Below are 54,455 nucleotides of genomic sequence, written 5' to 3'. Positions count from 1 at the left end.
TTTTCCAGGGGCCATAGAGATACCATGGAGGTAGTGCGTTTGCCTTGCATGCATGTAGGACGGTGGTTCGAATCCCGGCATCCCATATGGTCCCCCGAGCCTGCCAGCAGCGATTTCTGAGCGTAGAGCCAGGAGGAAGCCCTAAGTGCTGCCGGGTGTGACCCCAAAACAAAACAAAAAACCCCAAAAGCCCTGATTTCCCACCAGTGAGTTCTGGAGGGGCTTGCAGGCCCCGAAAATAATCATACGTCAGACTAGAAAAGCTGGTCTTTTGTCTGACAGACTGCCCATTAATTCAAGCACTTAAAGGGGGGTTGGTATGTCGGGGTCCGGGGTGGGGATGGGGTGGGGAGGAATAGTGTGAATCTGCAAAGAGCAAAACTTTCTCCAGGGTCCCGCCTGGAGAGACTTAAGTTTGCTTTGAGGGGCTTGACCCCCAAAGGCCCCACGACAGTGTCCAAAGATGGAGTCACCCCGAAAAGAAAGGCGGACGCCAGCCACCACCCCCCTCCAACAACACCCCAGCTGCCCCTGCTTGCCCCAGACATGCTGGCAGGAGAACGGGCACCCTCACTGGGAGACGCCGGCGCCAGGCTCAACTAACCCGCGGGCACGTGATGGCATCCCTAGACGCCAGCGACACAAAAGACACTTCACCCGGGGCCCCGAACCCACGAAATCAAAGGCCCGAGGGCTCCGAGAGAGGCCCCCACGCGGAGCCCGAGGCTTCTCGGGTTTCCAGGCCTTTGTCCTGAGGCTGTGGGAGCCTCTGTGTGCCCGGTGCCACCTCCACTACCCTCAGATGAAAGACAGCATCTCCTCCCACTGTCTGACCCAGACTGGCTGCTCAGGGCACACCAGGTACTTGTCAAGCTGCCTTCAGCATCCAAGGACTAAGTAATTAATATATCAGGTCCCCTATCCAGTTGAAAACTACCCCCCAACCCAGCGCAGGCAGAAAGTAGATGGTTATTCCATATATGCCTAGGCTTGCTTCTTTTTAAAATAGATTCCAGGCCAGAAAGATAGTACAGCAAGTGCAGGGGTCCTCAAACTTTTTAAACGGGGCCAGTTCACTGTCCTTCAGACTGTTGGAGAGCCAGATTATAGTAAAAACAAAAATTATGAACAAATTTCTATGCACACTGCATATATCTTATTTAGAAGTGAAGAAACAAAATGGGGATAAATACAGTATGTGGCCCGTGGGCGGTAGTTTTAAGACCCCTGATTAAGGGCTCTTACCTTACACACATACAATCTAGGTTGGATTTCGGGCACCAAAGGAATGAAGCTTGAGCACAGCTAGGAATAAGCCCAGAGCACCTCCAAATATGGCCCCCAGACCAAAAATTAAATAGGGGGCTAGATAGTACAACAGATAGGGCACTTGGCTTGCACACACGGCTGACCCAGGTTCTATCCCATTACTTCAGATGGTCTCTTGAGCCTGCCAGGAATGATCCCTTGAGCATAGAGCCAGAAGAAAGCTCTGAGCACAGGTAGTGTGGTTAAATAAAATAGAAGCAAAATAACCTAATCATGTTGCTTAAATATAATTTAAAAAAAATCTAAATAAATAAATGAAGATTCCATCTACTTATAACTGCAATTGTATGTGGGATTCTGTGGAATGTTGTTTCTTTTATTTGAGGGACAGAAAGAGTTTACTGGGGTTAAAGCACTTACGTGCTTTTAGGCTGACTTCAATTTGGTCCCTGGCACCACCTTGAGCTAGTGAGGAGTGAACCCTGAGTGAATGAGGTACAACCCACAGAATGGCCAGGAGTGGCCCCTGAACACAGCCAGGTGTAACCTCTGAGTACCACAAGGTGTGGCCAAGAAACAAGAACAACACAATTTTTTTAATTTTAACATGGTTTCATATTAAGAAAAATGCAGGGGCTGGAACTATCGCACAACCCAGGATGAACCCTGTTCAATTCCCAGCATCCCATATGGTTCCCCAAGTCTGCCAGGAGCGATTTTCTGAGTGCAGAGCCAGGAGTAACCCTTCTGCACCACCGAGTGTGACCTCCCCCCCCCCCAAAGAAAGACATAAATCCAGGTTCCCAGGATTAATGAATCAGACTTTATCTAATAAATCAGACTCACTAGGGGCAGATCTTCCTGCCTTTTTGTTGTTGTTGTTTTTGGGTCACACCCAAAAACACTCATACTCCTGGCTCTGTGCTCAGAAATCACTCCTGGCAGGCATGGGACTATATGGGATGCCAGGACTTGAACTACCGTCCACTCTGGATCGGCTACTTGCAAGGCAAATGCCTTATGCTATCTTTCCGACCCTCTTCCTGTCTTTTAAAGAATTCGTGGTGGCCCAAACAAACAAACAAAAAAAAAATTCCCAGCAGGAGCCGGAGAGATAGCACAGCGGTAAGGCATTTGTCTAGCTGCTAGCACAAGGCCAACCTGGGATGGCACCGGGTTCGATTCCTAGCATTCTGAGTGCAGAGCTTGGAGTAACCTCTCAGCACCACCAGGTGTGGTCCAAAAATAAAAACAAACAAAAGAATTCTCAGCAACAACAAAAAATATACAGGAAATTCTTGTTTTGTTTTCTTGTTACAAGGGCCACTCCCAGAAGTGCTGAGTGTCACCAGAGCATGTGTGGAGAGCGGTGTCATACTATGTCAGAGTTATACTATGCCACACTTGAACCTTATATATGGTTCAAGGGGCCACTTGAACCATAGCCCCCAACCCTTTCTAGGAGATTTTAATTAAGCTCCAGAACACCTGAACTAGATACTCGATAATGAAGCACTGAGAGGGTCAAAGTGTCTGTCAAAGTAATCCCCTTAGCTACATATTTTGTGAACCCACCCAATCCAGGATGCACAGGCAGTTAAACCACTGGTTTACTAAAGATGACCTCATTCCCACATTTTCCATGAGAGAGAGAGCAAAGAGGTGGGGAGGAGGGGGAGAGAATGTGTGTAAAAAAAATGATTTCAGTGTTACATAACCATTATATCTCTGCCAACAAAATCCTGGGTACTTTTGCTTGTTTTGCAGTTTTGTTTTGGTTTGGTTTGGTTTCGGAGAATGGACACACCCAAAGAGTGCTCAGGGGATAACTCCCAACTCTGTGTTCAGTACTCTTGATAGTATTCTGGGGACACTGTAAAATACAGGGGTTGTAAAATCCTGGTTGGATTCATGCAAAGCAAGTGCCTTAACCCCTGTACTATCTATCCTGCTTAAGTGTAGGTATTTTAACCTCATCTCTCAATAGAAAACATTTTATGGGCCCGGAGAGATAGCACAGTGGCATTTGCCTTGCAAGCAGCCGATCCAAGACCAAAGGTGGTTGGTTCGAATCCCGGTGTCCCATATGGTCCCCCGTGCCTGCCAGGAGCTAAGCTATTTCTGAGCAGACAGCCAGGAGTAACCCCTGAGCACCGCTGGGTGTGGCCCAAAAACAAACAAACAAACAAATAAACAAAAAAAAGAAAACATTTTATGATTTACAATTGTTTCTATCCTATACCTCTTAGGAAATTAAAGGCTCAGATTCAAGTCATCTGTGTGGAAAAAGCTAGTCTTTAAGGTGAAATTTAGTCTCAAAGATGATCTGCCTTTATAGAGTTTCAATGCAGTAAAAGGTCACATTCCTTTGAGGATAGGTCTTCTAGGGCACCTAAAATGGAACTTAAGGGGGAGCCTCGCTGCTTTGGCATCCAGTGGTGTCAGTATAATGAAACTCCTGAAATTCCACTGTGAGAGATTGGCTTCAGGGCCTTATACCCTTTGATCACTGATAGGAATAATATCTGAAGAAACTTGAGCTTTCATTTGGAACATTTTCCTGTGAGTTTGGTTGATGAGGAATTTTAGAACATTGACCTAAGGTACTTCAGCCAAGAATGTAGTCAAATAGACACATTCACCCGCCCCTCCCCACACACAATGAACTTTCATTTCAGATCAGTTTCCATTCTGTGACAATTATAATAGTTGCTTGAAGACAGCTGAAGTTGGATTCTCTGGGCACTTTCTTCCCCTGCCTGATTTCCTTGCTCAGTCTACTCACAAATCCATTCTCTGGTCAGATCTAGACATCTACTAAAAGTTATCTTCAGACTGTAAAGTTCTGTACATTGGTAGGGCATGCTTTCTATTCTTGTTCTGGAGATAACCTACGGTAATTGTATTTAATAAATATATAAAGCATGCACCAATAGATACACAAAAAAGAGATTCTTTTTGCCCCATGTGCAGGTCATTTCTTTGACCCTAAACTTCTTCTGGTAAGCCTTCTCCTTCCTTTTTTCCATACTCCAAGTATCTTACCTAAAATTAGGCTGCTTTATTATTCCGGAGGAGCAAATTCTGAATGCAAAGAAAAAGAAGCCAATAGGGACCGGAGTGATAGTAGGGTGTTTGCCTTGCATGCGAACAACTCAGGACAGACATGGGTTGGATCCGTGGCATCCCATATGGTCCCCTGAGCCTGCCAGGAGAGATTTCTGAGCACAGAGCCAGGAATAACCTGAGTGCTGCCAGGTGTGGCCCAAAAGCAAACAAACAAACAAACAAAAAAGGGAGCCAATAGACAAGCATGCAACTCAGTGGTAAAACTCATACCTTGCATATATGAGGCCCTGAGTTTGATCCCAATACTAACTAAACATAACAAAAAAAGGCCTGGAGAAGCAATGGGTTTGCAGCAAATGCCTTGCAAGCAAACAATCACAGGTTAAAACCTCCATCATTTGTGTGCTATAAGAAAAATAATAGGGGCCGGAGAGATAGCATGGAGGTAAGGAGTTTGCCTTGCATTTAGAAGGATGGTGGTTCGAGTCCCGGCATCCCATATGGTCCCCTGTGCCTGCCAGGAGCGATTTCTGAGCATAGAGCCAGGAGTAACCCCTGAGTGCTGCCGGGTGTGACCCAAAAACCAAAAAAAAAAAAAAAAAAAAAAAAAGAAGAAAAATAATAGAGGGTCCAGAATGATAGCACAGCTGGTAGAGCATTCAGTCCTTGCACGCAGCCAACCTGATTTCGATCCCAGGCATCCCTATGGTCCCGAAGCCTGCCAGGAGTGATTTCTGACTGCAGAACCAGAAGTAACCTGAGCGCTTGCCATGTGAGGAAGGGAGGGAGGGAGGGAGGGAGGGAGGGAGGAAGAAAGGGAGGGAGGGAGGGAGGGAGGGAGGAGGGAAGGGAGGGAGGAAGGAAGGAAGGGAGGAAGGAAGGAAGGGAGGAAGGAAGGAAGGAAGGAAGGAAGGAAGGAAGGAAGGAAGGAAGGAAGGAAGGAAGGGAGGAAGGGAGGGAGGGAGGAAGGGAGGGAGGAAGGAAGGGAGGGAGGGAGGGAAGAAGGGAGGGAGGGAGGGAGGAAGGAAGGGAGGGAGGGAGAGGAAGGAAGGAAGGGAGGGAGGAAGGAAGGACGGAAGGGAGGGAGGAAGGAGGGGAGGGAGGGAGGGAGGGAAGAAGGAAGGAAGGAAGGAAGGAAGGAAGGAAGGAAGGAAGGAAGGAAGGGAGGGAGGGAGGGAGGGAGGGAGGAAGGAAGGAAGGAAGGAAGGAAGGAAGGAAGGAAGGAAGGAAGGAAGGAAGGGAGGGAGGGAGGAAAAAAACTGTATTATAACAACCTTGTGGGGCCGGAGAGATAGCATGGAGGTGAGGCGTTTGCCTTACATACAGAAGGACAGCAGTTCGAATTCCAGCATCCCATATGGTCTCCCTAGCTGCTAGGAGTGATTTCTGAGCATAGAGCCAGGAAGAACCCCTGAGTGCTGCTGGGTGTGACCCAAAAACCAAAAAAAAAAAAAAAAAAAAAGAACCTTGTAACCATGGTGTTTAAATAAAAAAAAATATCAAAAAAACAAGTTAAAACACAAGTGTCCCATACGCATCAAGCATGATTCTGACAGCTCTGCTATCTATGATCCCAGTGTTGCAGGTGATTTCCAGCCACACTGCAGCCATGTGTGTGAAAGCTCCAAAAAATGTATATTGTACCAGTGATAGTACAGTAGGTTAGTTTCTTGCTTGCATCCCACTTGACCTCCCATTCAAATCTCCAGCACTACATATTGTCCCCTGAGCATCACCAAGTGATCCCTGAGTGCAGCAGAAGGAATAACTCCTGCAGAGTATAATAAGCACTGTAGAGTATAGCCCTAAAAATACCAAGGGCTGAAGAGATAGTAAAAAGATTAATGGACTTGTCTTGTCTACAGCCAACCCCACGTTGAGTCCCAGCACTGCTTGTTTCCTGAGTACCAACAGGCACTACCCTCCAAGCACATAAAACTGAGAATAGTCCCCAAGGACTAGTTTGGGCCCTAAACTTCCCCCGAATTTAAGGGATAAAAAGGGGATTGATGGGGCTGAAGAGATAGCATGGAGGTAAGGCCTTGTATGCAGAAGGTCGGTGGTCCAAATTCTGGCATCCCATATGGTCCCCTCAGCCTACCAGGAGCGATTTCTGAGTGTAGAGCCAGGAGTAAGCTGTGAGCGCTGCCAGGTGTGACCCAAAAACCAAAACCAAAAACCAAACCAAAACAAAACAAAACAAAAAAGGATGAAGCCTAAAGCGGATGATCCTTGACAGTCTAAGCCCAGGGCCTTAGCTCAGATACAGACATCTGTGGGGCACAGCAGAAAGTACTGATGACAGCTCAGCTCACAAGGGTGAGAAACCTTGCATCCCTGAGCAATAGAAGAGGAGAGATGATGATCAAGGACTAGAAAACCTCTGTTCCTTCACCCCATCTCACCCCACTCCAGGCCACAACCAAAGAAACTCTGCAGGATATACGGTACTGTGCCCCCTGGAGAGGACAGCTATAGCACTCAAGATTAATGCACCCCTGATCACTGGCTGATTACTTGACTAAGATCACTAGAAAACAGCTCATTTTTATCTGCTATATTGAAGATAGATTTTATAGAAAGTAATGGGTTACAGAGTGGGTGTGAGATTACTGGCTATACCCAATGGTGCTCATGGGTCATCCTGGCTCTGTGCTCACAGTCACTTTAAGTAGTGTTCAGGGACCGTAGATGATGCCAGGCATCAAACTGGAACTCCCTGTAAAGGCAAATGCCTTAACTCCTGTCCTATTTCTCAGATCCCTACAGAAACTAATAAAGCTATCATTTTAGCACACCCCACTTTTCCGATTTGAAATTTGTTTTGGGGCTTCACCTGGCTTCCCTCAGGGGTTACTCCTGGCTCTGCACTGAGAAATCACTCCTGGCAGGCTCAGGGGACCATACAAAATGTCGGTGATTTAACCCAGATCAGCTGTGTGCAAGGCAAACACCCTATCTGCTGTGCCCTATTTGAAATTTCTATGCAGCCCAGGTGCACAAAACCATGTATACTGGTGTCCACACTACATATTTAGTGGGTGTGTAGCTCCCCTTCTATCTCCAGCCTCCTTGTCTTTGGAACAGGGCATGGAGCAGGACAGCAGGTTATCTGTGAAACTTGTCTGAATCACCAAAACTTGCAAAAATGAAAATGCCAAGTGTTGGGGCCGGGCGGTGGCGCTGGAGGTAAGGTGCCTGCCTTACCTGCGCTAGCCTTGGACGGACCTCGGTTCGATCCCCCGGCGTCCCATATGGTCCCCCAAGCCAGGAGCAACTTCTGAGCGCATAGCCAGGAGTAACCGGGTGTGGCCCAAAAACCAAAAAAAAAAAAAAAGAAAATGCCAAGTGTTGGCAAGCAAGCAGGACAATCAAAAGTCCTACACATTACTGGCAGGAGTACAAATTGGTATGTTTCAGAAAATTGGCATTATCTACTAAACATACACCCCCATGGCTCAGCAATCCATATTTTTGAGAAATGAATACTCAACAGAAATGAGTATGTCCACCCAAAGATATATTAAGAATATTCACAGCAACTTTATTCATAAGAAAAAAATGAATGAATCTATTGACTGTAATAGGAAATAATTGTAGTACATTCATACGTTGTAATATTAAACAGCAATGAAAAAGAAACTCCATTGTGGTTAGATAACACTGTCAAGAAGTAATTAACACCAGGGATGAATCGCACAGAGATAGTATTGAGCAAACACGTGAATAGTAATTGAACAAGTCAACTAAAAGACCCAAAAAAAAGACAAAAGCAAATCCAGTTTAGAATAAAAATTACCTTTAGCTGGAAGGTAAGAAAAAAAAGTTCTGGGGGTGCGAAACATTCTCTCCCTTAATCAGGTGGTAGTTGTTTTTCGTTTCTATGCCATACCTAGTAGTGCTCAGGGGTTAGGAATTTTCCTTTTGGTGAGCTGAAGGAAGCATATGGAGTGCCAGGGATTAAACCTGGCAGAGTGCCAACAGTGCATGGATATGGAAAACTCACAATTTACATCTTATAGTCTTCACTGCATGCAAGCCTTGTTTATTGTTTTTGTTTGAGCACCTGACTCGGTGCTCATGGATCACTCCTGGTGCACTTGGGGAAACCATATGTACTGGGGATTGAATCTGGGATGGCTACATGCAAGGCAAGCACTCTTTACTTGCTGTACAATTGCTCCCACTCCAGCCTTAATGCGATTTGTAAGGGGTCAGTGTTGGGAGGGCAATGCAGTGCCTCTGCATTGAATCTGGGCTCTGCCTTAAAAGTATGCACTTCCCCTTTGAGCTATCTCCCTAGACCTATAAATCAATTTAAGATATGAAATTGTGATAATGTATGCTCTTGGATGCATAGCACAGTGCAAGAGCTTTGATCCCTGTAGATTACGGATGGCATACACTTCACAGCTAAGACTAGAGGAGTTAAGAAAGATGTTGAGGGGCCGGAGAGATAGCATGGAGATAAGGCGTTTGCCTTTCATGCAAGAGGTCATCGGTTTGAATCCCGGCGTCCCATATGCTCCCCCGTGCCTGCCAGGAGCAATTTCTGAGCCTGGAGCCAGGAATAACCCGAGCACTGCCGGGTGTGACCCAAAACACACACACACACACACACACACACACACACACACACACACACAAAGATGTTGAGGGAAGGTGAGGGATTTTTGAAGGTCCTCATGCCCAGAGAGGGCTTATTTGCTCAGCACCTAAACATTCAACCAAAACCTTGGACAAAACTGGAGTCTTGCCTTTGTTTCAAGCAGCCAATGTTGTGCTTCCCCCGGTTAGCCCTGAAAGCTACTCTGAAAGTTGTAGGCAGAACTGATATATACACCAAATGATAGGAGAGAACCTTGGATCTATAGCCTTCCTCAGCACCATTAAAGAATCAGGGGCCTTTTCTATTTTGGAGGGTCTTAGCTAAACCAATAGTGGAATTATTTATGAGCCTGAGACTACTGGGAAGGCACAGAAGTTGGAAGATGGAACTTAAACCTAGGTTCCTAGGGCTAGAAGAGGTAATAGAGAGGGGAGAGCACTTGCCTTGCAGGCAGTGGACCCAGATTTCATCCCCAGCACCCCATTTGGTTGCTTGAGCACCAATAGCAGTGGTCACTGAGCAAAGATCCTGGAGTAAACTGGAGTAATCTCTGAACATCACTGGGTGTGACCTCAAACAAACAAAATGAATAAACCTATGTCTCTGACTCATTATGTCAAGAATCCCAGAGCAGGGGTTGGAGTGATAGCACAGTGGTAGGGTGTTTGCCTTGCATGTGACAGATCCAGGACAGTCCTCGGTTCAATTCCCAAGTCCCATATGGTCCCATGAGCCAGGAGTGATTTCTCAGCGCATAGCCAGGAATAACCAAACCCCTGAGCTGTGATCACAGGGTGTGGCCAAAAAAAAAAAAAAAAAGAATCCCAGAACAAAGAGAAAAAAGGGGGAACTCATTTTGAATATGGAGGTGTGCCTGTGAATTCAGAATGGTCAAGTAGAAATTGGTACAACTTGGTAATGGAAGTGTCTGAATGGAGCAGCCTTCCATTGGCCCTGGCCAATTCTATGAACCCTCTGTATTGACTGGATCTCGCCAGCAGATGGAGCCAAAGGGCCAGAGGGCAATTTTGTGGAACTGCACTCACAACGGAAAATAAAGGTCCACTGTGGATACATACAACCAATACATTTGTGCAGACACCTACAAAAACTAATAAAGGTTTGCCCCCAGAAAAGCACGATGTCCAACCTATAAACAGGCATATGCATGCTACGTATGACTGTGAAGGCCTCCAAGCCATTCACTGTAATAAACCTCAGGGGAGTAAGGTTGGAGACTTTTCTCCCACTACAAATCTCAATTGTTTTAAGTATTATTTTTCAAAATAGAGAGTAGAAAAGATTATCTTAAAAAAGAAAAAGGGCTGGGGAGTTAACTCAAGGGTAGTAGAACACATACCTTGCAAGCCCCCAAGTTAGATCCCTGGCACATTGGTCCCTTATGACCCATCAGTGACCTGAGTACCAAATGGCTAGGTACACACTGCTGGGCAGAGCAAAGTAGATACTAGAGCTCAGAATGAAACTGAAAATAAACTTTTTTTTTTTTGTTTTTTGGGCCACACCCGGTGATGCTCAGGGGTTACTCCTGGCTGTCTGCTCAGAAATAGCTCCTGGCAGGCACGGGGGACAATATGGGACACCGGGATTCGAACCAACCACCTTAGGTCCTGGATCGGCTGCTTGCAAGGCAAACACCGCTGCGCTATCTCTCCGGGCCCCAAAATAAACGTTTTATAAAGACTGAGCACCCTTGTAGAACAGTTGGGAATTAGAGATATAGCTCAGCAGATCATTTGCCTTGCAGATATAAAACCCTAGGATTGAAACAAAAAAATCCAAACCAAAACTGAACAGATTTAACACCAAAGGCATCAGTGCCAGAGCATTTGACTGCAGCTGGGAGGTGCTTATGGGGTCAAATCTTCCCTACCAGGGAAACCTGAGAGATAGCACAGTGGTAGGGCGTTTGCCTTGCAAGCAGATGATCCAGGAGGGGCGGAAGTTTGAATCCCTGCATCCATATGGTCCCGTGCCTGTCAGGAGCTATTTCTGAGTACAGAGCCAGGAGTAACCCCTGAGCGCAGCCACCGGGTGTGGACCCCCCCCCCCAAAAAAAAAAAACCTTCCCTACCAGAATGATAGATGATTAGTTAACACTAATTTTGAATGTATCTTAATATATTTGGAGGCAACACCTGGTGATACTTGGGGCTTATACTGGTTCTGCACTTAAGGATCACTCCTGGAAGGATGTGTGGGGGGGGGTCATCTGTGATAATGGGAATCAAAACTAGGTTATTTGCGTGCAAGGTAAGTAATCTATCTGCTGTACTATCTCTGGTACTTGGTGGATGTCATCATACATGTCCAAATTCATAGAATGTCAAAGCGTTAATCCCAATTAAAAGTACTGATTGAGTGATCTTGTTATCATAGGTTCTTCCCTTTTAACAAATGTACCATGCTGGAAAACAATGTAGAAAATGGGGCAAGGCTATGGACATGTACTGTGAGCCCTAAATTTTCATTTCTTAAACAGATGTTGGAATTGCAAGAAAACCAGTAATTTCCTTAGGCGTTGGAGATGTTCAAATGCCTAGAGTACAAACTTAGGCATGCATTACCTCACAGTCCCCTAATGATTATCAAAATGACCAAATATTGTGGTGGAAGTGAGCAGTCCCTGGCCTCCTAAAACAAAAAGCAGCAAAAATAGTTGAGGATTGCATGTCCCAATATACCACTTTCTTATCTAAAATGTATATATTAATCCACATCCATTTTTGAAGTTTCTTGGTTCTCAGTTCCAATAGATAGCTAATAATGGTAATGCAGAGTTGCAAATAATATTCTTGGTAAGCCTCAAGTGCTTTACAAATTGGCTCCTATCAAATTTCTTGCGTTAGTCAAATCATTCCATGAACTCCAAGAATTTGATGATCAGAATATGACTTGGGTCAACTGGCAAGAAGTTAAGTGTAGGAGCTGGGTAAAGCTCAAACACAGTTGGCACAGGAGACCCTGAACAATTCCGGTTGTGGATGTGGCCCCTAGTAGCCAGCCCTGTAGTTGAACCTACTCAAAGTAATCCATGTAAAATGCTCATCATGTGGGAAGTGCTTAATATTAAACATCATTTAGTTATCAGCTGTTTTCTGCCTGTATTCAGTTAAATCCTTTACAGAAATGATCGTTTTAGTACTCACTCATTCTCAAATATCGAGAGCACCAAAAACTTAAGTTTAGAATTTCAGCTACTGGGTGATAGTCAGCTTAAGGGGCTTGAAAGCACCGGTTCAAAAGGTACCCCATTTGGTCCTGAGTACCATCTGGAGTGATCCTTGAACAGTCAGAAGTAATCCCTAAGCAGATTGCTCCTCCAACAGAACAATGTGCATGTATTTCAGATTTGAGAACCAATAAATGTCAATTTATAATCAGTTGTTTTCAGGTAGAGGGAGAAACACAAGGCACTTGTCTTGCATATATCAGACACCAGTCTATCCTATCCCCAGCACTGTATATGGCCCCACAAACACCACAAGTACAGTGCCAGAAGCCCTGATTCCTATTAGGCATGGCTGATGTCCCCCAACCCTCAATTCCTAACTTTGGGGCCAAGGAAATTAGCTCAAGGGCTCTACATGCATATGTACTATGTTAGATCTCTAGTACCATTGACAGTGATCCCTGTCCCCACCCCCCAACACTGAACCAGAAGTAGCCAGAGTACCACCTAGTATGACTCAAAAAAAAAAAAAAAAAAAAAAAACCAATTTTAAGTTCTAGTTTCTTCTTCTAGATCTGGATTTATTAATACAGGACTTAAGGTGTATGTATTGCATACTGCTGACCATAGTCCCACTCCCTGCACCCAGCCAAATGGACTGGGTAAGCACCACAGGGCCCTCAGAACCACATTAGAAAGGGCCATGGAATCTGCTTTTTTTTTTTTTTTTTTTTTGGTTTTTGGGCCACACCCGGTTGACGCTCAGGGGTTACTCCTGGCTATGTGCTCAGAAATCGCCCCTGGCTTGGGGGTACCATATGGGACGCCGGGGGATCGAACCGCGGTCCTTCCTTGGCTAGCGCTTGCAAGGCAGACACCTTACCTCCAGCGCCACCTACCCGGCCCGGAATCTGAGCTTTTAAGCATCCTCTTCCCTCTCCCCACAGTAACAAAGTTGAAAAATCCCCTAATTATGCAAAGACCTAAAATCTACAGGCAAGGTAAAACTATGATACAGTGATACCCAAGAGACAAAATCAAATCTCTTTTTGGGGTCTGAAGGTTTGGATCATAGCCTACTGTGCTCTGGATCGACCCAGTCAGATGTGTGCCAAGCAAGCATTATACCCCCACTGTACTATCTCTCTAGCATTTGTAACCAAGTCTTGTTACTGGCTTGGCCCTTTTTTTTTTTCTCGCTTTATTGTATTGCTACCCCAAAGACCTTCCCTCCTATATGAATATCTCCCCAAAGACCTTCCCTCCTATATGAATATCTATATCCTCCATTTTGACTACAGAATTATAAAATTATATTTGTGGTCTCCTTTTTGTTACCTAACATAGAAAGGATCAAAATGATTTGTTTACATTAAGCAAAGAGCCCCCCCCCCATATATATATCCAGGAACTGGTATGACCTAACATGTTCAATAAAGGTTGAAGGAAAAAAAACTCTTCTTGACATGGAGGTACTAGGAAACAAACCCCAATGTCAAAATGTCAATGTCAAATGAAGCTACATATACCTTGGACCTTTAGTAAGGGGCTTAGCTCACCTTGGGAAGGGCAGCTACTTACAACAGCAAGAGCATTACTTTCAGTTAATCTGGTATACATATATAACCTAACTTTATATGTGTATAAAGATACACCTTTTTGGGGGTATACCTTAAGCCCCCCCCCGGCTACAACTTTCCAGCCATTGTTTGGATTTTTTTTATTTTGTTTGCCAGTTAGCAGTGCCCAGACATATGTGGCGCTGGGCACAAAACAGATTACTTGCAAGGCACACATCCTACCTACTGTACTGCTGAATGGTGCTGTTTATTTTGTTTTGGTTCACACCTGGCTGCACTCAGGGTTACTCCTGGTTCTTTGCTCAGAAATTGCTCCTGGCAGGCACGGGGAACAAAGTGGGATGCCAGGGATCCATCCAGGTCGGCATCATGCAAGGCAAACACCCTACCACTGTGCTATCACTCTGGCCCCACTGCTGTTCTAGCTTTCTAGTCCCTTCATATATTTGAGATAGTTCCCATAGGACACTATCGTATCACTCTTGATGATACTCTGCCGTTTTTGGACCTGAAAGTTTAGTGCTTGAGCTCTGTGGTACTGAAAGTATGGGGTAGAGGTGAGGGTAAGGTCACACTGCAGTGCTTGAACACTGAACATAAGGTTTGCTCCACATATAAGGTATGCATTCTAGTCCCTCTGAGCATTGTGTATGGGGCAACTGGGGAACTTGATGGTCATACCAGACTCAGTATGTGATAAATCTTCAGTCTTTTTGAGCACTCTAACAACTTCTGATCTTGAATTTCTACCCATGGGATAAACTTGTTAATCAATGTTTGCATTAACAAAGGAGTGTTCAGCTAGAGAGATTTTACATGTTAAGGTGTTTGCCTAGCATGCAGTTGTCCCCAGGCTAATCCCCATTACAATATGTGGTCCCCTGAGCAGCACCAGGAACTCAGTATTACCCACCCAACTCATGAATTTTGGGGGGTTGGGGAGGAGAGACTTCCAAATGATGCTCAGAGTACCTAGGGGCCAATCCCAGCAGTACCAGTACCAACTAGGCCAACAGTCCAGTTTTAGGGCTCAAGAATAAGATGCTACCCAGACTGTGAGGTAAGTACCATGGTCAATCATAGTGATGGCTGGGGACCATAGGACTTCCATTATAACATAAATGATTTTTCCAGTACTATATGACTGAGACTATCTAAGGCAGGGGTCTCAAACTAAATTTACCTGGGGGCCGCAGGAGGCAGAGTCGGGGTGAGGCAGGGCCACATAAGGGATTTCGCTTACCGAATATTCACAATAAAAAATAGCATTAGTAAGAAAAAAATTGCAAAAAACCCATTAAACATTTGCATGCCCTTAACGGAACTGCTCGGGGTATCGAATATTTAATGCGATTTTTTCTTGCGATAATTGCGAATACTGCGATATTTGAAGGCCGGCCGCAGGCCACAAAATGTTGTATGGAGGGCCGCAAATGGCCTGCAGGCCGCGAGTTTAAGACCCCTGATCTAAGGAGATTCCAAGTGAGCTATTTTATTGACAGACCTGTAGGCAGAGAAAAAGAAATTACTCTAAGCTCACCTATTTATAGTAAGAATTAAAAAAAATAAAAAGGAAAAGGGAGTTCCTTTCCCTGGAATTATGAGCTATGAGAGCTATAGAGATAGTATAGCAGGTAAGATGCTTGCCTCACATGCAGGTAGGTTCAACCTTTTAGGGCCACCCCCCAAAAAAGGTAAAAACCAAAAAGCTTAAAATGGGGGCAGAAAAAGGGATCTCAGGGCCTTGTATGTATAAGACTTGTTCTCCCAGCCCTCTGGATCTATAAACATTGAAAAGTTAATGAAAAATAGTTAATGGCAAAGGAAACAGAATTAACTCAAAACTTCCAAGTCTATTATTATATGGAGTCCAATTATAGAAACGTTATTTCAGTGAAAAGCAAGAGATTACTGTTAAAAGATAGGTAAAATTATTTCACTACTGAAATAATTACACGATACTTCTTTTCTGGCCACACCAGGTGGTGCTCAGGACTTGCTTACTCTTGGCAGGGTTCAGGATATCATATGTGGTACCAGGGGTTGAACCCGGGCCAGCTATATGCAAATACCCTACCAGCTATATTCTATCTAACCCCTCACATAGTACACTTTAATGGTTTACTAAAAACCATAATCACCACAAAATCCAGTTTTCTTAACAAAGAATGGTTCTTAGTATTAGCTGTTAATTAAATTATCTAAGGAAACATATGTACCCAAGTATGGGTATTCATCCAAGTAACTTAGAAATCTGTAGACCATTAAAATCGAAAACCACCCACCCACACCCACACGCACACGCACACACACCACCCACATCCTTTTCTAATAAAGCTAAGATTTTCTTAAGTATTAACTCAATGCTTCATTTTAACTTCCATTTAAAACATAAGTAATGTGGGACAGAAGCATAGTACAGCGGGTAGGGTATGGCACTTGCTTTGTACTCAACTGAAGTGAGTTCAATCTCTGGCACCCCATTTTGTCCCTGAGTACCACCAGAAACAATTCCCGTGTGCAGAACCAGGAGTAACCCAAGAACACCACCCCACACCAAAAAAAAAAAAAACAACAAAACAAACAAAAAAATGAAACAAAAAGATCCATATACTGCAACAACAACAACAACAAAAAAAGCAAATGTGGCCTAGTAGATGTATCTGTTTGCTTATGAAAGCCAACCTAAAAAGTATTATTACCCTACCAATTCCTTTCTAGTCTTACAAGTTCCAACACACAATTTTAAATTTTGCTCTTTGGCTATACCTGGACCACTCTTAGGAGATCCAGGGGCCTATATGTTGGTGTGGATCAAACCTGGGTCAAGCACATTCAAGGCAAGCACCCTACTCATATGACAGTACTATTACTTTTGTCCTATAGCAAAATTTTTATTTTAAACTGATTCATCTTTTGTTTTGGGTGTGGCCAGTCCCCAAACAAATAAATTTGGGCTGGGGTACATACTTGGGAGCACCATGGTGCTCAGAATCACATTCAAGGCAGGCTCAGAAAACCATATAGGATGTTGGGGACCAAACCCAGGTCAGTTGTGTTCAAGACCTTACTCACTGTGCTATTGCTCTGACCTCCCAGCCCAAATTTATTTCCAGTGAAGGCATGAAATAGTACAGAGAAACGTAGGAAAAACCAAGGGTGTTTTTTGTTTTTTTTTTTTGTTTTTGCTTGTATCACCTTTACAAGCCACCAAGGACTACTGAATCATTTCTATTTCCCTTAAGTATATTATTAAAAAGAAATCCAAAAACTTCGGGCACATTCCAATTCAAGTACAGTACAAGGCAAAGAAACTTTATTACTACACTCATACAGGTAATGATTGTGTCCCAAGTTTTGTCCTCGTAGCTTCAGATGACAAAGTGCCAGTTTATATAGAACTGCTTTAAGTTGCTAATCTTATTTAAAAGAGGGTAAGAGAGTGGGGGAAAAGTCATTCAGAGCTTAGCACTGCCACTTCATTTCAAATTTGTCATTTTGAATTTGGATCAAAGCACATAACATTAAACCATAATCCAAGAGTTTTCTATTTAAGTAGTATCACTTTTTTTTTTTTTTGTGGTTTTTTTGGGTCACACCCGGCAGTGCTCAGGGGTTATTCCTGGCTCCAGGCTCAGAAATTGCTCCTGGCAGGCACGGGGGACCATATGGGACGCTGGGATTCGAACCAATGACCTCCAGCATGAAAGGCAAATGCCTTACCTCCATGCTATCTCTCCGGCCCCAGTAGTATCACTTTTAAGAGTTTAATACAGGTTAGTGCTTAAGAGGTCTCTTATCCGAACAAATTTAAATCTAAGATCACACGACATATAATGTACAAATGTGTCAAAAACTTGCCAACATCTCAATCACTTTAGAGTTTATATAAAACAACAGCAATATCATACTTATTACCAGGAACGGCACTGACTGCTAGCAGACATTCAGTTAGGCTCTATCAGAAAACATGCTGCTTTATTAAAACAAACCCCCAAAACCGTGACCCTCAAATGATATGATTTTAGAGTTAGGTCCTACTGAAATACCACACAGAATTCCTTCTCTTTCTATACAAGTTAGTAATGTCCATAAAGAATCCTGAAAAGCACACAGGGCAATATAACAAACTATATATCCTATCTAGACTGAAAATATATCCTGAAATTCATCAGAGTAATGTCAAGAAGCAACCAGAGAGATTTTGTAGTGGGCTTGATATTTATTGTTTTTTACCTGTAATTCTAAAAGTTTTAAGATTTATATCTTTATAAATTTATATATATTTATATCCTAAACAGCACCAGTCTCGCCCATTGGTACAATTGAAATTTGACTTTCTCAGTTCTTAGTTCACAAGTTTATTATGAAAAACACTGCAGTGCTCTTGTGCAGTAACATTGTCTTACAGGAGGGGGGAAGGGGGAACAGTTCTGTTCAACTCACCAGGTCCTGACAACAACAAAGAACAACATGAGGCTGAGATTTAAGAAGGGAAGTAAACCGAGTGCAGACAAATCATACAATTAAATTAAACGGTATCCCTGAAAAGAAACAAAACAATTTCGAAAACTCACAAGTAGAGGGGAGGCCTTGGTACTTATTTAAAAATGTTCATTAAGCTCCAATGATTGTTTGCTGCTATCCTTATCTACAGTCATGCTGAGTAAAGCTATAGCTAAATGGAAGTTAAATTGTATTCACGAGGTGTTAATGTTTACATCGTATTATCTGCAGTCTCTCAGAGAAAGCAAAAGTAACTACAAATAGCGCTATGCCAGAAACTGGTATCTTGACCAACAATGTCGCTTCAGCATGCAATGAACTGGTTCATTCTAAAGTGGTCACGGCTGTTGATGACAAGAGGCTTTGTATTTTTATATGGCACATCTTTTGGTCCATGTGAAAACAAGTTTTTGAATGTTAACTATTCTGACACTTTGGAGTTACTGTTGCTCTTCCCATTTCCAGTAGGTCAATATATGGTTCATGGCAATACTGTACAAGTTTAGATTTCCATTACAGGAAGTAGTCTGGGGTACGCCGAGTAACATGGGGCTCGCCTCTGCGAGGAGCTGGGTCAAACTGCAAGCTGCAAAACAAGAATTTTATTTCAAGTTATTAAGTACTTATAATCAATCAAGACCATTATTTTCAAAAATCATAGTGTTTTCTCATTCAACTTTAGCAATGTCAAAGAACCCTAAATCAAACTGGATGAAATCTTGAAGTCTCAAATCTCAGTAACTACATATGCAAGAAATAGCAACTAAATGACTCAGGCGTTAATACTTACAAAGAGTATTTTAGAGTATCATCAAGTTCCATAATTGCAGCTTGATTACCACAACGGTAACAATAGTTTGGAGCACTGAAAATCGTTACTACATTCCGGTCATGGCACCAGTTATATCCCTAGAAGAAAGGAGTTTAAGACAAAAACACAAACAAAAATCATTTTAGGGCTATAGAGATAACACAGGAGGTAAGCTAAGATGTTTGTCTTACCTATAATTCCAATCAACCAACCAACCAAACTAGGGAAATAGCTCAACTGGCGGGAATGCATGCCTTTGCAGAAAGCCTGGGTTTAATCCCAGCACCACATGGTTTCCTGGGCACAAAGCCAGGAACAGGCCCCCCAAGAACAGCCCAGGTATGGTCCTATAAATCCAAATCCCAAAAGCTTTACTCCCTATTCAATATTTACAACTGTTTGTTTATATCAAGAGATCATCTCCCTCCCCCTCAAAAGATGTTAATACTCTATTGCTGGATAATTTAGTAATTATCTACACTACTTTTAAAACACATTTATTGGGCCAGAGAGATAGCATGGAGGTAAGGCATTTGCCTTTCATGCAGAAGGACGGTGGTTCGAATCCCAGCATCCCATCTGGTCCCAAGCCTGCCAGGGGTGATTTCTGAGCATAGAGCCAGGAGTAGCCCCTGAGCACTGCTGGGTGTGACCCAAGAACCAAAAACAAACAAACAAAACAAAAAAACAAACAAACAAAAAACCCAACTTATTAAAAAAAATAAACACTTATTTAACATTCCCAAATTAAAAACCAAAACTAAACACCACAAAACCCTAGTTTATTATAAAAAAAAAAAAATCAAAAGCTTAACATCCAAAAAGCAAACTGAGGCTTATGTAGCTGGTCTTCTGAAACTCACTAATTATTCTCTTATTGCACTGATCCTAACACAATCCAGGAATGAGTTATATCTATTCCTTGTGGGGTACAACACATAACCCCCCTCAGGCATACATAGGTAAAATGGCCACTGGCCATTTGATGGATACCTCTACATTGTTCTGTCTTATTTCTTTAAAGTCTATCTCAACATGTGAGTTACATGTAAAGTACTGTTCATAAAAAGTCCCCCGATGTGGCCTTTGGGAAAATGGCAGAGGAATGACTGGCTAAAGAATAAACCCAGGGCCTTGTGTAGCAAAACACACACTCTACCATAAATGAATGCACTTCCTTTAGCAAACGCATATTTTACTGCTAGCAATCAGTTGTATTTGGGGGGGGGGGGGGGTTTACACACAACAGCACTCAGGGGTTATCCCTGGCTCTACGCTCAGAAATCGCTCCTGGCAGGCTCAGGGACCATATGGGATGGCGGGATTCGAACCACCATCCTTCTGCTTGCAAGGCAAACTCCCTACTTTCATGCTATCTCTCCGGCCCCTGTTGTATTTTTATTTAAGAATGCTATCCAGGGGCCTGAGATAGCATGAAGGGAAGTGCAGAGGAACAAACCCTGGTTAGCCACATACAAAGCAAAGGCCTATCCACTGTATTCACTTTATTATCATCTCTTCACCCCCCAACTATTCAATGTTTAAAGTTGAGCAGAAAGCCCATTTCTCTAAAGTTTCTTTAAAAAATTTTTTGTTTTATGGGCAACACCCAGCTGTACACAGGGGTTATTCCTGGGCCTATGCTCAGAAATCACTCTTGACAGGCTCGGGACCATATGGGATACCAGGGATCAAACCTGGGTCTGTCCCATGTCAGTCGCATGTAAAGCAAACACCCTACCACTGTGCTATCTCTGACCCCTTAAGTTTCTTCTATTATATCACTTATAATCCTGGAATACAAGTATTTTTCTATTATCGTCCCCATAAAAATAAATATATCAAATATGTGAACAAAATTTAAATCACAAAATGTTAGAAATCCTTGCAGCTTAACTTCCCCTTAAATCCTAAACAAAGATGAGGTTTAGCACAGTCTTTGTATATGTAAAGAACCTGCTTTATTTTCTGGTACTGTCCAATCATTAAGAATTTCTGAAAGGCTGGGGATAATATAGAGGTTAAGGTGCTTGCCTTGCACAAAACAAGTTTGGACACAGTTTGATCCCCAGCAACCCATTCAACACTATCAAAATTCCTGAGCACAGAAGCTCTGAACACTCCTGGGTGTGGCTCAAATTCCCATCCCACAAAGAATCCTGAAAACAAAAACTATGAATTTAATTCCTTTTCTTCGTGTTTTTAATTTGTTTGGTTTGTTTGTTCATTTTGAGCCACATCGTGATGCTCAGGGGTTACGCCTGGCTATATGCTCAGAAATCACTCCTGGCTTTGGGGACTTTATGGGATGAAGGGGGATTGAACCTCGGTCCGTCCTAGGCTAACGCGGGCAAGGCAGACGCCTAACCGCTTGCACCACTGCTCTGGCCCCATGAATTTAGTTCTGATTAAATTATTTTGGTTTTATTTTTTTGGAGGAAGCCCACACCTGGCGGCTCTCTGAGGTTACTTCTGGCAGGCTTGGGGGGACTGGGATGTCAGGGATTGAGCCCAGGTGGGATGTGTGCGAGTAAATCATCCCTACATACTGTGCTATCACTTTAGCCCTTTAAAAATGCTTTAATTTCAGGGTGCAGCTATTGAAAAGACTCACATAAGTATCATGAATTAGTAACTTCTCATTTCTTTTTATCATTTCCTTAAAAAGCAAATCAGAAGGTAAATCAAGAGTTGAAAGAACAGAACATACCTCCATCACCAGCTGGTGGGCTCTAGACACCAACGTGAGACCATTGGCATGATTAAACGTCTCAGAAATATCTTGCCCAAAGGTGTAGCCAGCTCCCCGGGGAGATATACCCCAACCGCCACGGTCATCTGGATCTGACCATAGCAAGTCACACATGGGACCCTAGAAAACCAAATTAAATTATAAACTGCCATTTGTAAAAATGGTTAATACATAATTTGAGTAATTTGTCAGAAGCAGCACCCTACAAGCAATACAATCAATGAATCCCAAGAGCTTCGTGCCTTAACAAGTAACCCCCAACCTAATATGCAAATGACATTATAAGTAGTACAGACTAGTAATTGGAGATGCTGAAGACAACCACTGAGGTATTAACACAATTCAATAGCTGCTGACACTTTAGCCTCAATTCTGAATGTTAGCTGTTTCTGAAGAATGGGGGATGACTATAGACTAAGATACCACATGAGGTTGTTTGAAATTAAACTGAGTTAAAATTAAATTTCTTCCCTCTCTGTAAGTTTCCTGAAGATTTTATCACCAAATAGAAGTCAATACCTCATGGGGAACTTCTTGTAGACGATCAAGTGCTCTGATGTGATCCAGTGTATCTATAGATGGTGAGAGGCCACCATGTAGACAGAAGATCTGAAAAGAGTAGTTAATAATGTTAATCTCACCTGAAACAACCCCCCACCACCACCGCAACAATGTTCAGGGTACCACATGTGATGCCGTGGACCAAAACCAGATTAGCTCTGTACAAGGCAAATGCCCTACCCACTGTTCTAACACTCCAGCCCCAGAACTTCAGATGTTCTTAAATAACTCTAGGCTCTGACCCACAACACTTGACTTCATCGATGTCTGTTTGTTCTGCTAGAACCAAATTTATCTCTAAAAGGACACTCTTCTAGCCTAAAGTACTAAATACATTTCAATCAGCTCCTCTAAGAAAATATTACTGATTTAACCCTCTTCAATGACTACTACCTTCTCATAGAAATCTCTTGTAATTCCTTTTGTGCACACCTCTAATGGGCCAATAAATAATTACGCCATATATGCTTTTTACCAGAAACACTGAGAGGATGAAAAATATGCCTTTCATCCCTGTAATTACAATATGTAGTTCAGTGTCTGATAGAAGACTCATCAATAAAGCTTCCCCCTTCCCAAATGTGCAAAAGAGTGAACTCAGGGGCTAGAAAACATGCCTTGCATTTCAAGGCTAGAGTTTGATCCACAGTACCATATGCTTCTTTGGAACACTGCCAGGTGGTCCTGGCACTGCTAGGACTGAACTCTGAACCTAGCTACTTGGCCAAGTATTACAAGGAATAGCATTGAGTCTCCTAAATATTGCTTGGGAAATACCCAATTCCCTCCACTAGTCCCCTAAACATTAAAAAGTGGATTCCTAGAAATAACTGACATTATCTTTTAAGAACTACATACCTGTCTTCTCCTCTCCCCTCTCCCCCTCCCATCTTTCCCCTCCCCTCTTCTCTTCCTCCCTCACTCTCCTAGAAAAAAAAAAGAACTACATACCTGCCCATCCACCAAGGCAGTGAGAGGAAGATAGTCAAAAAGATCTGTAAAATATTTCCAAACATTTGCATTTCCATATTTCCTTAAACATTCATCATAGAAACCATATACTTGTGTGATCTGTCTGCTCTCATGATTTCCTCGAAGAATAGTGATGCGCTCACGATAACGAACCTAGAACAATAAAATGAGCAGCAGTATGAACTCCTGACTCCTTCAATAATTAGGTAATTCTACAGGGAAAGCTTAAATTTTATTAGGAAAAAACACTCCCTAATACAAGAACTGAAACCACAAATCTACATTCATTTATCTACAATTATCTACCAACCTTATCTCAACTAAATTCAAAACTTCTGCTACCATCAACTTTATACCAGTCATAATTATTGGTTAAGATATCAAATATGGGGGCTGGGCGGTGGCGCTAGAGGTAAGGTGCCTGCCTCGCCTGCGCTAGCCTTGGATGGACCTCAGTTCGATCCCCAGGGTCCCATATGGTCCCCCAAGCCAGGAGTGACTTCTGAGCACATAGCCAGGAGTAACCCCTGAGCGTACCGGGTGTGGCCCCCCCCCCAAAAAAAAGATATCAAATATGGGGTTTAAAATGTTAAACTTTTGAGCTTAAGAGTTATACAACAATCATCACAATGTATAGAATCTTTTCATTATCCCAAAAAGGTCTCTCATGACTGCAACTGATGTCCACAACCTCTCTCCCAGAACCAGTGACCTACCTTATTTTTTGTACCACTCCCCCCAACCCCCAAATGGGGGGGAAATGTCTGTGTCTTATGGAGCGAATGCCACCTGGAGTTCAAGCCTGAGTACAGGGGGCTTGTTTGTATAGTAACAAAAAAGTATTTGATTTTTATTTTCTGATGTAAAAGTTAGGTAAATGTGTTTAGCCAGCTGTGGACCGGCATATTGTAAATATACTTTGGCCTCGCAGGCTGGTTGTTTCCATTCGCCATCTCCTGAAGACTAAAAAGCTTTTCCTCATCTAAAAACTATGTGCGTCTTATGGTCAGGTGTGTCATTTTTTGCTTGTTTTTGGTTTTTGATAGCGCTCAGGGGCTACTACTTCTGGTCCTGCCCTCGGAAATCGCTCCTGGCAGGGACAGGGGACCATATGGGATGCCGGGATTTGAACCATCATCCGTCCTGGGTCGGCTGCTTACAAGGCAAACACCCTACCACTGTGTTATCTCTCTGGCCCCTAGTGCATCTTATAGAGCGAAAAATATGGTACTTTTTCTGTTCAGTTATTTATTTCCTAAAAATTTCAAATAAGCTGCATCTTTTTTTGGATCACACCCGGTGATGTTCAGGAGTTACTTCTGGCTCCGCATTCAGAAATTGCTACTGGCATGGGGTACTATATGGGACACCGGGATTCAAACCACTGTTCATACTGCAAGGCAAACGCCCTACTGCTGTGTTATCTCTCTGGCCCCATAACCTGACTTTTTTTGTATTTCTGAGGTTCATCTGTCAATGGGTTCAGTGTTTTCTTTGTTCCTTTTAATTGCTAAAGAGTATTCCACTCCATGGTTCTATAAAGTAGTGATAACCTAGCAAGATGACATTTAGATTGTTTACAGTTTGGAGATACTCTAAATAATGTTATGATTATTTACAAGAAGTTCTTAATACTCCTATCACTTCATTTCTCTGGGGTAATTCACAAAATGTAACTGCTTGGTCATTTGGCACATGTTTACTTGTTGAGAAACTAACAAACTGCTTTTCAAAGTGCAGGACTTTATTAGTAACAGCAATATGTGATGGCTCTCATCTTTCTGTACAAACTCAAGTTTTGGTATTATCAACATATGATTAATATATGGATTGAAGCCATAATATTCTGACTTCAACATGTTTTTTCCGGATGACTGATGATGGCCATTTATTTTTTTTTTTTATATTTACTGACCATTTGTATATATTATTGAAATACCAATTCAAATATTGTGGCCAATTTCAGTTTTTTGTTTGGGTTATATCTGGCAATGCTCAGGGGTTTCTCTGGGCTCTTGGCTTAAGGACCACTCCTGGCAGGCTCAGAGGACCATTTGGGATGCCAGGAATCAAACCCAGGTCTACCATACACAAGACAAGTGCCTTACCATCTTATTCTCTCCAACCAATTTTGTCGATTTTTAAATCATTTGCCTAACTGATATTTAAAAGCCATGAAAACAGGTAGGTTTTTTTAGTGATATATACTTAAGAACAAAAACCTTCGGTCCTGAGTGGTGGCGCAAGCAGTGGGTGTTTGTTTGCCTTGCACACGCTAACCTATGAGGGACTGAGGTTCGATCCCCTGGTGTCCCATATGGTCCCCCAAGCCAGAAGCGATTTCTGAGCACATAGCCAAGAGTATAACCCCTGAGCATCACCAGGTGTGGCCCAAAAACCAAGTAAATAAAAATTAAAAACAAACAAACAAAACCTTGATCTTTATAAGTTCAATTTAGTTTTTACATTGATTATATAGCCAGGAAATCTTTCCCCAACTCAACATTATATTCTCTGGCTTTATTCTATAAATGTCAGTTTTAGCTATCACATAGGATGAAATTTGGCAATTTGTATGGTATGCAGTACATTAAGCTCAGATATCTCCTCAGTTCTAGCAGCCAGCAGTCCAAGATCAGGATTAGTTGATTCTAAAGGCCTTTTTTTTTTCCCTAGGCTAGTAAGAGACTATCTTTTCCCTATGTCTCTTCTTTTTCATCTTTCCTCTATATCGTAATGTCTTATAAGGATGCCAAATTACATCAAGGCCCACCCACAAGACCTATTTTTATCTTAATTACCTCTTGAAAGGCCTGATCTCCAAATATAGTCAGGTACTGTAAATTACTAGGGGGGGTTAGGACTTCAATATGTTTTATTAAGTATAGAGAAGCACTTCAGCTTATGTTCAAACACATATTCAAAATTTAAAAATAGTATATTCATTCTTCCTGAGCTCTGCGATTCATCCCAAGCTTTAGGTATAGATTAGCTTATAAGGTTGCTTTCACAGTATAATTACTGTAATACCGTAAAGAAATTGTATGTAGAACTTAACATGAGTCAGACTAATTGCTTCATAAACATGCACGTTATGTTTCCTGAAATTTAGCTCATTTAACTTCTGATAGCCATTTTATTATGCTGCACATCCCTTAATAAAAGCTTATCCCCCAAATTAAAGTCCAACAATTACTATTATTATTATTATTTGTTTCTGTGCCACACCCTGAGGCGCTCAGGAATTACTCCTGGCTCTGTGCTCAGAAATCATTTCTGGCAGATTTGGGGATGCTGGGATATAACCTGGGTCAGCTGTGTGCAAGGCACATGCCCTACCCCCTGTGCCATAGCCCCAGCCTCCAAACAATTACCTTTAAGAGAAAGGCAAAAATCTGCCGCCCTAAAGGCTATTCTGTTTCACTCTCAGATCTTTGTACATTTCCCAAAGCTACTTATCTTTACAGTTCAATTATGTCATGTTCGAAAGCAGTAAATTATTCTAATAAATAGTAATTTAGATATTCACTTACTGTTGAATAAAATCAATTCTTTTTCTGATATTCAAGAAAATAGTATGTTTTCACATAAAAACTTTTATTCTCAATAAAATCTAATTGCAGGATTATGTATTAAAGGCTGTAACATCCTAACATTTGATATGTTTCATTCCTTTAAATAATTGTATTATCTCCACACCTAACTTATTAAAGTTTTTTTAAACCTGACTCTAACTTTTTTGGGGATGGGGGACATCTTTGGAGATGCTCAGGTTATGGGCTGCAGGGAGGAGGAGGTAGTGTTAAAGGTCATATTTAGGGCTTCCCTCCATGATTTCAAAGCAAGCAATTTCCTGATTTGAGTCCTTTTCATGGTTGAGAAATAACCTTTTCTATTCTGACTTTGTACCATCCACTTATTCAGAATAAATTTTTATCTACGATTTAAGTCCTAATGCTTATACTTCATAGCTTGCATTCCTAAATGTAGAATCTTACTTGAAAAACATCGTAGAGGCCTATTTTGCCAAATTAATAACCAAACAAAACTGAAATTACCTTAAGAGCTACAAGCAGAGTAACTGTTTCCACCGAGTAATATCCTCTGTCAACATAATCTCCCATAAACAAGTAATTTGTATCTGGTGATTTGCCACCAATTCTAAACAGTTCCATGAGATCATGAAATTGACCATGCACATCTCCACAGACGGTGACTGGACATCGAACCTCTTGCACATTGGACTCTTTTGTCAGAATTTCTTTAGCCTATAGTTAAAAAAAAAAAAAAACACAAAACAACCTGAACCAATATATTAAAACATGAGCATAAAACATTAACAAAGACATGTTTATTTACACTTCAAATAGTGAAGTGATTAAATTCATAAGATAAAATTACAAGCAGTTATGATCCCATTAAAACGAGAGCAAAATGTGAATAGATCCTCTACATTGGCTTTTGCTACCGATACTCAGAGGAAAATATATCAAAGAGGGGGTCCTTTCTAGTAATATTTTTGTTTTTTTGGGGGGCCACACCCCTTTGATGCTCAGGGATTACTCCTGGCTAAGCGCTCAGAAATTGCCCCTGGCTTGATGGGACCATATGGGACGCTGGGGGATCGAACTGCGGTCCTTCCTTGGCTGGCGCTTGCAAGGCTTACCTCTAGCGCCACCTTGCCGGCCCCGTAAGAAAATTTTGTACCTTCTCATTTGTCACTGAAATTATTAGCAGTCTTATAAGAACAATAGAGGGGCCGGAGAGATAGCATGGAGGTAAGGCGTTTGCCTTTCATGCAGGAGGTCATCAGTTCGAATCCCGACGTCCCATATGGTCCCCCGTGCCTGCCAGGAACAATTTCTGAGCCTGGAGCCAGGAATAATCTCTGAGCACTGCCGGGTGTGACCCAAAAACCACAAAAAAAAAAAAAAAAAAAAAAGAACAATAGAATGCTGTCTCCCATAGCCAGGGACTGTATGTGGAACCAGGGTCAGTCACAAACAAAGCAAGTCCCATGCTTGCTATACTATCTACTTCTCTACCCCCTGTAAAACTTTTAGTCTTCTTAGACTTAAACAACACTTGGAAGATAGTAACAATTTTGTCTTATTTTTGTATTGTCACACTCCTCAAACCAAATATACAAACTTATGTTTCATACTTATGATTACTATGGTTGTCATTTTTTTAAAAGATAAGGCAACATACAGGATGAAGCTATAGTACATTGGGTAGTCAGTCCATTGTTCTTTGCAAATGGCCAATCCAAGTCCAAAACTTGGCAGTGCAACCCCAACAAAAGCATATATGCATTCCTATTCCCCCATAAATCACAACTTCATACATTCCTTTTAAGGGTAAAATACTTCATTCAGCAAAAATATTATTTATTCATCACTTTTAGGCCCAGTTCAAGGGTGCAGAGCTGTCATTTAATATAATTTACCGACAATGCCTATAAGACACAAAACTGCAAGCCACACTGGGTGACATTCATTTACCTATCTAAAAATGCTAAAATACAAACCTTGGGATAGAGGTAGTGGCAAACAACGACGATTACCACCACTGGAAAGTGGGGCATCACAAACAAGTCAGTAACAAAGCTCAAACTACATTAAGTACTATGAAAAAGAGGAAAGTAACTTCTGGAGGTCTCTTGGTAAGCATTACAAAGTTTGTCTTGCATCTGTGAGGTTTTGAGTTTGATCCCAGGCACAGCAAAACAAAAACACAACAAAAATCCCATAGAGGGGCCAGAGAGATAGCATGGAGGTAGGGCGTTGGCCTTGCATGCGGAAGGAAGGTGGTTTGAATCCTGGCATCCCATATGGTCCCCGGGAGCCTGCCAGGCAAGATTTCTGAGCATAGAGCCAGGAGTAACCCCTGAGCACTGCTGGATGTGACCCCAAAACAAAACAAAACAAAAATCCCATAGAGAAGCAGATACAAATATTATAATAGGTTCTGCCTTGCATGCAGATGTCTGTTCAAATCCCTGGCACGTCACATGTTCCCTAAGCACACAAGGGGTCACTCCAACAGTCAGGAATAGCTCGGGAACATTAGCAGGTGTGACAAACGATTCATTTCAGTAACATAAAGAAAAGACCAAGTGCTAAAGTCTGGTACAGTAAATAGCAGATTCTGGAGTCACAATAGCAGAAGTTCAATTCTAGAAATTGTTACCATGTTCTTTGGAGAATAATAGTTAAGAAATATGCCCCCACCCAATGTATTTATGGAGAGGCTTAAAGTCTATTTTTTTTACCTTCAGGAGAGAATCCAGTTACCTGTGCAGATTATTAGAGAAGACACAGAACTTCTCAGGATAGCTGAGAAGGGTTAAAAAAAAAACTATTATTCTAAGAATACAGGACAAACACTACAGAATTGTTTTCTAGAAATAAATGGCAGATCAATAGGCAGCTGGGTCAAAGAAAGGCAACACTAAAATAAGGTGACAAAATCAACAAGGAATTTTGCAGGACTGAAGCCATAGCACTGTAAGGGAGTTTGCCTGGTACATAGCAAACCAGGTTTCTACCCCGGCATCCCATATGGTCCCCCAAAACTGCCAGGAGTAATTTTGAACATAGAGCCAGGAATAACCCCCAAGTGCTTCCAGGTGTACCTCTTCCCCACCCCACTCCCAAAAAAAAAAAAAAAAACCCACAAATGAACAGGGCTGGAGTGATAGCACAGTGTGGTGTGCAGGGCATTTGCCTTGCACATGCTGACCCAGGTTCCATCTCCAGCATAACATATGGTCCCTCAAGCCTGCCAGGAGTAATTTCTGAGCACAGAGCCAGGAATAACCCCTGAGCAATGCTGGGTGTGATCCCTCAAAATAAACAAAAAATTTTGCTACTGAGCCACTGTTGATCACACTGAGAGTGCAACAATGATGACAAAAGCTGGTTTTAAAGCAAATGGTATGCAATCTAAGTCACATAAAAACAAACCCAATTAAGAATAGATGTTCTGGGGCTGGCTCAGTGGCGCTAGAGGTAAGGTATCTGCCTTGCAAGCGCTAGCCAAGGAAGGACTGCGGGTCGATCCCCAGGTGTCCCATATAGTCCCCCCAAGCCAGGGGCAATTTCTGAGTGCTTAGCCAGGAGTAACCCCTGAACATCAAATGGGTATGGCCCGAAAAACCAAAAAAAGAATAGATGTTCTCTGGGGCCGGTGAGGTGGCGCTAGAGGTAAGGTGTCTGCCTTGCAAGCAAGCGCTAGTCAAGGACCGCAGTTTGATCCCCCTGCGTCCCATATGGTCCCCCCAAGCCAGGGGCAATTTCTGAGGGCTTAGCCAGGAGTAACCCCTGAGCATCAAAAGGGTGTGGCCTCAAAAACCAAAAAAAAAAAAAAAAAAAGAAATAGATGCTCTAAAAAAATAGATGTTCTGTGGCATTAAATATATAATTTATTATATATTGTAAATTTATATAATTATATAGATAAAAGAACATATATTTATAAAAATATACAATATATTGCATATATCGTAAAATCACTTAGGGCTAACAAATAAGCTCAGAGACAAAAGTGCCTGGTTAGCAAAAATGAACCAATGAGGGGTTGGAGCTAACAGCACAGTGGGAAGGGCATTTGACTTGCACACAGCTGACCTGGGTTTGATCCCCAGCATATCATAGGGTCCCCGAGCCTGCCAGGAGTGATTTCTGAGAGCAGAGCCAGGAGTAACATTACCCTGAGTGCCGGGTATGGCCCAAAAACAAAACAAAAAGAACCAGTGAGTTCAAACTACAGTACTCTCTAGTTGTACAAGTGCAATCCAGCACAAGCAAAAATGTTTGGAATTTTAGGGGCCACAGCAAAAGATATCATTGTAATCTCCAGTGAGCACATAAAGCAAGAACTACAGATGAGTAGTGAGGACAACATAATCAAGCGTATTTATAAATAACAGTAACAAAAGGGAAAGTGATCCCAAGGAGATAGTTCAAAGAGCTAGAATGCACACTTGACATGCAGAGGCCTGGTCCTATATGGTCCCTAAAGAACCATCCAAGAATACATGAGTTACCACCAGGTTGTGACCTAAAATACACATAAAAGGTGAGTAAGTTATTGACAATTATTAAATTAAAAAGGCATGTATAGGATACTTAAGTAACGAACTTCCAACTTTTAAAAAGATATAAAAACAAAACCTATAACACAGGCTTTTTATCTGAGGTTCAGTGAGTGAGTCCAATTCCTAACAAAAAACAAAAAACAAAAAAACAATCACTTGGGATGCTTTTTTAAAAATTCAGGGGGCTGGAGAGATAGCACAGGCAACAACCCCTGACACAGAAGAAAGCCTAGAGCACGGGGCCAGAGAGATAGCACAGCAGAAGGGCGTTTGCCTTGCAAGCAGCCAAACCAGGACAGATGGTGGTTGGAATCCCGGCATCCCACATGGTCCCCTGCGCCTGCCAGAAGTGCTTTCTGAGCTGTACAGAGCCAGGAGTAACCCCTGATCGCCACCAGGTGTGGCCCAAAAACAAAAACCTAGAGCACAACTGAGTATGGGCCCAACAAACTCAGATCTACAACTACTTTCCCATTTAGCTCAATCTTCAAGGATGAAATCTAGTACCAATAATTTTAAGTCTCTTCCCCTCTCTGCACAGTGTGATTTTGTTTTGAGGCGGGGTTCCTCCCATGCAGTGCACAATGGGCCTGGTTTAACTGGCAATATCTGACCATCCCAGATCCCAGAAGTGTCATCTTTTTGTCTTTGAGCCACACCCAGTTGTGTGTGCCAGGGACTGAATCCAGGTTGGCCATGCGTAAGGCAAGCACCCTACTGCTGTACTACTGTTCTACATCCCCCACCCAAGTATTTTCTTAGGTACAGGGAAAAAATCAAAGCCTCCATCTTTGAGGAACCTGCTTGAAGATAATCACCATAAACTGAAATTAAATCACTCTATCTGGTGTTTTTCAGCTTAGAGAAGATTTCCAGTGCTTGTTGTTGAGAAAGGCTAGATTGCATGCTTTAAATGTAGGAGCCCCAGGTTCTTTCCCAGGCACAATAAAGTGACCCGAGCATAGCGAAAAAATAGGTATTCTGAACTCTAAGTCAGAAGTAGCCCCGTGGCACTCATCAACAGAAACTCGGTTTTCCATTGTTGAAACAAAAGGATGGTTTTAGTAGTTTTCTTTTGGACCTCACCCAGCTGTGTTCAGGACTTACTCCTGGCAGGCTCCGGGATCATATGGGATGTCAAGGATTGAACCCAGGTCAGCCACAAGCAAGGCAAGCACTCTACCCACTGAACTATAGCTCCAGTCCCAAAAAAGTATATTTTAAATATAGAAAAGTAAAGAAACAATTCACCCTTTCATGAGCAAGGCCCCAAGTTCAACTCCAAAGACACATGTTCCTGTTATCATTGAGCCCAAACACCCATCAGGCATAATACATTTAAAAGAGCAGTCCCCAGACTCCAGAGCACAGCCCCATGGCAATAAAAGGACATACAATCCATTTCTCTAGGGATTTCAACTCTTAATATTACTATAAGTTCACTATATATTCTACATGAAAGCCTAACATTAACAACTCCCCCAAAGCATGTATTATATAATATCAATGAGATTAACTATAAGTAAAATAGCTATTTACTGGCTAGGTCACTGGATACAGCAAAAGTACAAGGTTTGGGGTCTAAGCAATAGTATAGTGTGTAGGGTGCTTGCCTTGCATGTGGCTGATCTGGGTTCCATCCCTGGCATCCATATGGTCCCCAGCACCTGCCAGGAGTGATGTGAGTGTACATCCTTGCCATGTATGCCCCCCCAGTACAAGTTTTGGGGCTGGAGAGATAGTACAGTGAGGTAGGGCACTCACCTTAAACATGGCCAACCTGGGTTCTATCTCCCACACCCATATGCTCTTGAGTCCCTCCAAGAGTGATCCCTGAACACAGAGCCAAGAGTAAGCCTGACTAAAACTGGGTGTGCTCCACCTCAAATTGCAAGTTTACCAGAAGATTCAAAAGATTATACAAGTGAGAGGAGACTGGAGTGAGTTGGATAGGGTATTTACAGATACAGGTTCGACCCTTCTGTATTCCACATGGTCCCCTCAGCCTGCCAGGAGTAATCTGCATGCCACTGGAAATGGGCCAAAAACCAAACCAAAATAACAAAAATGAGAAAACATATCCTGCTATGGTGTTATCATATTTAACGATATCAAAAGGTTAAGTTTCAAAAAATAATTCAACACTTCATTTCAATATAGTTAAAAAGTTAACTTTTATCCGAGTCACGGCACAAAAAAAAATAAATAAAAAGTTAACTTTTTAGTTAAAAATACCTTAAAATAGTTAAAATAGATAAAAGAAATGATTCACAATACCAATACCTGAAGTTACTTATAACTTCCTCAAAACCCCTATTCAAAATGTGTAAAGAAAGTTAAAGGTTATATGCTACTTCTTCTTAAATAACCAAATGATAAATACGGTGTAGTATCTAAGTTTATTTTGATTTATTTATTTGTTTGTTTGGAACCATATTCTGTGGTGCCTTAGGGCTAATTCCTGGATCTGAGTTCAGAGATCACTTCTGAACAGCTTAGGGGAACAGGCTGCCAGAGATCAAACCTAGTGCAGGTGCAGGACCTTATGCACTGTAATCATTACTCTGATACTTTTAGTGATATTCTTGTTTAAAAATACCCCCCAAACCCACCTTTTAGTAGCAGACAAAACTAAATGATCACTGGATGCAAGAAAATGCTTTGTAAGCAGGCGGCTGAGGTTTTAAACCTGGCACACCCCCAATTAATCAGGAGTTATCCCAGATTACCACCAGGCAACGGCCAAAAATCCAAAGCGGGGTTTAAAAAAAAAAAAATCAATAAAACCCTAATTGACCCTTTTAGACAACTCTCTATAACTGGACTATCCCTCGGGTAAAGTTATAATTACTAAAATGATCTATATCCCTTCAAAATGTTATTTACAACCTTCACATGCATATGCTAAATCTTACAGAAATACACTTATTTTCTCTTACATTTAAAAAACTAGAAAACACTATGTGGGGAAACAGCTCAAAAGGCTGAAACACACACATTTAGGAGTCTCAGACTGAACCCCAGTATAGCATGGCCACTTACAAGAAAGAACCAACAAGAGCAACTCTTGAGCAAAGATCAAGGACTATCTCCCCTACTTCAATCCTGTTAGGTGTGGCACAATAAGAAAAGCAGAAAACACTGCACAGCAGCAATCTAATTGCATAATGTGTACTATATTCACCTAGTTCATTTTTCAGAGAAACAGTACTCTTTAGAGGAGTATTTGCTCCCCTTTAAACATATACAGGTAAGTTTCCTGAAAACTACTAACATTAACGGGGCATATTAATATATCCACAAGTATTTTTAATCCTGACACTACCAAATTGTCTTCCAAAATGGAAAGAACACTTTTCAAAGTAAGTAACTTGAAGCACACAGTAAACTAAAGTACAAGATTCTTCCCTTACGATGAAACTTCAGAAAATCAATTCTAATTATATCCTGGAGGAAACAGTATTAGGTATCAGAGGCACCCTCAAGTCAACTATTAAGTATAGCTTACTAGCAAAAACTCAGTCTACAAACTTTATATAACCTGAGTTTTTTTCTCTCAAAAACATCGAATAATCACAACAAAATATACTTCAGAATAGAACAAGTGTTCTTTTTTTTTTTTTTTTTTTTTTTTTTGGTTTTTGGGCCACACCCGGTAACGCTCAGGGGTTACTCCTGGCTACGCGCTCAGAAGTTGCTCCTGGCTTGGGGGACCATATGGGACACCGGGGGATCGAACCGCGGTCCATCCAAGGCTAGCGCAGGCAAGGCAGGCACCTTACCTTTAGCGCCACCGCCCGGCCCAGAACAAGTGTTCTTATTAAAGATTTATTTATAAACACGAATACTGATCCTAGAAAAAGAAAACTGAAGTTATGCTGTATCATGAATTCAGGCCCAGTAAGCCCCCAAGTTACTCCTTCTGGGTCACCTCACAGGACTTCTAAATGAGTCACCTTTAGAGCATTCAGACTTTCCTTCATTAAGCATCAATTTCAGGGTTGGCTAGACAACTTCAACTCTCTAGCTTAATACACAAAGTAGTAGAATCAAATTTCCAAAGAAACATAATTAACATTAGATATTTTAAATACATATATTGAACACCAACTCCTATAGTCATAAATATGAATTATGTTTTTTTTTTTGGTTTTTGGGCCACACCCTGTGACGCTCAGGGGTTACTCCTGGCTATGCACTCAGAAGTTGCTCCTGGCTTCTTGGGGGACCATATGGGACGCCGGGGGATCGAACCGCGGTCCGTCCTAGGCTAGCGCAGGCAAGGCAGGCACCTTACCTCCAGCGCCACCGCCCGGCCCCAAATATGAATTATGTACAGAAGCAAAAGCAAAATGTACACACATCCCAAACTTTTGTTTTCCCTTTTTTGGTTTTTGGGTCACACCCAGCAGCGCTCAGGGGTCATTCCTGGCAGGCTCAGGGGGCCACCTGGGATGCCGGGATTTGAACCACTGTCCTTCTGCATGCAAGGCAAACACCCCACCTCCATGCTATCTCTCCAGCCCCTACTTTGCTTTTCTTAAACGCTGCCCATCTGGACTCACTACCTGGTACTATATATGGTCCCCTAAGCACCAGCAAGAGTGATCCCTGAGCTCTGCAGCCAGGAATAAACCTGAGTACTGCTGGGTGTGGCCTCTAAACAAAAACAAGCAAAAAGGCTTTACAAGGCTTCAAATACCATGGAGAATATAAATAAGAAATATATGGTCGGCCTGGAGAGATAGCACAGCAGTGTTTGACTTGCAAGCAGCTGATCCAGGACCAAAGGTGATTGGTTTGAATCCCGGTGCCCCATATGGTCCCCCATGCCTGCCAGGAGCTATTTCTGAGCAGACAGCCAGGAGTAACCCCTGAACACCACCTGGTGTGGCCCAAAAACCAAAAATAAAATAAAATAAAATAAAAAAATAAAAAAGAAATATATGGTCAAGGTTTTTAGAAGTAGTGTAATTAATTAGCATCATAATCATTCTTTTTGCCAACACCAGTGAAACTGATAGCAAAGAAAAAATGAATTCAAGGTAAACTATTCCTTTCTAGTTGTCACCCCCTCCATTTTTGTGGCCATACTCGACAGTGCTCAATACAGGTTGCCAGGGATTGAACCCGGGACAGTCACATGCAAGGCATGTGACTAACCCAAATTCCAATGTGTTGCATATGAAGACATCAAAGTAATAAATTTAGGTAGAGAGCTGATAGTCCAAGGAGCGGCAGAAAGATGATTTAAGGAGTCTAAAGGAAGGCATCAGCAAAGAATGCTCTGCTGGTGAGGGGCTGATATTCACTTGTCTGCCATTTCTCCAGGAGGAAGACAATTCAGAGACTTTGCTAGGCTTCCCTTCACACACCCCTTTTGGGATGTAAAGATCCATTCAAGCTTGATTAGCAGTAGAGAGGTACTTTTCTCTGTTACCAACATATGCCCTTCCTCCCATGTGGATTGATACTGAACAATAAATATATGTGGAGGCTGGAAGCCTCCTGAACCTCATGCAGACTTGTCTCTCTCATGTCTGTCTTTTTTTCTTAATGCCCTTGCTCTAGGCCTGTTCACTAGTTGCTGGACTCTGACATGAATGATCATATTAAACTGCCCTATACTGTTCTGAGGAGAAAAATATGTTATTTGAATTACTTTCTTGCATAAAGTTTTCAACTGAATGGGGCTGGAGGTACTCCATAGTATGCTTGCAGTAGGCAAACAATCCAGGCTTGATCCCTGAGCATACCACATGGTTCATCAGGAACAGTGTGGAGGGCAACTCAAAACCAAATTCTCTTTTTTTCCAATTGAGATTGATCACAGTATGTATATTGGCTTGGTTTCAGATACTATATAACTTGAACATGCCCAACTTATGTAATAAATAGGAGCCTGACATAGTATATAGGGCTTATTAAGATGCTTGCCTTCCAGCTAGTGGTCAACCCTAACTCAATCCTGGATATGGCATCTGGATACCCCTAAGTAGCATCAGGAGTGACCAATAAGTGACCCATGAGCACAGAGGTAGGTGTATCCCTAAGAGCAATTCCAGGTGTGACCCAATAAATTGAAATGGAAGAATATACCCAGTCTCAGCTATTTATGATTTTTCGTATTTATGACCAGTTATTTCTATCATACAAATTGTTCACACGTGCTGAGTTCCCATAAAGAACTAAATGATTAGGTACTTCTAAAATCCTTTCCCCCAAACATCTAATCTGGGGCTAGATACAGATCAATTCATGCTCTATATGTGGGAGATCTCAGTCCAATTCCCTTCACTGCATAGTCCTGTAGTAGCAACAGGAGCAAACCCAGAGCAAAGCCTAATTTTTTTTGGGGGGGCCACACCCATTGGCGCTCAGGGGTTACTCCTGGCTATGCACTCAGAAAACGCTCCTGGCTTGGGGGACAATATGGGATGACGGGGGATAGAACCGTGGTCTGTCCTAGGCTAGTTCATGCAAGGCAGATGCCTTACCTCTAGCGCCACAGCTCCGGCCCCAGCAAAGCCTAGTAGTACTGTAAGTCCCAACATATAATTTAGTGCAATCCCAACCCCAATAAAATTTACTAGAGGGGAGGTAATGTGGCTCAAGAGTAGAGCACATATGAGGTATCACTACTGGTAGTCTCCAGGATAAATAAAATCTACTACTTTGTTTTGGGGACACTTCTTGCTGTGCTTAGCACTTACTCCTGGCTCTGATCTTAGCAATCACTTCTGGTGGTGCGCAGAGGACCATACAGGATGCTGGGAATTGTGTATTACTCATCTTTCATTAATTTCACTCAATGGATGCACCGAATATCTTCTCAGATATTTTCAGTCTTCTTTGATTAAAATATGCATGATAATACTTAAACTACTACAGCCCTCCATGTAATTTTTCTATTCATTTATTATATTCATTTATTCAATGAACTAGTGTTTGTGATTTGATTTTAAAGCTAATAGTAAAACTGAAAGATAAATTCTAAAATATTAAAAGAAACTGGTGATATTCCTTTTCCATCTTTTAACACTCATGAATGGTCTTCCTCATCCCACCCCCACAGAGAGTGGAGGCTTTGAGTCATACCCTGCAGTGCTCAGTCTATTCCTGGATCAGCAGTCAGGGGGATATATGGTGTTGGGGATTGAGTTGAGGAAATGCAATATGCAAGCTAAGTGCCTTTTATCTTCTGTTCTATTTGTCTAGTCCATGAATGTTTTCTTTCAAGGTTATTTGTCTCAAATGCAACACATAGGCCTCAATCATTATCAGTCAATTTATACAAGTGCATCACACATTTCTAATCAGTCATGTAAGGGGAGAAATGGTAATCTACTAAACAGAAATAGCAATATATAATAATTCATCATAATCAAGATTTAACCAGTCTCTCCCCCACCATCTATAAAAGGTGCCTTGGCCTAGTCTTTACATCACTAAAATTCTGAGTAAGGTGCTTACCTTGCACCCTTGCACACCCTTGTGGGTTCAATCCACAGCACCATACAGGATTCCATTAAACCCTACCAGGAGTGGTCTCTGAGTACAGAGTCAAGAGTAAGATCTGAGCACAGCTATGTACAGCCAAAAAAACTAACATTTCACTCCACTCTAAAGCACTTTTCTAGTCTTTTTCTTGATCACTACTACACTAAGGATCAAAACCTTTCCTATGCAAAAATCACTTACAAAAATGCAACCTCCAAGTAACACAAAATTCTCCTACTTGAGTGAGAGTTCCTTATAATGAAATGAAGACCAAGTTAAAATGCACAATAAAGGGAGACTTAATACACTGACCAACCCCCCAAACAATGGTACATTAACTGACACAACGTAACTAATACACTATAACTTTTGAGAACTCTTTATTTTGTTTATGACCTCAGAGCCAGGCAGTCTCCCAAAAGATACTGTACAGCAACATTTCTCAACAGGGAGTTATCTGCCCCTTGGTGGGGCTCCAGGAAGTTCCACTGATGTTAGGAAAGGTTATGCGTGTGCAGTGTTCTCTGGTCATGTACATTTTAGAATACACCTAGATTCAGATACATCTGTCATGACCATGCCAGTACATTCTAAACTGTATCATCAATACAAAAGTAGTTTAACTTCATATTGTGAAATTAAGCAGTTAGTCCCAAATCCTTTTTTTAGGGGGTTTGGGAGAGGTACATTCAGAGGTTCTCAGGGGGTTAGATTCCATCCCCCCCTCAACCATTTATTGGCTCAGGTCTCTACTTCATCCTCTTATACACTTCTGCTCCAGAAACTGAAAGGAAGGCTATTTTTAAAAATCCAAGAGTCAAACAGATTTTCCATTCCCAGTTTTAATCTCAATTTAATTTTTTCCCCCAAAAGGATGGCAATAAAAGCTAGTAAAGGGGAAAAATAAAGAAGGGGCCGAAAAGACAGCACAGTGCTAGGGTGTTTGGCTTGCATGCAGCGGACACGGAAAGGACCTGGGTTTGATTCCCGAAATCCCATATGGTGTCCCAGCCTGCCAGAAGCGATTTCTGAGTACAGAGTCAGAAGTAACCCGAGAGCTGCTGGATGTGGCCCAAAACCCAAAAAAAGAAAAGAAAAGAAAAAAAAAAAAAAGAAAATGGTTAGTTTAACAGGGTGAGTGGTTCCTTTATCATAATTTTTCCTTTCTTTCTAACTCCCTCAAAAAGGAGTCTCCTTAACCCAAATCCAAGGTCTCTACACTTTATTCCTAGCTTATCTCCCCTTAATAAAAACCAAGGGGTCTCCACAAACTCCATTCACAAAGAGGTAAGAAAATGTCAGCTGACGGGCCCGGAGAGATAGCACAGCGGCGTTTGCCTTGCAAGCAGCTGATCCAGGACCAAAGGTGGTTGGTTCGAATCCCGGTGTCCCATATGGTCCCCCGTGCTTGCCAGGAGCTATTTCTGAGCAGACAGCCAGGAGTAACCCCTGAGCAATGCTGGGTGTGACCCAAAAACAAAAAAAAAAAAAAAAAATCTTGAAAATGTCAGCTGACAATCAAAAGGGGACCACCAGATGAGTGATTCATATATACCACACTCCTCTAGTATTCTTTTAAAGTTTTTTGTTTGTTTGTTTGTTTGTTTGTTTTGGGGCCACACCCATTCAACGCTCAGGGGTTACTCCGGGCTTTGTGCTCAGAAACCCTCCTGGCTTGGGGAGACCATATGGGACTCGGGATCAAACCAGTCCCGTCCTAGGCTAGTGCTTGTAAGGCAGATCTGCTCCAGCCCCTATTGTACAGTTTTTGCTTTAATGTTGGCCTCATTTCCAATACCCACCTGAAGACATGAACTCTTAAATCTGATAGCAAAAACAAAAGAAGCACTGAGAACCTGTGTATAGGTTATTCACCTTCTCAGATATTCCTCATTAACACATTATCTCCGGCTTGTACCACCAATGGCTAACATGTGATTTTATTAATAAAAACTGCAGAGCCTGTGTCAAAGGTCAAGCCAAAGTCAAATTCTTTATTCATGTCAGGCAGATCATGTATACAGGAACACAAGAAGACTCAAATGGAAGTTATAAGAATAAAATATAAAGCACTTTTTAAAGTTGCAATTCACAATGCAATTGTTATGCTTTACTAGATTGTTTTGAGTTTGGAGACTGTAGAAAATGTCTTAAGTGTTTCTGATTAATATCTGGAAGTCAAATGTTAAAATCACATGTAAATTTTAACACTGTTGAGAAATAGTTTGTGGCATAAACAGAAAGCTTTCAAACAATTATAATAAAAATGTTCTATTTTACAAACTGATTCTACAGTTCACTATAGGTACAATTAATTTTCTTTGTTTTTTCTTTTTTTGATTTTTGGGTCACACCCAGCAGTGCTCAGGGGTTACTCCTGGCTCTCTGCTCAGAAATCGCTCCTGGCGGGCTTGGGAACCATATGGGATGCTGGGATTCAAACCACCATCTTTTTGGGTTTTTGGGCCACACCCGGTGGCGCTCAGGGGTTACTCCTGGCTGTCTGCTCAGAAATAGCTCCTGGCAGGCACAGGGGACCATATGGGACACCGGGATTCGAACCAACCACCTTTGGTCCTGGATCGGCTGCTTGCAAGGCACCGTTGTGCTATCTCTCCGGGCCCTCGAACCACCATCTTTCTGCATGCAAGGCAAACGCTTTACCTCCTTGCTATCTCTCCGGCCCCGCAATTCATTTTCACCTTTAACAGTACTTCAAGAAGGAAAGAGGCAGTGAAACAAGACTAAGAATGGATTTAAGATCCATAAGCTTTGGGTATCTCAATTTAGCACGTTTAGTCAAATCATTCTCTAAGTCTTTTGGTTATGTTACTGAAGATAATACATGTTCCATGAACTTGTTAAAAGATCTGTGTAGGCCCGGAGAGATAGCACAGTGGCATTTGCCTTGCAAGCAGCCGATCCAGGACCAAAGGTGGTTGGTTCGAATCCCGGTGTCCCACATGGTCCCCCGTGCCTGCCAGGAGCTATTTCTGAGCAGACAGCCAGGAGTAACCCCTGAGCACCGCCGGGTGTGGCCCAAAAACAAAAAACAAAACATAACAAAAAAAAAAAAAGATCTGTGTACTTGGAAAAATAGGATAATGTGTCATACACTCCTCCAACCCCAATTATTTGTCTTCAACATTCTAATTACATTTATGGAAACATATCAAATAACTTTTAAAACTAAACACACATATAGACACAAACATATCACACACTTCATATGGGAATCTATTTTGAGTGCAACATCCAACAGTGCTTCAGGGTTAACTCTGATTTGTACTCAGGAGTTACTCCTGGCAGATTTGGGGGGCATAGGGAATGCTACGGATTAAACCTGAGTCAGCATATGAGAGAGCCTTACCCTATATACTATTGCTTTGGCATTCCTATGGAAATTTAAGTCAAACAGTTGCAGCTCCTATAACTAAAAGGAAGCCCTATTCAGTCTCCAAAACTCGTACACATGTAGCAAATGCTAAATGAAGTGAAGCTTTTTTTTTTCTTTTGGTTTTTGGGCCACATCTGGCTGCACTCAGAAATTGCTCCTAGCAGGCTTGAGAGACCATATGGGATGCAGGGAATCAAATCTGAGTCCATCCCAGATCAACTGCATGCAAGGCAAATGTCCTACCGCTGTGCTATCTCTACGGTTCCTGAAGGGAAGCTTTAATCAGCATTTTATTTATAATACTTATAGAGCAATGGAAAGAGCATACCTAGGTAAAATGCCTTTTGGTGGGGGACTATCTGGCCACCAAATAACATTCTTCAAAAGTGTTAAGACCTGAAAGCCCAAAAGTCTTCCCTAAATTAAACCACTGCTAAAAGTCATGTTAATTATGCAAGTTATAATAGTTAAAATGTCAGTTGTTGATACTATTTACGTCTTTCAATAAGTAGTTGGAAACATACATATATCTAGATTAGATATAGTCAAGTTACGGACACTGTAGCTGGGACCAAACTGCATCCACTACCACCAACTTTTTAACAACCAATAAATTATGATTCCCAAAAATCACAAGGTGCACTACTACATAAACACAATCTTGGCTTTGATATAAACCTTAGTCACTTCTTCGGGGTATGGGAGTCAACTAGTTAATCATACAGAAATTTTATTCACTTTTGTTTATAAATACACCCGATTATCTTCATTTTGAACACCTACCAGTTAACGGCTGATGAAATTCCGCAATAATGATCCTTACTTTTTCAAAATCACAATGATTTCTTATGGTATACTTATGTACCAATTAACTTCAAATATTTCATTCAGATCAGATATATAAGATAGAAAGTTTTTACCTAATCAAGCCTTATAGTAAAAATTACTGAAAGTATCTATCTAAACAAACCTTATAATAAAGATCACCAAAGTATCTCCAACAACATCTTTTCTTGAAGAAAAAAAAAAAAACGGAAAAAGGCTATTAAAGAAAGAGACAGTTCAGAGGCTAGAGAGATAGAGGGTAGGGAGTTTGCCTTGCAAGAAGGGAACCTGGGTTTGAGCCCCAGGATCCCTTAAGGTCCCTAGAGGCCCCCCCACAGCACAAAGCCGGGAGGGAGGGAAGGAGGAGAGGAGAGGGGGAAGTGAAAGAGGAAGGGGGGAGTGAGGGAGGGAGGAAGAGACAGTGTGTGTTCAGGGGGTAGAGCAATAATACAGCTGTTGGGACCCAGGTTCAATCTCTAGCATCCCATAAGGTTCTGCCGGGTATGGTCCCAAAACAGAATACCAAAAAAAGAACAATCCAAGTCTTAAACCTAATTCATCCCCTATATTCAACTTCAAATTTATTCAGCAAATATACTTGAAATACTTAAGTAGTGTGTATGCTATGCAGTAAGTAAATCCCAACTTCAAATTCTATTTCTCTCTTGGAAATAAAATCTGGATACACTGACTAAGCAATGAAATGTTGAAAATCTGTTCAATACAGTTTTACAAAGACTTGGAATGGTGGAAATTTACCAGATACATTCAACTCCAGCCACTCCACCTTAGTATCCAGCTATCACTAAAAACAAACCTACCTTCATGTTCATCTACAAAAGATTTCTAACTAGATTCAGACTCCATGAAAATAAACATGATTTTATTTATTACTCAAATAAATTAAAACTGTTTAATCCCCCCAAATTACAAGAGAACTTTAGGAATAACTAAGATATATAAACAACTATAATCTTTGGAAAATGTAGACTTAATGAACTAGCTCCCCAAAGGTCAATCACAAGGATTTAATGTGCAGTGTAGCTCCAATGGTCTTCCAATATTGTTATCTAGCCTCCAATGTATTCACATAAGGAGCTAGTCATCTAGCCACATTTCTCACAATCTACAAATACTGAATCTGAAAAGTCACTTATAGTATCTAAAATTAAGTCTTTTCAACATACGTTACTTTTAAAAGCCTATTTCTAAAGTATGTCTTAAATACCCACCTTATTTGATTAGAGAATTAAAAATTGAAATTCAGTTTCACACCAACCAGTAGCTTTATTCAGGGCTGAGATAAATCAATCTAAATTTGATTCACTTATACCGCAATTTTCACAGCACGGCTTCACCTACACCAAACTCATGAACCTAATTTTCATATCAAACCACCAAACGACCAAGACTAATAGTTCCCTAATAGCTCTTGGTTTGACTAAACACTAACATTACATACACTCTACAATTCTGCAAGAAAATGAAATGCGAAAAAGATAATTTTCAAAAAGGGAGACATATTCTTGGTAGAAACCAGCATTTTTTTTTTACATAAGAAAGCTGCAGTTATGAGACAATACAAAATAGCTACTATCTAAAATTAGTGACCCGTTTCCCAGGCCCTTGGGAAACACAAAATATGAACTGGATACCAAAATATAAAGTTTAGCGTCAGTAGTAGGTCGACTAAAACGTTCCACATTCAACAACTGTGGCAGAAATCATGTAGGCTCTTCCCACAGTATCTTAAACATACTAAGCGCTCAATCAACAGTTGCAACCACTAGTTAAGTCACAGACAACTCTTCCAACAAAGAGCTAATGCACGAATCGTTGGTCTTAACAGTGTAGGTTGCTTTAAAGAAAAACACATATACACACACACAAAACAAAATGGCATAATGCCAACTATGTTAAAAACTTGGAGAAGGGTTCCACACAATCCATTTTGAGTCAGCGGATAAATCATACACTACTGACACTTGATTCCCAAGCCAAAAGCTCCTTTTGTAGTATGACTCACCAAATTCTTCATTTCTTCCAACTAGGAAAAGAAAAATAAGTTACACTTCTAACTCGACATGATGATGACCTTCTTACGAATTAGGTTAGAAGTTTGCCTTTATTTATTTACAAAAAAAAAAAACAAAACTTTATTAAAACAACACGTTTTAAATCTCGAAGAGATTTTTTTACAAGTCCCCAAGTCCCCTGAAACAAGCACACTAAAAGCTGTGATCTTGAATTAGGTGAGGACCCCCACTCCAGGATCTTGGGTTAACTAAGAATCTGCCTTTTCGGGGACCCTTCTCTGTGGGGGCAGCTTTGGATTCCAGCCCCGGGACCAAGTGCAATTTATTATTTTATTTAAGAAAAAAGAAAAACTTTGTTAAAACAACACGTTTTAAATAAATCTCGAAAAGATTTTTTTACAAGTTCCCAAATCTCCTAGACAAGCACACACTAAAAGCTGTGGTCTTGAATTGGGTGAGGACCCCTCACCCCCAGAACTTGGATCTAAGAATCTGCCTTTTCGGGGACCCTTCTCTCTTCTCAGCTTTGGATTCCAGCCCCGGGACCAAATGCAATTTATTATTTTATTTAAAAAAAAAAAACACTCTTTACTAAAACAACACTTTTTCAATAAACCTCGAAAAGATGATTTTACAAGTCCCCTGGAACACTAAAAGCACACTAAAAGCTATGGCCTTGAATTAGATGAAGACTCCCCCCCCCCAGGATCTTGGGTCTTAAGAATCTGCCTTTTGGGGGAGAAAGCTTTGGATTTCAGCCCCGGGACCAAGTTAAATTTATTATTTTATAAAAAAAAAGAAGACTCCCCCCAGGATCTTGGGTCTTAAGAATCTGCCTTTTCGGGGACGTGTGTGTGTGTGTGTGTGTGTGTGTGTGTGTGTGTGTGTGTTCCAGCCCCGGGTGTGTGTGTGTGTGTGTGTGTGTGTGTGTGTATTCCAGCCCCGGGACCAAGTTAAATGTATTATTTGTGTGTGTGTGTGTGTGTATTCCAGCGGGACCAAGTTAAATTTATTATTTGTGTGTGTTTGTGTGTGTGTGTGTGTGTGGATTCCAGCCCCGGGACCAAGTTAAATTTATTATTTTATTAAAAAAAAAAACACTATTAAAACAACACATTTTAAATAAACCTCGAAAAGATATTTTTTTTTACAAATCCCCTGGAACAAGAATGCTAAAAGCTGTGGCCCTGAATTCAGTTAGGGACCCCCACCCCAGAATTTGGGGTTTTAAGAATCTATCTTTTCGGGGACCCTTCTCTCTCTTTTCTCTGCTTTGGATTCCAGCCCCAGGACCAAATGCAAAAAATAAAATAAAATAAAATAAAAGCCAAGAGCCTCGCCCCCAGCTCAACCCGGACCCCCGAACCCCCAGACCCACCCCACCCACCCTCCCAATCCAAGCCCCGACACTCCAGCCAGCGCTCCAATCCGCAGCCCGGGAGTCGGGGGGAGAGGCGCCATTTTAGGCGGCGGCGGCGACAACCAATCCCGCGCCGGCTCGTCCTTCCGCCCGTCCGGTGTGTCGCGAGCCGGGCCGCGCCGGTCTGGACCGGACCGGAGCGGACCGGACCGTGCGCGGGCCGCGGGCGGTGGAGGTGGAAGTGGCGGGTGGCCCGGGCCGCCATGTTGCGCCCTCCCGCAGCCGAGTGCAGGCGGCCCCCTCGCGCGCAGGCGCGGCCCAGCGCGGCTCACCTTCTCGCAGAGGCTCTTGACCTGCGACTCCGACAGCTGCTTGCACTCGTTGAGCTGCTCGATCCACTGGTCCAGCTCCTTGGTGAACACCTTCTCGTCCATGGCGCCCCCCGCCCGCACCGGCTGCCGCTCCGCGCTCCGCCCGCGCCGCCGCCCGCACACGGGCCACACGCACACGCCGCCGCCTCCTCCCGACTCCCTGGCCGGACCGCGGACTGAGCGCTGGGCCTGCGGGGCCTCGAGGGGCAGCGGAGCTCGGCCGCCCGCCCGCCGCTGCTCCACAAGAAGCTCAACTAGGCTCGCCTCGCCTCGCCTGGAGTGCTCCCGAGCTCTCGGCTGCTCTGTAATGGCGGCCGCCGGCGTGGTGACGTCACGCCCGGCGTCAGGCGGTGGGGGGGCACTCGAAGGGCCGGGGCGCGAGCAAAGTGCGCAAGCGCGGAGCCGACTCCGCGCCGGCGCAGGCGCGGTGGAGTCGGCCGCGGACTGGCACCTGGGCGAGTCGGGCGTGGTCCTCCTCCGCGAGGGCGGGGGAGGGCAAGGGGAGGGGGAAGGGAGGGGGAGGGGAAGTCCGACGGAGCGCGGCGCGGCGCAGGCTAATCCTAGAGGACGCGCGCTGCTGCTGGTTGGGCTCAGTCCAGTGGGGGCGGGGAGTGCTCGCAGTAGTGGCTCTACCTCAGAGGAGGTAAAGAAACAAGGAAAGGGCCCAGGGGCCGGAGAGATAGGAGAGATAGTGTGGAGTAGGGCTTTGCCTTGTGCAGAAGGACAGTGTGTGGGTGGGGGGGGGAGAAGTGGGGGGGGGGGAGAGAGAGAGAGAGAGATAAGATGAAAAAAGGAGAGAAAAGAAGGAAGGAAGGAAGGAAGGAAGAGAAAGAAGGAAGAAAGAAAAGAAGGAAGGAAAAAAGGAAGAAGAAAGGAAGGAAAGAGAAAGGAAAGAAGGAAGAAGTAAAAAAGAAAGGAAAGGAGGAAAGAAAGAAGGAAGGAAAAGAAAGAAAAGATAAAAGAGGGAGAGAAAAGAAGGAAGGAAGGAAAAAAGAGAGGAAGGAAAGAAGGAAGAGAAAGATAAGGAAGGAAGAAGTAAAAAGAAAGGAAGGAAAGAAATAGAAAGAAAGGAAGGAAAAGAAAGAAAGAAAAGATGAAAGAGGGAGAGAAAAGAAGGAAGGAAGAGAAAGAAGGAAGGAAGGAAGGAAAGAAAGAGAAAGGAAGGAAAGAAAGAAGAGAAAGATAAGGAAGAAGTAAAAAAGAAAGGAAGGAAGGAAGGAAGGAAGGAAGGAAGGAAGGAAGGAAGGAAAGAGAAAGAGAAAAGAAAGAAAAAGAAGAAAGGAAAAAAATGGCCCAGCAGCCAGGTTGGCAAGAAAATGAGAATTGCGACTCCCCCAGACTCCTCCTTGGTGCAGCAGTTCTGGAGTAGAATAATAGAACAGTGTTGGGGCTTCCTTCCTAATCTTTGGGGGACCCAGGAATAGAAAGGAGAGGTAGCTCGGCTTAGAAGGGCTTCTTCCTCTGCTTCTGGGCGTGCCAGGCACCTCCTAATTAGGTCACTGGTAGGCGGAGGAGGCCGCACTTGCCGGGGGAGTTCCGCGCCTGCACCTGACTGACTCCCCCGGCTCGCACCTGTTCCCCAAAGCCGGGTTGCTGGCTGGGCGCGATGACTCGCCGCCACTGGGCATGGCCTCGTTCGGCGCCTGACTGCCCCAGCTCATCTGTGGGCTTCAGGGCCCAGGTGTGCTCCTTCCTGCAACTCCTGTTCTCCCTGGAAAGGGAAGACAGTAGGCTGTCCGCACTGGCCTCCTTGATGAAGGCCTGTCGACCGGTCACCCCGTACCCGATTTGTGTGGTAGAAGCTGCGAGGACGACCCGCACTGTTTTGGGGAGATGGGGATGGGGAGCACACCTGTCAGGCTTGCTCCTGGCTCTACACTTAGAGATTGGTCCTAGGGTTCAAACCCAGGTCGGCCGTCAAGCACCCTACCGGTGTCCTACCTAAACTTTAAAAACACCTCTCCGTCTGACCATGAGTTTCTTGGGGTTTTAGGAATGTTTTCACATTCTGTTGTCCCTGCATTAATAGAAATAGTTATTTGACTCAAAGTACCAGCTCTGCTAGAGCTCCCAGGTTTGGGGTTAGAAAAGGACCAATCCGGGCCCGGAGAGATAGCACAGAGGTGTTTTCCTTGCAAGCAGCCGATCCAGGACCAAAGGTGGTTGGTTCGAATCCCGGTGTCCCATATGGTCCCCAGTGCCTGCCAGGAGCTATTTCTGAGCAGACAGCCAGGAGTAACCCCTGAGCACCGCCGGGTGTGACCCAAAAACCAAAAAAAAAAAAAAAAGAAAGAAAGAAAGAAAGAAAGAAAGAAAAGGACCAATCCTCGACAGACAAGCAGTCCTTTGCTGGCACTTCTAGTCTCTCTAAGCAACTGACTTTAAATGGCTTAGGGGACTGGACAGAGCTCAGGCTGATGCGCAACACTTCATGTAACTCCTATGCACAGAGCTTGGAGGAAGAGGTAGAGAAGTATTATGGTGTCCACTGGACCTGAGAGAAAAAGATTTTTCATAAAGAGTAAGACAAGAACACATCTCTGTAGCCTAGCCTCTAGACTCCTTTCCCCAATCACCCCTGACCCTGGTGCTCCATCAGTGTCTGCGATGAGATGCTCTGAAAGGACTGAAAATCCTGCTTTGTCCACTTTGACAACCTGCTTGGCGAGGCAGACTGGCTAGACCTTCCCAGGTTGGAAATTGCAGTTCAGCTTTCCCTTTGTACCTCCCACTAACTACCCAAAGAAAGTACTTCAGATCTACAATCTCAGAAGCTTATTTATAACAAACATACTTAATGTATCACTTGGTGGGAAAGCTTTGAATGAAACTTCTGACTTTTTTTTTTTTAAGTCAACACAACCAAACAATAAGAAAATAAGAAATAAGATAATAGTGAAATAAAAAAGACAATCACTCGATGCCCATGACTATCAAGCTGTGCCATTGTGCTATCTTATTTGTTTTGGTTGTCATGTACCTGTGTGAAGTCTGGTCCTGGCTGATGAGGCAAGAAGCAAGCAGGCACTCGGAAAGAAAAGAAAGATGCCCAAGAGAGTAGTGATTATTTAAAACTTCATCCTCCCAAATGCCACAGTCATAAAACTGACCTCCCAAGGAAGGAAATATGAAGCCAGGTCAATGTGACTTCCCTTTCTTTCCCTGTTCTCTACTTAGAAAGGTTGGTGTGTGTGTGTGAGTGTGTGTGTGTGTTGTATGATGTCAGTTCAGTTGATTAAAAAAAATTGAGATGCAGCCAGAGGGATAGTACAGTGGGCAAGATGCTTGTCTCACACTTGGCCATCCCTGGAACCCAATATTGCCCCCTAAGGACAGCCAAATACCAATGGACCAATAACTGCCCCCAGTGAAAAAGCATTGAGAGACACTGAAGAGAGAGTATAGGCAAGGTCCTTGCCTTACATTCTACTGGCTCAATATGAATCTCCAGCATCACATATGGACCCTCAGCACTCACAGGGATCACTCTTAAGCATAGAGCCAGGAGCAAGATAATAAGTGGGCTTTTCCAAAGCACTGTGAGCTCTTTGTTAGTACCATTAATATCAGTATAATTTATTTTCTCTTGATGCAGATTACTTGGCTCACACCACTGTAAAAATGGAGGAAAGATATAATTATATGAACTTAAAACATCCTGTCAAATAATTAGATACCATGGCTTAACTTCTTAAGGAATGAATTCTAGGAAGTACTTATTATTAGCATTAGGCAGTTAAGTAAAGAATTCAGATTATAAATAATACAAGAATATTATCAGAATGTCTTTTCCTTTAGAAGAAATCTATAGCTTTTACCTGTACAACTCAAAATAAGCAGTGAATTTGAAATTTTAGTTTGACTAGTTGGACCTGTCACAATTTTAAAACTGGGGAAAAGTTAAACAAAAAGAAAAGCAAATCAGGGGCCAGAGAGATATCATTGAGGTAAAGCATTTGCCTTGCATTCAGAAGGATGGTGGTTTGAATCCCAGCATCCCATATGGTCCCCCATGCCTGACAGGAGCGATTTCTGAGCATAGAGCCAGGAGTAACCCCTGAGCTGCTGGGTGTGACCCCCCCAAAAAAAGCAAATCAAAAAGAAATTGGTCGCTTAATTTCCTAACAAAAATACTGAATGTGGGGCCAGATAGATAGCATGGAGGTAGGGCATTTGCCTTGCATGCAGAAGGATGGTGATTCAAATCCCGGCATCCCATATGATCCCCGAGCCTGCCAGGCGCGACTTCTGAGCATAGAGCAGGTGTAACCCCTGAGCACTGCCCTGTTGATCCAAAAACCAATATATAATGAACCAAGAGAATATGCTTTAAGAATCTGAGGGGCGGGGCCGGGAAGGTGGCGCTAGAGATAAGGTGTCTGCCTTGTAAGCTCTATCAAGGAACGGACCGCGGTTCGATCCCCCGGCGTCCCATATGGTCCCCCCAAGCCAGGGGCGATTTCTGAGCACATAGCCAGGAGTAACCCCTGAGCGTCAAACGGGTGTGGCCCAAAAACCAAAAAAAAAAAAAAAAAAAGAATGTGTTTTGGGCCGGGCGGTGGCGCTAAAGGTAAGGTGCCTGCCTTGCCTGCGCTAGCCTTGAACGGACCGCGGTTCGATCCCCCAGCGTCCCATATGGTCCCCCAAGCCAGGAGCGACTTCTGAGCGCATAGCCAGGAGTAACCCCTGAGCGTCACCGGGTGTGGCCCAAAAACCAAAAAAAAAAAAAGAATCTGAGGGGCCAGAGTGATAGCTCTGATGCAGCTGATCTGGGTTCAATTTCCAGTATCCCATTTGGCCCCGAGTCCTGTCAGGACTGATCCCTCGGCATAGAGCAATGAGTCAGTTCCTCAAAAAAAAAAAAAAATCTGCTTAGATGGCAAACAGACTAAAACAAGTCTTGATGTTGCCTATAAGGTTTAAATGTAACTATAAATAGAAATCATTTGTTAATGGGTGTGGGGTAGAAGGATAAAAACTGAGAACAAATAGTTTTATGTAGGTACTTTTAGCCACGATATACAAATTAAAGCTAAACATGGAGAAGGAATATTCATTAGAAGCATAAGACACGGGTGGGAGAGTGGGTCGGGTCACAACTAGTGGTTCTCAGGTTTACTCATGTTTCTGAGCTCAGGAATCAAGCATGGGTGGTTTGGGGGTACTATATGGGGTTACTAGGATTAAACCTGGGTGGGTCATATACAAGGCAAGTGCCCTACCTGCTGTACTATTACTCTGGCCTTAGACATGAGACACATTTATTAGAAATTCTCTTAGTTTATTCTACTTTTTCACTTCTAGTTCCCTAACTTCTAAACCTACAGAGGCAAAGTACAGGTAGTAAGTAGTTCTAGAGTTGGATGGGCCTTGGTTTGAATTCTGTGTTCTGCAACTATTTTGCTATGTAAAGTTTTGCAAAACACCTAACTTTTCAAAGTCTCAGTTTACTCATCTATAAACTGGGGGGTAATTTGTGGTCCTTGGCAACAGAGTACTAAAGTGTCAGAAATATCAGATAAAGTCATTGGATAGGGATAGAGAGATAGTAGAGTGGGGTAAAGTGCTTACCTTGCCTGTAGCCAATCTGGGTTTGATCCCCAGCTCTACATATGGTTGGTCCCTGAGCACAGCCTGGAGTAAGCCCTGAGCACAGCCATGTATGGTCCAAAAACAAAACATAGATAAAGCCATTGGATAAAGTGATAGTATACTTTATCGGATAAAGTGAGGGAGGGGTTGGAGGTAGAAATTCAAAGAGCAGCAAAGATGGAATAAAAAAGAACACACCCTCATTTCCCTTGTCAAGCAAACATTTAGACTCGTGGGGAGGACAATCATTTAGGAATAAAATAAAGAATTAATACAGTTGTCCAAATCTCCTGTTTCTGTCATCTCAGAATCTTGCATCTGATAAAGATCCCATATCTAGTAACAGTTGACATGTTGTCAGATGCTTCTATGACCCAAAAGCCCTATATAAAGACCTTGGCAGTTAGCAGCTTAAGTGTTTCTACCCCTGAGAATCCTGCCATCTCTGAGCCTGCCCAGCCACATGCTTTATCCACTCCAGATACATACTGATAAATACTTGCAATTTATCCTTTTTTCTTTCCTTTGAAGTTAAAAAATTTTAATTTCTATTAACTCTTTTACTTGGAACTAAAATGCTAGCAATGTGGCTCAAATTCTGTGGCCAAGAACTTTGCCATAGATATAATACAACCCTTTCCCCCAGCTACTGCAGTTTTTGGCTAAGGAAAGAGAGAGAAATGACCATGTCCTCTGGTAGTATTAATGACATCCAGATACCGTTCTCAGTTTCAAAGGCAGTATTTTTTCTCTACTACTAGAAAAAAATCTCTGGAATGAAAGTGGAATGAAAGTCAAAGTTCATAACTCCAGAAGACTGCAATTTAAGATTATTGTCATTATTAATATTATGCCCTTATAGATGACCAACAGGCATATGAAAAAGTGCTCATTATCACTTATGATTAGGAAATTGCAAATCTAAATAATGACATTTATCTCATATCAGTGAGAATGGCACATGTCAAAAAGACTAGAAACAGGCAGTGTTAGTAGGAAAGGAACCCTCATCCACTGTTGTTGGGAATGTCATCAGATTCAGGTTCTATGTAAGCAATATGGAGATCTTTGGAAAAAATAGGAATGGAATTCCCATATGACCCAATGATATCACTTCTTGGCAGCTATCCATAATACACAAAGATATTAACTTGAAAGAATATACATACATACATACATCTGACAGCATTTGCCATGTTCATCACCACACAGCATAGTAGGCAAGATATGGAAACAAATACACAACTCTGGATAACTAGATCGGGAAGTTATGGTATGTATACACAATGGAATACCATGCAGTTCCAAGAAAGAAGAAAATCATGCAACTATCAGCAACATGGATGGAACTTGAGGATATCATGCTGAGTCAAGTTAGTCAGAAATGCAATGCAGAGGGCTAGAGAAATAGCACAGTGGTAGAGCATTTGTCTTGCATGCAGCCACTCCAGGATGAACCTTGGTTCGATCCCTGGTGTCCCATATGGTCCCCCAAGCCAGGAGCGATTTCTGAGTGCATAGCCAGGAGTAATCCCTGAGTGTCACTAGGTGTGGCCCAAAACACCCAAAAATAAAAAAAGAAAAGAAAAAAAAATGCAGGAGGAAAGGATCAAAAGCAACATGATGGGGAGTGAACTGATCTGTATAATTTAGTTGGAAGTTGGGGGAGGAGAATGGGGCCATGAGGGGTAGAAACACTAGTGATGGGTATTGGAGTTATATGTATAAGAAACCATTGATGATGAGGGCGGGCGGGAGGGGAAAAAAAAGAAACCATTGATAACAGTATTGTAAATACTAAATTCTAAACTTTAATTAATTAAAAAGGAAAAAGTTATATCTCAACACAAAATTATTTACAATATATTAAAACCCTATAAAACAATGCATTAATTTAACCTAAATTTATGAAATGTGTAAATGTTTATAAAGAGACCTTAGGAAGATATGT

At 42.5% G+C, this 54,455-nt stretch overlaps 1 protein-coding gene across 1 annotated transcript; it reads right to left on the bottom strand.

Annotated features, from left to right (window-relative positions):
• Positions 1-18,057: 18,057 nt before the first annotated feature.
• Positions 18,058-47,060, bottom strand: PPP2CA (protein phosphatase 2 catalytic subunit alpha). Its single transcript, XM_049786778.1, has 7 exons — positions 46,874-47,060; positions 27,381-27,590; positions 23,302-23,475; positions 22,309-22,398; positions 21,748-21,909; positions 19,017-19,135; positions 18,058-18,812 (listed from the first exon to the last, which is right to left on the bottom strand). Exons 1-7 carry the CDS (start codon positions 46,973-46,975, stop codon positions 18,740-18,742), a joined length of 930 nt encoding a protein of 309 aa, XP_049642735.1. The 5' UTR covers positions 46,976-47,060; the 3' UTR covers positions 18,058-18,739.
• Positions 47,061-54,455: the final 7,395 nt, after the last annotated feature.

This window comes from Suncus etruscus, chromosome 14, assembly GCF_024139225.1.
Source record: "Suncus etruscus isolate mSunEtr1 chromosome 14, mSunEtr1.pri.cur, whole genome shotgun sequence".
NCBI lineage: Eukaryota > Metazoa > Chordata > Mammalia > Eulipotyphla > Soricidae > Suncus > Suncus etruscus.
This window is presented reverse-complemented; position numbering and strand designations above follow the sequence as displayed.

Bases quoted from the DNA above. Each gene is read 5' to 3' on its own strand.
- PPP2CA (XM_049786778.1), bottom strand. From the start codon at position 46,975: ATGGACGAGAAGGTGTTCACCAAGGAGCTGGACCAGTGGATCGAGCAG. The intron at 22,399-23,301 runs GTATGTAGTTCT...TACTCTTTTCAG, and splicing joins CTGCCTTGGTGGATGGGCAG to ATCTTCTGTCTACATGGTGG. The intron at 18,813-19,016 runs GTAAGTATTAAC...CTTGTTTTGCAG, and splicing joins GATACTCTAAAATACTCTTT to CTTGCAGTTTGACCCAGCTC.